At 39.1% G+C, this 51,144-nt stretch overlaps 1 long non-coding RNA gene across 1 annotated transcript; it reads right to left on the reverse strand.

The window, feature by feature from the left end:
- Window positions 1-12,785: 12,785 nt before the first annotated feature.
- On the reverse strand, window positions 12,786-43,802 carry LOC125396179 (uncharacterized). Its single transcript, XR_007230743.3, has 5 exons — window positions 43,677-43,802; window positions 40,128-40,320; window positions 36,435-36,583; window positions 32,338-32,576; window positions 12,786-14,132 (listed from the first exon to the last, which is right to left on the reverse strand). It is a non-coding gene; the product is annotated as an uncharacterized LOC125396179 (long non-coding RNA).
- Window positions 43,803-51,144: the final 7,342 nt, after the last annotated feature.

Genomic DNA, 51,144 nt, shown 5'->3' on the forward strand with positions numbered 1-51,144 from the left:
TTTGACGGGATGGTTTCGAAGTAGATGGATTATCTCCTTGGAACTGTTTTCTACTTCCTCATCACCCCAATTATAACCTTCAGACCAGCACACTCTCTCTCTCACCCTCCTGATTTCTGGAACCTCTCAGAAAGTCTTTCAAGCCGCCTTGCCTTCCATCTTCTAGCCTCGGTCCAGGCTACATGTTTCTTCTTGCAGGATCCTGTAGTGCCTCCGAATCTCCGGAATGTGTCCAGAAAAATACAATAGCAATATCAAATAATGTCCTCAGGTTTTTGCCATAGACTTTCTAGAAGTAGTGACGTTACCTGTATCCATTCTAAAATGTAGAAATTTGGCTGAATTTGGAAGAAAAATGGGGATACAAAATCTGTCTTTTTTCTATATAAAAAAGAGTCTTTTTTGTGGATATATACAGATCCCACCTAGTCTGCAGGACTATATAAAGAATGAAGTAGGTAAAGTGGAAGATCATTATGCAAAAAGTCAACAACTGAAACAAGATAAGCTATTTAATTTCCCATTCAGTTATGAAGATATATTTCCCAGTAAAAGTCAAAAACTGTACAAGATATTTGAGCTTAAATAAAGTTTTCTAATGCAAGTACACATTGTGATTCAAACAATAATCATCCTCCATTGTCTTTTGACACTCCTAAAATATCCACCTGAATTATTGAGAAATGCAGGTTGTGCTAAAGATTTTCTTGGAGAAAGGAGTTTCCGTCACAAAGCCTCACCTGAGACAGGTGGACCACATTCAGCACTACATACTGGCTTTCAGCTGGCCAGCGAATAGCCAGCTGATCGAAGGCTGCCATGAAAGACGTTTGTGTGACACCAACTCAGCTGAGAATTCCAGAAACTCCTGGCTCTTAGATTGACAGCTCTTTCTGACCAGGTTCCTAGGACACCAGTGGTGGACAGTTCTGAGTTCACAATTGACAGGTCTTGCCTAGAACACTGCTCCTCCTAAGCAGCCTATTCCTAAACAGCCTGTGCCTCAAAGTTCAAGAATGGTCTAAATGCAAGCATCAACTGCTGAGATTCTTTATCTCCGTAGTGCTGGGCATCAAATCCAGGGTCTCGTGCCATACCAGGCAAGTGCTCTACCACTAGGTTATGACTCTAGCCCCTTAAGTGTTGAGACTGTGAGGAGGGGGATCCTTCAGGCTGTGCCTTGTGGTGATAGACACATTTAACAGGGGTGTGTTGATACTATCAACAGCAGAAATTGTTTTAAGATTATGACATCGACAAGCAGTTTGAATAGTACTAACATGATGAAAGTGGCCTCAATTGGTGGTATATCATTGACAATATGGCCCAGCATTGCTTTTATTTGGTTTTTTCGCCTTTTGGGCAGGTATGTCAACATTTAGAGATATGTTTGTGAAGGTGATGTGCAGTAGGGTGAATAGTGGATCTGTCAGAATTAGAGAAATAGAGGAAAAAGTTTCTGGATGAGTTGACGCATGTGACACCAAACTCTACCACCCACTTGACACAGGTCAAAGCAGCTGAAGATGTTTAAAACTGGAAGACCTTGTCACATGCTCTCTGTGGGTAGATTCCAAGAGTTAAGTGAAGCTGCAAAAGAGTTAATGGTCACTTTTAGCTGGGATGCTGTGCAGGTGGAGAAGCAGAACCTTTTTCAAGTAAGAACAATGCGCATCCCCGATGTGCAGAACTCCCGAAAGTGAGTCCAGACCTTCTCTGTGAAAACTGCTGCTCGGTGTGGAAAATGGATACAAGGGAAGAGCAGATTTTGCTGGAAAAGGAAGCTGAGCTCTGCCACATGAAGAGACTATTGTGTCATGCCTGCAGAAGTCCCTATAATCCTAACACTAATAAAACAGGACAGATATCACACATTTCAGGCCAGCCTGGGCTATAGTGACAGAAATTCTGTCTCAAGGAAAGAAGGCTAGAATGTAGACCTAGATGCAAATGGCCTAGGCTAGGCTAGCCTCCGAGGATGGGCCAGTGTGAAAGTGTTTTCTGGGACTAAATGGACTCAGCAGGTTGTATTGTTTCATATATATATATATTAAGAAAAAGATGAATTTGAGAGGGAATAAGATGGGAACAAAGGAGGGATTGGAGGGAAGAAAGGGCAGGAACAAAATTCTGTAATATGGTATACATATATAAAAGTAAAAACATTCTAAGTGGCTTCTGGAGATGGTGTGTGTGTGTGTGTGTGTGTGTGTGTGTGTGTGTGTGTATTTGATTGACACATTTTCATTTGTAAACGGAGGCTGCTTGTTTGTTTCCCAACTGCCCAGACCCGAATAATCACACAAGAACTATATTAATTACAACATTGCTTGACCTATTAGCTTAGGCTTCTTATTAACTAACTCTTGCATCTTAAATTAACACATTTCTTTTAACCAGTGCATCTCCATGAGGCTGTAACATACTGGTAAGGGTCCAGAATCTGTCCCTTTCAGCAACTACATGGCATCTCCCTGACTCTGCCTACTCTCTCTATATCTCTGTTCAGATTTCCTGCCTGGCTTTATTCTGCCCTGGTAAGGGCTGAAGCAGCTTCTTTATTAACCATTGGAAATAAAACATATTCACATACACAGAAGAGAATCCTACATCATTCTTTGTTTGTTGTTCTAACTTCAATAAGGACATCTTTTTATCAGTCTAGAGTAAAATATGAGTTTATTCTGCCTATACGTTCCACTTCCCTTTCATCCATTTTAGTGGCCCTCTCACTGGTCCCCTTTATCCCTCTATGTGGTGTCATTTCTGCTTTTATGTCATACATACATGCATGATTTTGTAGATCTGCATAGGAACCACAAATGAGAGAAAACACATACGTGTCTTTCCAAGACTGACTTAACATGATTGTCTCCAGTTGTAGACAAACTGAAAATGATGTAGCTTCATTCTTTATAGATGGAGAAAAGAATCCACTCTGTGTGTATCCCTTGTTTTCCTTCTCAGTCTTCTCTGTCAATGAATACCAAAGCCAAGCCATGAGCTTAGAAGGCTTTTTTCTACTAGTGTCTTCTTCAATTTATTTTTCCAGTATTTTAAATTTTTCGTTGTAAAGAGACCGGAACCTCACTTCCTTGGCTAGGTTTATTCCAAGGTATTTTTTTTAAGGCAACTGAGAATGGGGTTGTTTTCCCCATTTTTTTTTTTTTTGCATGTTGTCTGTGTACATGCAGACTACCAATGGCTGTAGATTAATTTTCTCTCCTGCATGTTGCTGAAAGTGCAGATCAGGTCAGAATTTTCAAATGGAGTCCTCAGGTCTTCTCCACCTGGAATCACACAGGGACAGTCTGGCTTCTTTTCTTATCCATATTCTTTCCCCCTGTTTTGTTTCATTGTTTTGGCTGAGAGTCAAGCGCTAGTTTGAATAGTTGCTTAAGATATTGCTGGGAAAGTGTCCATCACACTTTGAAGCTATGTTTGATAGTTTAAAAAAATGTTGAGGTTGGTGTTTCAAGTATTTCTTGGTATGAAGCGCTCTGAACACTTGTACTTCATTACTGTGTTATACTCAATGTTTGGTGAAGTGAGCTTTCATTTTTCCTTTTCTTCTTGCTTGACTAATCACAACAAATCATTGTACAAAGATAAAACATAATTTCTTTGGTTTAGGTAAGTAATTTTTATGCTGATGGATGCTCTAATTTTTTCATCCAGAACTTTTAGACTTATCTAGAATGTTCTTATATGGTAGGTAATTAGTTGTATGGAAAGTTGTACTGACTTGATGTGTGGTTATTTATAGATCAAGCTGCACCACGTGAGGAATGTCACCTTCTTTGAGTCTATGCTTGTCTATACTCCTAAAAGCAAAATTTTGTTGCTATAGTTGAGTGACATTAATACACTGCATATGTATGTACCTGCTAACCAGATGCAGCAGAACAGAATTACCTAATAGGGTAAATGCTTAGAGCTAGATAGCTTTATAGATTATTCTCTGATAAGGTCATCTGTGTGCATACTGGATTTTCACTATTTATTACCCTCTCACACTGCTTCTCTCTCCTACTGAAACAGTCTTGGGGATGAAATTTCAGAAGAATTTGTATTCTGATACTAGGTCATTTTAAAAATGAACTCACAGGATAATTATTGTAGTGTTCTCCACTAATAATAGTTTTACTAGACCTCAGAGAAAAATCAAAGTAACTATGAACTCCAGCTTTAATATGATAACTAAGTTCTTCACTATTTCCTAAGTCTATGAACTATTGGGGCTGGGCAATGGTGGCACACACCTTTAATCCCAGCACTCAGGAGGCAGAGACAGGCAGATCTCTGTGAATTTGAGGCCAGCCTGGTCTACAAAAGCTAATTCCAGGACAGAGTCCAAAGTTACACAGAGAAAACCTGTCTCAAAAAACCAAAAAGAAAAAAGAAGAAAAGAAAAGAGAGAAAACTGGGAGTTGGCTCATTGGCTCATTCAGTCATCACCTCTTATACCTCACTCTTTGTTTCCGTGTCGTCTCTATAACTTCAGGCAGAAAAGATCCACCCCATCAGTGGAAATAAAGAGTTCTTTTGAGCCAGCATACCTGGAAACATGACAACACGGCCTTGGTGAAGCTCAAGCGCCAACCAGACTTCTCTGATTTGGGTCGCCCTGACAGTTCCTTTTAAAAAATAGATCTCTAATGGGAAGAAAGTAACAGGAGTTATTTTGAAATATGACACAGGCCGGCTCATCTGTCCTGACATTGCCAGTCCCTTCATCTTATAGAAGACAAATTTCTCCATCTGTAGTTAAGGATGAAAGCAACACTTCAGATGTCCCGGGCATGGCAGTACCTTGTCTGCCTTCTAGGTGCTCTGGCTCTGTCCCTCATCTCTTTTCCCTTTATGGTTACACTTCCACACTCACTTTTTCATTATTTACTAGGATTAGAAATTTTGAGCCAAGAAACGACAGGGTGAGAGGAGACAGCAGTTGGGAGGGAAACAGGAAATGATTTACTCAGGCTTAGATGTTCTCATTTTGCTGTGATTGGAATAGTTAAGATAAAGAAAATGCTTAATTCAGTGATGATACAAGAATATTTAATCTTTGCTATAATTGTCTAACCAGAAAATAAAATAAAATGAGATTGCCAAACAGTATTTGCTGTAGAGTTCTAGCTCAGAAAACAACCTGATGTTCTCAACCGCTGTGCCCTGCCGGAATTGCATAATTGTGAACGGTCAAAGGCTGTATGATTTTCCCTCAAGGTATAACGTTTCTACAAAGAAAAGCATTCCAAGATTTAAGAGGACTTCGTTACACAGTTATTTGGGTTATTTTGGACATTGTTCTTGTTATAATGAAAAATTTATTAAAAAAAAAAGAAAAAGAAAAAATGTTAAGGTGGGTAGGGGCTGCACTCTGAATTTATCATTTAAAGCCCTGCATATTTAGTGGAGTCTCAATGGCAAAAAAAAATGTACTTTTGTGCCCTTCCTTCTTGTGGGATTGAGCCCCTGGAATTTATGCCTATATAATTCAATTTTCCTGACTATTTTCTTCCAACATCTTAGTTACTGATTGCAGCTTAATTCAGTTCAGTTTCAGTTTCTTGCTACAGCCTTGGGCCTGCAGATCTGTTAGTGTCTCCATGCCATGAAAATCAACTGGAATAAAATTATCCCTAAGGTCCTTCCACCTTGAACCATCTATGATTCCATGCTTCCTATGTGACAATCTTATGGAATAAGACGATATCCTGAAATAGAAGAAAGGATACTTGAAATTAGGCATTCCTAATTAAGCTTGAGAGCTAGCTCAAGCCAAGCTATATCATTGCTTTTCAAGTACTCCTCACTGTCTAAATCAGCTTAATATTTTTTAAGAAATTAAAAGATGGCTAAGATTATCTAAACTGTATTTTAAAACACTTTCTTCTACTTAATGTTTTTCCATTTAACGAAAAATGTACCAAATGCCTGTTTTTCATAGGTCAGCAAGTAGAACATATGAAATAGGAATGCTGGTATCTGCTCATAATATTGCTGCAGATAAAATTCAGCCTTAAGCTGAGCATCTGTCCACAGTCTACGGACTTCCCAAATGCAGTCCAAATAGCTTCTTAAGTCACAAAACCAAACTTTTATAATCTCTTATAAAACATGAATTGTAGCTGAGTGGCAGTGGCGCATGCCTGAATCTCAATACTCAGGAGGCAGAGGCAGGAGGTTCTCTGAATTTTTGGTCAGCCTGTTCAACAGAGAGAGTTCCAAGACAGCTGGGGATGCACAGAGAGATCCTGTCTTGAAAAACGATAGATAGATAGATAGATAGATAGATAGATAGATAGATAGATAGATAGATAGATAGACAGACAGATAGGCAGACAGATAAATAAAAACAGATTGTATAGAGCTAAAAAAGGGGTTTTTTTTGTTTTTGTCAAGACATGGTTTCTCTGTGTAACAGTTCTAGCTGTCTTGGAACTAGCTCTTGTAAGCCAAGCTGGCCTCGAACTCACAGAGATCTGCCTGCCTCTGCCTCCCAAGTATTGGGATTAAAGGCGTGCATCACCACTGCTCAGCCAGCTAAAATATTTTTATGTTGAAATTTTTGTGGTTCAACTTCAGAATATTTTCATTAAAGGGTGATTTATTAAACCTTAGAACTTACTGTGTTTGTGTTTTGGTTGTTTTGGTTGTTATTTTGTTTCTGACTTGTTTTTTGAGAAAGGCTTTCTCTATGGAGCCCTGGCTGCCCTGGAACTTGTTTCGTAGACCAACTGGCCTCGAACTCGCAGAGATCCGCCTGCCTCTGCACCACCACTGCCTACCTAGAATTTATTGTTTTATGATCTCCCAGGGCCAGTTCACACCTGAAATTTCCCAACCTATGATTCAGCTAAAACTTAAAATTCAAGTTCTGAAATGTCTATGAGTTTTGCAAATAACTATGAACAGGATAACAATGAGAGGTGGATTATTTGCTCTCAAACCACTTGTAAATTTCTCATATGTCACTTAAGTAATTGTCTATGGTCTTCTGTAGAATATTAAATAGACATTCCTTTGTGCCTTAATTATAGTAAGCTATATAATGTAAATGTTTGAAAGATGATTGTAAAATATTATTGAGTATATAAGTTTTGAATTATGCTTTTTTATGATTGAATTGAATTGACTTTCTGTGATAGTGACATAAAATCCCTTTATTAAAATAATATACTTGGATTTGGAGGGGTTTTTGCAAAACAATTTCAGTGAATAATACGATGGCAAAAGTATGCATTCAACTAGAATGTGTAGCAAATATCAGTGACTTAGGACACAGGGCCACTCCTTCCCAAATGTGCCTGATTAATTGGTGTTTCAACTCTAGTGTTCTTAACACCAGCAGCCTACATAAGCAGCTCAAAGGTGTATAATAGATATTTCAATCTTTTTACTCTATCTATACTCTTTATGGTCACGTATGAAACGTATGTAAGTTAGCATTTTCGGATTGCTTTAAGGGCAGATAGATGGCTGTATCGATCAGTCCAAATTTCTTTCTGCCGTTCCATGGGCAAGTGGCCAAGGTAAGCATATCAGGAATGCTGGTATTTAAGAGCAAACATCCCCTGGCATCAACAAGCACGGTGTCCTGCTGACCGGGCACGCAGCACAAAGTAATGCTTCGTTCTGATCCCAAGCAGTGTCACCCCATGCTCTACGCATGCTCAGCAGACACTGGAGGAACACTGGAACATAGGCTGTTTCCTAGGCTGGGAGGATGCATCGAATTAGACAGAAAAACGAGAAATGAATAAGAGACTCTTGACCTCAGGGAGCTCACTAACCAACGGAAGAGACGGGCGCACTGGAACGTAATGATAGCGCAGCATTGCAAGGCATACGCATGACGAATACAAAGCGTAGCTAGGATAGCAAAGGAGAGGTCCTAAACCAAAGGCAACCTCACGCCTAAAGATGTGTGGGCTGCAACCTCTTCAGCTCCCAATGCAACTCAAACGACTAGAAAATTTAGAAATTACTCTCGCTGGATGAATTTGTGCTTGTGGATCAACATTTTGGGAGGTGGAGGTGGCTGGAGAAATGGAATAAGCAGGCAGAACACTGAGCGGAATAGGAGGTTATAAAGACAGGTTATTTCCAAAAGTCTCACAAAAGACCAAATCAGAGAAGTGGGCCCCACCTTAGAAGTGAGTGGAACTTCCTGCAGAAACATTAAGAAAGGAATGAAAGGTAAGGTGGGCAGCAGAAAAGAAAAGCAGAATTTTCAATTATTTGGGCTTCCAAGCCGAGTAAGAGGATAGGGCTATTTTGCTAGTACAAGCTCCTTCAAAGATAATATCCTTAAAGAAAGCCACAAGATCATCTGTGGGAATGATTTATCAACGATGACAGATAAACTAGATCACACAGATAATTAAGGATAAAACAATATTCAAGCTGGGAACACCATTGGCCTGAGAGCTTGAGAAGTTGTCCTGGGCTCAGACATGTGAGCTCAAAAGTTTTTAATGAGCACAAATAGTGAAGAGAAAACAACTTTTAAGGTAAAAGAAAGCCAGAACAAGACTAAAATGGGGGGGGGGGTAGCTTAAGAAAGGTCCACGCAGGGGTATTAGAAGTCTGGTGTGAAATGAGGTGGTTGTCTAGAAGATGGCTTTGTATCTAGATTAACTGTAGTAAACATTTCACCAGTGCTCAAAAGCTGTTGAATCAGGCTTAGTTGGCTCAATGATTTAATCTGATTTATGCCTCAGAAAGATTTCCCCAGCTGCAATGTGAGAAAGAGGTTAGAAAGCCGAGAGAAACGCATGTAGGAAAAGTAGCCAGAGAATTAATGCAATGATCCCAGCAGACAAGATCTTGAATTCTTCAATGGGGTAGAAATGGACAGCTACGGAAATATTTAATACTGGCCTTTGACCTAACAAGAAAGCCCCGTCTCTACAAGATGTTAGAAAATCCCTTTGTTCTTCAGCTTTATTATTTTTATGTCAACAAAACCAATAATCTGTGCCCACTAAAAGTCTATCTTCCTCCTCTGCTAGGCCTTGCTTGAAGGACCCTGACTACAGAATTCCCTATCCAAGTGACTCTGAGAATCTTCTAAGGCCTGAAAGGGCCTCTTCCATCAGGGTATCCTTCTGTTACTCAGTGGTTGAAAAGCAGAAAAACCAGAGTGATGTAGCAAGGTGACTGGTGGGGTCTGTACATGTTAAATTGCAGGCATATTTGAATCTTCTAAGACCATGTGTCTTTTAGATGGTTATATATTAAAGGATATAGCAGTCCCAGACAAGGCCTAACCTATGAACACTATTTGAGTCACGAAGAAGGGAGAAATTGCCATGTATGGTGGCACACATCTGTATTTACAGCATCCCGGGGTCTGAAGCAGAAGGATCACAAGTTCCAATCCAACCTAGCTACATAGTAAGAACAATTCTCAAAAATGAAGAAATAATCACTGAGATAAAGCAAAATGACACATAAAGATCTCCATGATGCAATCTTAAGAAAGATTCAAAATTCAAGAACAGATGACCAGGGGTGTAGGAGAAAAATCAAGACAGTGTTATCACAAGCAGCAAACAGAAAGGGGGGATTCAAAGAGTAAGAGGAGCTGCTCTGTGTCACTCGCCTCCCTCCCCAGCCCTTCACGAGATTCATCATGGTCCCTCAGTACCCCTCTGCCATCTACAGCCTCTAACAGCTGCCTTGGAGTCCCCACCAGAATGTGCTCTGATTCTCCACGATGAACCAGTCTCTAATTCCCGTGTACCTTTTTTCTAATACATATCCACATCAAGTTTCATCTCTAAACTTCCTGGCAAATATAGTGGTGTAATATCTACAAACCATACCTAACCTTCCCTAAAATACAGAGGGGCAGTTACTCGATATCCTCACATGGTGGATGGAATACTACTCAAGATGGAACACGCCTGAAGCCATGGTTCCATGGGTCTCCAAATGTCACCACGTAGACCCTGTCCACTAGGACAGAAGGTTAGTTGTCCCTGGTAAACAGTGCCTAAGGCCTGAACTTTGGCCATTAAACTTTGGAGTCTCTCTTGTGTTGTTCCAAAACTGTTTTTTCTGCCTTTTTAAAAAAAATCACTAAGGTTGCTACATTAATGTTTAAATGCAATTGAAACTTACAAATTGTGTTTTACATTTGGTCTATAAGGAGTTCTGCAAATGCACGAGCCAAGTCTTGAGCTCATCCGAAACTCAGGCTTACACTTGCCTAGGGCCAAGCAGCCATTCAGAATATCCATTGATTGCCAGTGTAACTTGACCAATGAAGAGATACCTGCACATGTAGAAAGCAGCTGTGAATAATTTCACATCTTCTCATTAGAATGCAAGGAGTACATGCTTGGTTAGAGGGATAGCCTGACCAACTAAAGAGGTTCAAAACATTCTGGCCATTAGGCATACTGAGGTCTCTTTAGTTCAGTGCTCTGCCCCGCTACATCCATCACCCAAATGCTGGGGACTACAATGTGCCTTCTTTGCCCTCTCCACCCAAGTCTCAATCTCAGAACAACACCGTTTGACACACACATTCTTTGGTAGTCTACTTTGCTTAGTAAGGAAAAAGTGGTGCTGCAGAAATTTAGATATGACTATCTCTGCAGTGTCTCAGCCCCCTAAATATGAAGCCATTTCTGAGAGAGAAACAAGTTTGTGGTCCCTCGCCAGATAGGTGCCCTTGTTCCTTCATCAGTAAAATTAAAGTGGCAGTTATGACTACACCAGCCCAGATGTGGCTCTTTGGTTCACGCTCAGTGTCACTTAAAGCTATAAGTACTCACAGGAGACATCACATTAGAAGTGTGCCTGCAAGAATGAGGAAGACAGATATGGTTGACAATGCTTTCACTAATAAAATTTGCTTAGTCATATCTTTACATATTTACTCATTTTGAATCGCAATGTATATGTTTCAAATGTAGCTATTTCTAATGTCCTTTGTTATCCACACACCAGGGAGTGGCTGACTAACTTAACTGACTCTTGTGCTGAGGGATGTTCTGTTTATACTCAAAGATTCTGAATTAAGTTGTGTGTTCTGTTGACTCAAACATGTTTTTAAATCATAACTCTAAGATCTGTAGCCATCTTGACTTTTCTTCTACAAGATCCTTACTCCCAAAAACACTTACAATACTGTAATGGCATTTCAATTCCAACTAGCTTTAGGACAGTTTTCACACAATCATGAAGTGAGCCCATGTGTTGCGAAAGTAGTTTTAGGTAGGTAAAAGGAATAGGCTAGCATAGTCATAGAATATGTGCAAGGCCTTGAGTTCCAACCCCAGTATCACATGTGTGTGTGTGTGTGTGCACACGCGCGCGCACGTGTATGTAAGAGAGAGAGAAAGAGAGAGAGAAAGAGAGAGAGAGAGAGAGTAAACTAATCAAATCCATTGCAGATAAGAGCATCGGTGCCCTCTCTGAAAGCTTTAATCTATTTGTCTATACTTGCTCACCTAAAGCCTTTCTCTTGCTATGGTCACTGTTGAAAATAAAACGGAGATCCATCCCTTCTCATGAAATCTCCTTGACACAAGCACAGAATGGCGCTGTGTGTTAAAACCAACTGATTACCATTCCCTGACGCTCATTTTTCTCTAAATTTACCTTTAGAAATATCTTACTCAGAAAGATGGTGGTGGTGCACACCTTTAATGTCTTATTTAGTCGAATGGTGGTGATGCACACACCTTTAATCCTAGCATTGGGGAGACAGAGGCAGGCAGATCGCTGTGAGTTTGAGGCCAACCTGGTCTACAAAGTTAGTTCTAGAACAGGCAGGGATACACAGAGAAATGCTGTCTCAGAAAAGAAAATTTAATATTAATACATGTACAAAACCTGTTTTAATTCTCCATTCCCTCCCCTGCCATTTCTTCTCTATCCCACCCCATTTTTCTCTCTCTGAACTTTATGTGTTCTCTCTTCCCCATCCCCCACTCCCCTAAATACCCACTGAGTCCGCTTAGTGCTGCCTACATGTGCACAGATGTGGGACCATCTGTAGGATCACGGTTAGTGTTCCAGCACCTGCATGCCCAAGCTTTCCTCAGTCAATAGATCTTTGGGTAGAGGTGAGGCTTCATGAGCTCTCCCCCATACATGTTGTCCTGACTTTGTGCAAGTCTTTGCATTCAGTCCCGTCTGCAGGGAGTTCCTATGGACAACTTCACTCAAGTCTGAAAAATGCTGTTTTACTGGAAACGTCTACTTCCTTTGACTTTTAGGCTCTTTCTAGTCCACCTTTCAAAATATCCCTGAGCATGGAGGGGAAGAGGTATTTGGCCTGTGATGTCTTAACTCTCCATGCCACCCATCTCCGTAGCTTTGGAGTGACTTCACCTAAAGATTTTGATTCACCATATACTCTTACTTAGTTAAATGGTTCTGATCCAACCCCCTATTTATCCTTACACCCGGGACACTGGCCTGCTCCGATTCAAGCTCTCACTTCCAACTCCCTCAGCTCAGAAAAGATGCCCACATCTCCAGTCCTATCGACTCTGAAAAACTCCAAATGGCACCTTTTTGAAAACATGCCTTGATGATTCTCATTAAGTAAATGCCAAGTCTTTCCTTGGCACTCACAGTGTCTGTAATCCGAGTGCACTACTTTATAAAGTCCCGGGAGGCAGCACTCGCTTGTCTGCAGCACCCCTGCTGGTTAGCACGGGGCTGACACACCATACCTGCTCCAACTGTTGCCGGAATTGATGAGGATACGGATGAAAAAGAGATGAAGAAATGATCTCTATGGCATGATTCTTTATTTCTCTCTCGTATACAAATTCCATCATTCACCATATTGTAACATTTTTTGCAAGTCAACAAGATGTAAAACACCTCATTAGGTAAGCAATGTATAAGGTGCTTGCTCTGAGGAGACCTCCTTTCCCCCAGTCTGTGTGTTCATTTCCAGACCACAAGGTTTGCTTACAAGACGGCTTTCCCATGTAGTCTGTGCAAATCCTCCCATCTTTGAAACGCATCTTTAGTTCTTCCCTCCTCCAGTCCTAGATTGTTAGTGTAGTCATCATTTTGTTTTCATCCTTAGTTACAGCTCTTCAGTTTGTGTGGTTTATTAAATTGTAACTACTTTATGTTTTTAAATATTGTCCTATTTATTCTATTAGTCTTTGCATTTGGAAGAGTGCAAATGCTTGCATCTCAAGAGCCTTCGCGTTCCTTGGGAAGTACAGTAACCCCGGTAACTCCACAGAGCACTGAGTATTGCAGCGCACGACGCCCATCTGGGCTTTATGCGCTACCATACAGTTCGCGAACCAGGCCAGGGGCTGGAGATTGAAACACACAAAGAGACAGACAGAGAGAGGCAGAGTCATCCTTGATGCCAGAATGCCCCAAGAATGCCCCCTTTATTGTTTCCAGGGGCAGCTTATATAGGGATAGCCACGCCCCAGCCAAACGCACCAGAAACCATTCCCCTGCCCTCAGGAACTCCTGAGGGTCTCGTGCTCAGCGCAGCTGTAGGTACTCAGATCAGGGGAAAACAGTTGTTTACAAGAAATTCAGGATCTGGGAGTTCACAGCTCCCACAGAGTACGTGTGGCAGGAACAACGCCAGGGATTGTGATGTATTTAACAAAAATTAGTAAAATGCCTGACTGTGTCGCTCTTAACAGTACTGATGCGCTTCAGTGCTCTCGTTCCCCCTGAGGACTTTATCTCAGGACATCATCATTGTCTTGTTTCATAAAGCTAAGGCTGAGATAGAATGAGAGAGATTTAGTAACACGTCTAGGGCCCAAACCAATGAACAGAACAGATTATAAATTAGAGTCCTGGGGTATAGTTCAGGGATAGAACATTTGCCCGGCATGCACAGGATCTGAACTCGATTCCTGGTATTTAAAAACCCAACAGTATGACTGTTCTCTGATAGTCCCTCAGAAGTATGGCGTCGGCAAATTTACATCCCTGGCTGTCGATGGTGAAAATTCCCAAGGAAAAGAGATGTGTTTCTTCTTCTGAAACAGTGTGAAGGCAAATTCGTTTATCCTTTGTTCTCAGAGTCGCTGAGTGTCACAGATGCTTTGAACCTTCTCTGTAAAATTCCCAGGAAGAAGATGGGCAGTTGGTAAAAGATACAATAGAATCTGAAGGAGAAAAAAAAAAAAGACACTGGTTACAGCCCAGGCAACAAAACACTAGTGTATCTGTGACTCCACAGTATTCAACCAAAGAAGGGAGTCCTGTCTTTTGAGAAACCACGAAAGGAACTGGGGATTGTTACTTTAAGGCACAGGCCGTGCTCCATGATCTGCTCATGTGTGGATTCTTGCAGAGTTGATCTCATGGAGTAGAATGGTAGTTACGGGAGATGGGGAGAGATGCAGAAAGCCAAGGACCAGGCAAGGTAGATCAATGGCTGTTACATTAAAGTTAGATAGGAACAGGAAGATCTGCTGTGCAATAGCACAGCACATTGATGTTAAGGAAAACAACACGGACAGGTTTTTTTTTTCATTCAATTAAAATATGAGCAGATCATTTTGCAGGCAAATGGATGGAGCTAGAAAACATCATTTTGAGTGAGGTAACCCAGACCCAGAAAGACAATTATCACATGTATTCACTCATAAGTGGGTTTTAAACATAAAGCAAAGAAAACCGGCCCACAAATCCCAATCCCAGAGAACCTAGACAACAACGAGGACCCTAAGAGAGACTTACATAGATCTAATCTACATGGGAAATAGAAAAAGACAAGATCTCCTGAGTAAATTGGGAGCATGGGGACCTTGGAAGAGGGTCGAAGGGGAGGGGAGAGGCAGGGAGGGGAGCAGAGAAAAATGTATAGCTCAATAAAAATCAATAGAAAAAGAAAAAAGAAAAAATATAATCAGATCATCTCTCCATTCCCTCTCCTACCCTTCCCATGTCCTCCTAATGCCTACTAAATTCACAGCCTCCTCTTCTTGACCTACTGTTGCTATTTATACATATAAATCACTAAATATACAACACAACCTGCTTAGGATAGATTTTTAAAAGATAAAAGAGGATTTTTAAAGTTCTCGCCATAATAAAATGAAAAACCTTTGGAAAAATAGATCTATTTGAACTTAAACAGTATACTGTGTGTGGGTTTGGAGAGATGCTCAGCAGCTAAGGGCATAAGCTGCTCTTGCAGAAGGACCAAATTTGGTTCCTAGCATCCACACGAGGCAGCTCCCATAAGTCTAGCTTCAATGGGATCCAAACGTCTGGCCTTCATGAGCACTTGTCCTCATGACACATAACCACATATATACAAAGAAGCTAAAATAATAAAAATTTCAAATAAATAAATATGATTTTAAAGTTATACAGTGCATACTCACATCAACATATCAGATGTTGTCCAATTCATAAGTATAATTTTACTTGCTATTTTGCTGTGCTGGAAATTAAACCCAGGGACTTGCGAATGCAATAAAAATGTTTTACCACTGAGCTACACTTTCGTACAATTTCTATGTTTTTGTGTGTTAGCCAATAATAAATTTAATTTCTTTAAAGTTGCTGTGTCTACTTTTTTGTCTCACTGTGGATCCAAAATAGAATCCACCCCTTTATATAACTCTATAATTTCTAGAACAGTCATAGGGAATATTGAGAGGGAGCTGTGAGTAAAGGTGCCTGCCACAAAGCCTAACCGCCTGCACTCGATCCCTGGGACTCACGTGAGGAAGAACTGACTCCTCAAATTGTCTGACAGCCCCCCGTGGCACATATGCCCACACAAATCCACACATGCACACATATGTGCATATGAAATACCTTTTTTTCAGTTTTTATGAAGAGCAGTTGTGGAATACTTTGTTATAAGTGTTTAGTATATCTTTTCCTTTATTGGCTTGTCACTGCTAATAGATAGACAGAAAGAAAAGCCTTTACAAATTTTAACCCCAGGTAACAAGCCCACACATGCTTGCCGCATAAGAAGATGGGGTTTGAGCTTGTTGGAGCCTGTTTTCGCTCTGGTTGCACTGAGGATTACCATTCAAACTAAACACGTTAAGTGAAACATCTGTGGAATGTCTAAAGATGGGTGGCCGCTCAGATACAGAACAGCTCCCTACCGAAGAAGCAGCATAGCCTGGGGTGGTAAATACAAGGCAAGCACAGTGAAGGGGGTGAGCAGGAGGAAAACAGGGTGCTCGACGCTGGGAGGACGGAGCTGCCTTTCTGCAGATTGAGAGTCTTTCTGCAGCAGGTACAAGGCTGTGCACATCCTGTCTTCAACCACCTCGCTCACTCAAGTGACGATGCGGCATCTCCTGTACTTCCCACACATCTTCATCCTCTCTTGTCAATGCTGCCTGAGACCTCTTACTCGTTTGCCAAGCACGGACATGGGAAAGGACTTCCCAAGTTCAAATGCCAGCTCTATCACTTACTCACTAGATGGGAACCAGTAAGTTACTCTGTCACTGTGCCAAGGCTCTCTCCTGATTCTTAGGGACAATTCTAATGGAATGTCTACAAGGATTGACTAGGTGGTGGTGCACATTGAGTGTGAAGAATATCAGCACATGTTGAGGTGAAAAAATCTAAAACTATTAAAACTTCTTGCATATATGCATGTAGTATATATGTGTGGAGTATGTATGTGGTATATGCACACATCATATGTGTAGGTATGCACACATGTGCATGCACTACAGAAGCCCAGGACGGTATCAGATGTCCTGCTCTATCATTCTTGACTTTGTTGAGACAAGGACTCTCACTGGACCTACAGTTAGGCTGGCAGCCTACAAGCCCCAGTGATCCGTCCTTCTATCCATCGCCAGTGCTGGGGATTTGAACCCAGGTTTTCATTCTTGCACAACAAGTGCTCTTGCCTACTATGCCATCTCCCCAGACCAAACATTCAGTACATTTTAACCAATGTCATCATCCCTGCTATTTAAAAAAGCAGGCTGAGACCAGCACTGGGTCTTATTTCAACAGTGTTCGGAAGAAATAACATTGTGTATCTGTAGCAAAGCAAAGCAGTACCCCAGTGGCCACACTGTCTTACAGGTTATCCACACAAGGAAGTGAGAAAGTTCTAGAGCCTAAGTGATCAGAAACCCACTTTATCGAGGTCTCAGAAACTGAGTACAATTTCGACATTTCATTATTCTCATTTGATATTTTATTATTCTCATTACTTAAAATAATCCACATTTAAGAGAAGAAAGAAGAATTTTCTATTAGAAACGGTCTTAGAGATAATTGACTCTGTGTCTTTTGGTCTTACAATGAAGTTATAAAAGCCAGTTATCCAACATTTCAACAAATGATTTTTGAAGACCTACTATGTATCAGCCTCTATGTAGGTCCTAGAACTACAACATTCAGTAAAACTTGCATATCCCTTTACCTAGTGGAGCCTGAGTCAGTAAATAAACAACCAGTGACTTTTGGATGCTAAGTTGAAGAGTGTAAATAACCAGCCATTGGGTATGAAGGGTTGCTATAAGGAAGCCCATTTCAGGGGCTTGTCTGAGGGAGGGACACCAGCTGAGATCTGAATGATGGCAAGAGGACAGCTATGATAAGATTGAGAGTGGGGTGAATGACTGGGTCGCTCAGAGACACAGTAAGAATAGCACTCTAAGAGAGGGTTAAGACGTTAGGGTGGCTGTGGTGGAGTGGAGTGGAGTGTACAATGGGAGTGGAAGGGAGCTGAGGTCGAGAAAGAGGCAGAAGATGGACTATATAGGGTGCAGGAGCGAGGCCTGACCCTATCCTGGTGTTTTTGCAAAGGTCCAAGTCGGTTCTTAAGGAAAATGAGAAGCTGTGACTGAAGCTTTGGGAAGGACACTGTCTGGGCGTGGGGGACTACAGGGGGCTACACGGATATGGAGGACTGCCGTGGGCTACATGGAATGTGGGAAGCCAGCAAGCTGCAACCATGTCCCAGCAGAAGACGATGAAGGACTGGACCAGGATGCCAGCGACAAAAATGGTGACTAGTGGTCAGATTCTGACTATAATTAGGGAGTAGAGCTGTCACCGGTTACTAACAAACCAGATATAAGACATAAAAAGCAAAACTGGACTCAATAGAGACTGTGAGGTTTAGTCTGTAGAACTAAGAGAGGGAGAAGGGCATTATTAGATAGAATAAGTGGCTGGGTATATGCTCTATTCAAGGAACGTAATTAATACTTATGTTTGGCCTTGTTATAAGATATAACAATCAGGATTCAGAGAAGTTCTCACTGTGGGTGGTTTTGTTTTGTTTTGTTTTTTACTAAGTAGTGTTTAAAGTCATGGATTTATATGAGATCATTGATCACTCAGGAAAAGTGTACATGCAATTGAAGAGTTGAGTGCTGAAGATGGATCCCTCACTTCTACAGGTTAGAGGACTTGGGGTGGAGGACGGGACACGGAGCCTGAAGAGAAGAAGCAGATGTGGGACAATAAGGAAACGGCAAGAGTGTGGATGCAGATGTGGGGACAGAGGCTTGGTGCCTCTATTATGTGTTACAAACTCGGTATGCAAAACAGATTCCATTATCCCATGTGGGCCTTGAAGCATTAGAGAGCCTACATTACTTTAGTTGTCTATCACCAACAATACTCAACAGAACCAACTATATTTAAATGTTGTGAGAGCTCACTAGGGTATAATTAACTGATTGTACCTATTGTTCACACAATGAAAACCAGATTAACCTGGATAGGAAATCCAATGAGCTTCCATCTTTTTTCGTAGGTCTAATGAATCACCAGAAGATAAATCTGCATAGTATCAATCAATTAACCTAGTTAACAGGCAAGTCGCTTGATATTAACCAGTAACATGAATCTATCTGGGTGACTGTGTCTACATAACTTGACCCTAAAAAGTAAATATCATGTGAGAAGAATATGATTGATAGGTACAGTTTTTGATTTGGGCAAAGAGTTAGTCCAAAAACTGTTCTCCGGTCTGTGCTGTAGAGAAACAGTTTTAATGCTTTATGAAACACACACACACACACACACACACATTATTAACTCCTTCAAGGATTTTATGAACTAAAAGCAAAGATGAGGGGGAAACACACATACACACAAAACCTATACTGCAAGACAGGAGGATATGAGTGCCGGTTACAAGCAACATACACTTTCTTTTATTCAGAGAACTTTTAAATTTTGATATTGTATAAAAATAGTCCTTACATTTTACACTTAACAGTCATCTCTAATGGTTGCAAATGCCTCTAATGTACAAGAAGTTTCCAGCAGATATCACTGGATGTATTACAGGATGAATTCATTCAATCATTCTCAACACCAGCTTGTCCACCTCCAAAGGCCGCTGACCTGAGAGTTGAGCTGTAATCCTTTATCACAGAAAATTTGCAAAGTCCAAGCAGATGGCAAATACCCTCCACAACACTCATTGACAAAGAGTGAACTATGTCCATTGAAAAGTATACTCTGGGCAAATGAATTACAGAAAGTCCACACATACAAATGCCTTTCAAGGACTAGCCTGGATTAGGGAGAGGAGACCTGCTGAGTCCAGCAGTTGTGTATCTACTAGGAGATTGCACCTGGAGAGAGTCAACAAGGAGTCCCTGTCATTCTATAATGTGGGTGACAGTGTGCAGCTCTGGAAAGCTCTAGTGATAATTGCAATAAAACAGTCTCTCACTAATACAAGACAGTGACTAATTCAGAGAATTAAGTCCCACACTGACTTCTGGATTAAGATAGTGAAGTGATCAACGCTTGGAATACTGGGTATGAGCTTCCCACAACCATGAATGAGCCTTTGTTATTGGACAAAGTAACTTTGTGCCCCAATTTCCTCAGCTATAAATTGAGGATATCAATTTGTTTTGATATATCTAAAAGTACTGAAAGCGTACCAGGAGCGTAATAAAGTGAAACATCTCTACTTCCACAGGTTCAGAAAAGAAATGAATCTGTGTTATGAAAGAAAAAGAACATGTTCGGAACTAGGCTGTTCATGTTCCGTTCTTTGTTTTACTGGAAGCCTAGCACAATACAACAGGAAAGGGGAAACGGTACAAATTGCAAAACAAATTAAAATATCTTGGCTTTCTTGGCAAATCTTGAAGAATCAAAGAAAAAAGCTATATATTAAACGTTAGAGTAAGGTTGTCCACAAGTGACAGAGACTGGATCCAAAAGGCACTGTGAGGAGAAGAGGGTTGGTACACAGAGGAGTGCTACATGCAAGATTGGCAGTTGGTAGAAGGGATAGCATAGACTCCCAAAACTGGAACAGGGCCCTACAGAGGCCAAGGCAGTCATCCTGGTTCTTACCAATCCTGCCAACTCTGAAGGTGTACCCAGAATCTTCAAACTATAAGCAATTACAGAAAGTTTTTAGTATGTAAGAATTCATTACTTTCCTACATACCAACAATTGACAATAGAATTTAAAATTTAAAAGATTATGACATCTACATTAGCTTCCACTCCAAAAGAGGTATCTATAGGCACAAATCTATAATAAGAATTTTTGTTTTAACCAGGCATATTCCTTTAATTCCTGCACTTGGGAGGCAGAGGAAGGCAGATCTTTGTGAGTTCAAGGCCAGTCTGGCCTACATAGTGAGTTCCAAAATAGCCAAGACTATATAAAAAGATCCTGTCTCAAAAAAAAAAAGGAAGAAAGGAAGGAAGGAAGGAAAAAAAGAAGGAAGGATAGAAGGAAGGAAAAAAAGAAGGAAGGATAGAAGGAAGGAAGAAGAAAGAAAAGAATTTTTCTTTGTAAATGTTTTGAGAACTTCATAAATGAAACACTGCATCTACATTATTCAGATCACTCCATCCATCCTCTTATCCCTCCTGTGTCTCCTCCCAAATTCATGGCCTCTTCTTTATTATTGGTGTGTGTGTGTGTGTACTGTAACCTACTGAGTTCATTTAGCATTGCCTGTATGTACATATGCCCAGCGATTGAAAAACCTATCTGGGAGTTTGTCCCCGTGGGAAATTGATTCTCTCCTTCTCAGCAACCACTGGCCACCTGTCATCAAGGTGTGGGATCTTGTAAAATTTTTTCCATTCCAGCTGTCATGTTAACTGGTGTTGTCATCATACTGGTTTTATTCAGGCAAGTTTATTGTTGAGTTGCCATAGATGCATCTTCCATGTTATCTCTAGGGAATACTATTCTAGCAACAGGCACCCTGGTTCTCTGACTCTTACACTCTTTTCTTCCCCCTTCATGATTTTTCCTGAGCCTTAGGTGTAAGGACGTACTGCAGCTGTATCAATATAAGAATCTTAACAAGAGATTTTCAATAACATTTATATAAGGAAAATTATAAGATTTATGAAAGAAATCAGAAAATTCACCAAATATACAGATATTCCATGTTCAGCCATAGAAAAGTTTGGCATTGTCTTGATTTGGTTGCTTTCAAGGTGGTTAATAGAGTCAGTACAGTCACAATAAATAGTCTACCATGTCATTTTGCAACAGTTGGCAGGATGACTCCAAAGATTATATGAAAAGGCAAAAGAGCCACAATAAGTAAACGACATTGAACAAACTCAGGGAACTGACACCATTCTAAGATTTACTAAAAGCAAGAGTGGCTGGGACAACCAGGCACTAACCCGAGAATATGCAGGAGAGGAGAAGGAACAGGACAGAGGTCTAGAAATAAACCCGTATGAATACAGTCAAGGATCTGTGGGGAAAGACTAAGAGCACCACAAAGAGGAAAGGGTACTGTTTTCAACATATTAAAAACAGGGCAACCACATGCTAAAAACATGAGTCCAGGCAAAAATGACAAGTTTCATAAAAACTAATGTCAAGTGTATCTTAGATATAAATTGAAAAATAAAACTATGGGATGGCTATGAGATAACAATATAACAGAAAAAAATCTAAATGGCTCCAGTTTGGTGATGGCATTTTAAATGTGCAAAAAGCAGAATCTTATAAATAAATTATAAACTGAGTTTCAATAAAATTAACTTTTTGGCACCAATAAGTCACTGTCAAGAAAATAAAAGGATTTGGAGGGGAAAAAACATAGAGAATTACTACTAAAACTATGTAATAAACCAGACATGGTGGTATATGCCTTTAGTTCCAGCCCTTAGGAGGCAGAGGCAGGTGGATCTCTGTTGGTTTGAGACCAGCATAGTCTACGTAATGAGGCCCAAGATAGTCAGGACTACATTGCAAGATCTTGCTCAGTAAAATAAACAAACAAAAAATTGTGTAGCTGAATCTTAAGATTTAGCAATAAAGAAACACCAACTTTATAAAATATAGGATGAAGATCTTTACAGATACCTTAGCAAAGGTGTAAGGATGGAAAATGAGCAGTGAGGAAAGGCGTCCCATGTCGCATGTAACCAAGGGCTAAGACCTTACCATATGATCTCTAAGTCCCACCCCTGCCGATTTCCCAAAAGAGACAGAAGCTTAGTTCATCAAAAACCTTGGACAGACACTATAAAACATTTAGTCAAATGTCTAGCCTGAAAACAACTAAGATACTGTTTGTTTGTTTGTTTGTTTGTTTGTTTATATAGTCTTACTCCATAAACTAGGAGATTCAAACCCATGACAATCTTCCTGCCTCTGCCTCCCAAATACTGAGATTACATGTGGGACCCAATATGCCCAGCTCCAGGCTGTCTTTTAGTATGTAGATGGGGGAAAACTATAAAATATCCATATAATGGATATCCGTTATATGGATGTATTATTCAGCACTAAAACAGATGAGTTGTCATTCTATGAAAAGGCATGGGGGAAATTTAAATTTAATTTAAAATTTTTAATTCTAAGAAGCCAACATGAAAAGATTACATACAGTATAACATTCAAGAAAGGGAAAACATTATGGAGGCAAAAACATCAGCTTTTGCCATGGGTTAGGGAGGAAAGAAAGATAAACAGACAAACTTGACGGTTCTCAGAACAGTGTAGCTACTTCATATTTCAGAACAATGGGTATATGTCATTTACCCAAGCACACAGACTGCACAGTACTGAAAATGAACTCTTCTGGGCTTGGTGGCCAGGTCTGTAACTTGAAATGTTTGAAGACTGAGGCAGGAAAATTATGAGTTCCAGCCCTGCCAGGGCTACAGAGTTAAAATCCCAACATGGGGAGCTTAGTAAGACCCTGGCTCTAACAGTTTTGTATTTAAATTCAGGCCTGTGGGGCATTTCAGGGTAATTATTGTGAATAAAATATGTAAAAGATAAGAATATCATTCAAAGGCCTAACCTGATTTCCCAGTTCTGAATAAAAGGGTATTGTACAAATACAGGGGGCCAGGAACAGAGAGAATATGGGAATCTCTACATCTTTGCCCAGTTATGTTGTGAAACTATAATTCTCTAAAAACAATGTCTACGGCTGGGAAGGTAGATAAGTAATAGAACTCTTGCCTTGCGTACACGAGGCCTTAGGTTCAATCCCTGACAGTGCCAAATTTTATACCACTCAATTATCGGAGAATCAGGCAAAGTCAAGACACTGTATCATATCTAATTAGCTAGGACTAAACACAACAATTCTATTAGATATCATTTTAAAGATTAATATACACAAGATAATATACAAAGGACCTTTAAAAAGTGGTATTTTTAACTCTCACAATTTAACTCTAAATTATTATGGTAATAATATTTATTTATTATGTATACAGTATTCTGCTTGCATGTCAGAAGAGGGCACCAGATCTCATTACAGATCAGTTGTAAGCCACCATGTGGTTGCTGGGAATTGAACTCAGGACCCCTGGGAGAGTAGCCAGTGCTCTTAACCGCTGAGCCATCTCTTCAGCCCTATGGTAATGAGTTTGTAGCATAAGCAACAACAACAACCAAAGAAGTAGCCCAAAAGTCAAGAGGCAGACTACTCCTGATAAGTGGTGGGCTCCTAGATAGTAAAGGCGCAGCAAATATTTGATTAGTGACTGAAAGAACAAGAGAGTAACTCAAATCCCATCCCTCAATATGCCTCACAGACCTTATAAGTGTGCACGTGCAGAAGATCTTTATAGCTGCCAGCAATATTATATATATATATATGTATATATATACATATATATACATATATATATATATATATATATATAGAGAGAGAGAGAGAGAGAGAGTCTTTCTCTGCCACTTCAAATATGTCATTAAAAAAACAGTGGCAAGACACAGTTGTTGTCTGAAGACCAATTAGAAATTCAACCTACAACAACAACAACAAAACCTAAGCAATAACAAGATCTTTATTGGAGAAAATTTTAAATGTATTTATAAGTAAGTATTTTTCCTGGAAGTAACAGTTTTCTTTACTCTTACTATATATTTTTCTTTACTATTATATATATAGTAATATATATATATATATATATATATTAGTATAAAACCTTTCTACACATGTCTCCTGTGGAATGGTGGGAGTCTGAGTTGAGTTTTGTCACGGTAAAGTCAAAACAAGAATCTTGAGCTTTGATTTTGCAGGGTTTTTCTTATCCCCATCTGGAACTTGACTAAGTCACAACTGTTGGATTCCCGTTCATCTTGGTATATTTAGTACTGAATCCAGTGCAGCTCAAACAATCCAGAAAGTCCACATAATCAATCAGATTAAGCTAGATTGGGTTTGCCTGCTCAATTCATGATTGTTTAAAGTGATATTGGATGAGAATACACCTTTTTTTTTAAACAAACCAATGAATTCATTTGGATTATCTACAAAGTATGTGGGAAGATGACTTAGAGCACTCATTCTCAACCTGTGGGTTGCGATCCCTTTAGGGATTGTATATCTGCTATCCTTGTATTCATTTATAATACTTAATAAGACAGGGTATGGTGGGAGGGAGAAAGGAATAAGCGTGGATAAGGACTAATATAATCAATATACAGGAAATTGTGAAAAAAATTAAAAATAAAATACTTAGATGATCCATGGACAAGCATGAAGATTTGCCAACTACTGCTCATACTTCCCAAAAATGCATAGGTTGAACACAGATGCCAAATAAGAGTTTATTTTTATGATATGCAGAAGGAAGGGTAAAATGGGAGATGACAATGATCAGGATTTAGTTACACACTCTAAAGTGGGAATGTAAATTAGTCTTTCAGCAGCCATAGAAGAAAGCTGAGGACTCCTTGCGGGGGAGACCTGAAAGCGCTTTTCGAAGATGTTCTTGCCCATCAGGCACCCATTGAACAGGATGTGATGGGTTCAGCCTCAACTGTCTTTAACGCTTCCTTGGGAACATAATTCTTTGGTGACTAATTAATAACAAACCATATGGTTTGTATGAGAAAACCAAGGTCTATTTCTATTTCAGCAACTAAGAAATCTCCTAAGAAGAAGCTGAACCTCAAGTCACAGATCTAGCCCTGCTGTTTACAATGCTCCCTACCAATTGTCTTAGGCTATCCTATCATACATCAAGTTGAATACACCGAACAAAACTGAGCTCTAAGAAGAAAAGAAATTAACGGGACATCAAGAAAAGCATACACAAGATCATCCGACAAAGACACCAGCAGTATGAACCAAAGTAACCTGAAGTCGAATTGCATTACCCCCAGGCAAACATTGCAGCTGATAAAAACGTAAGAATGTGGGTCTCAGACTAATCCACCTGGAATCCTGTGAAAGGGAGTCAAGGTTATCACTGCTTCTCTAAGCAAACTCTGAAGCCCACGCATAGTGACACTTTAACAGGGCATCACCAGAGCCGTGCTGATTGCTTCAGTGTACATACCACTGGCCAGGGAACTTTGAACCAGCCATCTTTGTTTGGAGAGCTTGTAAGATGTTATATCTCTTTAAGTTAAACAAACCCTTGCACGTACATGTCTGCTGTGTAACGGACGCTGTGTTCTAAAATGGAAGGCTTCCTGAGCGAGGGACTGAATGGAAGGAAGAATTACACACCACACCTAAGACCCCCAAGTTGCAAAGATTCTGAATCTCCCAGCTTCTCTGTCATCTACATTTCATACAAAAGGCATGTCTACGTTTCTGTTTTAATCTTCAAGAGAATGACATTATAAGATCTTGAGTTACAACTTTTAAAAAGTTATTGCTAATATATAAAATATTATGTATACTAATATGTAAATATGTTAAATATCACAAACTTCTGCTTCTTTATTTGACAAGACCTTTACTGAAATGCAGCAGATATATTCCTAGACTATTTTCTTAGAGCATAATTTTGTTTTGTACTGAATTAAATTAACATACCATAGGTTTATTTTCATTGTTAAAAATGTAACTTGTTTTTTGAGACAGGTCTTCATGGCCAGGAACCCTGGCTGGCCTTTAATTCCCTATACAAACTTTCAAACTCTCTGGAATTCTCCTGCCTCTGCTTCCTGACTGCCAGGATTGAAGGTGTGTCCCATCGTGTGCAGCAAAAATACAGCTTCCTTATAAGTCCAGGTGATACAAATCTATAGCAGAGAAAGCTTAAATCACTTAAATTAATAAATTAAATTAGTTATTCATAAATATCGCTGATGAATATTAAAATATCAGTAGGCTGTGATGACTGTTCAAGAGGAAATAAGCAGCCATATTAAATTCTCACAGTGTTTAGTGACTTTCTCCTCTAGGGAACATTGAAAAGCACTGCTTTGACTTTGTGTCCTAGGCTTTAGACTAGGTTACCACTCAGGAGAGCTTAAAATAAAATAATAGTAACTATGAAAAAATAGCCTTTTGCAAAGTACTAGGTAACAGCATACCAGCCATTGTTGTAATAGTGACAATTCAGGTGATACTGTCTAGTTTCCAAATCTAACTCAATTATGAACAGATGTGACATAAAATATCAGGTCTACCCCACCAATACATCTGATATAGGCCAAGACAAGGAAAGAGGACATTCAGAAAGCCCCTTATGGTAACTCCCTATTTAACGTCAGTATTGAAACACACTGTCCAATAGTATATGTAGTCCTCGAAATGTTTTAAATGAATTTTAATCTGAGGTTGTTCTGGGTCACACACACACACACACACACACACACACACTCACTCTTAATCGCAGCACCCAGGAAGCAGAGGCAGGTGAAGCTCTGTGAGTTCCAGGCCAGCCAGTGCTACATAGTGAGACCCTCTATACAAAAGGAGGAGGGAAGGAGAAAAGAAGAAGAAGAGAGGAGGGGGAGGAGGAGCAAGAGGAAAAGAGGAAAAGGGGGATGAATTCTAGTCTGCCTACCATTCAGTGACCATGCATGCATGCACCATTCAGGTCACCACAGAACCTCATTCCCCTCTGTCCGACTACTGAGTTTCTAATTTTTATGTTAAACTGACATAGAAATTAAGAGAGCAATGACAGCGTCAGGGAAGTCTTTTTATCAGAATAGTGAAGAAAAGACTGGGAAACAGTCACAGTCATTCAGGAGGATGTCATGAATTCTGGAGGTCAAACCTCACTGCTGTTCTGGTAATGGATTTGAGAATGCCAACTGAGAAAGACCCTCAAGAGAGCAGCACAGTACTGAGAGATGAGGTCCTGAGGCCTTCCTTTTCCTACAAAGCACAAGGGAACCAACTAAAGCTTGCAAGGTTCTAAACAAGAGCTTTTAGCTCATCTAGAGTTCCTTCTTAACTAAATATAGGAGGAGCTGCTCGTTCGTTCCAGCCACCCAGAACCGAAATAATCACACAGAAACTGTATTAATTAAATCACTGCTTGGCCCATTAGCTCTGGCTTCTTATTGGCTAACTCTTACATGTTAATTTAACCCATTTCTATTATTCTTTGTATCACCACACGGCAGTGGCTTACCAGCTAAAGTTTCCAGCATGTCTAACTCTGGTGGTGTCTCCATGACATCTCCCTGACTCTGCCCTTCTTTGTTCCAGTATTTAGTCCAGCTTTTCATGCCTACCTAAGTTCTGCCTCCCTATAGACCCAAAGTAGTCTTTTTTATTTATTAATGGTAATCACAGTACACAGAGGGGACTCCCACATCAACTGAAAGTCCATTAGACCCATGAGTCCAGCAGGCACAACTGTCCATGTTTTCTTCAACTGCCTCAGCTAAGTACTAGCCCTACCATTGCTGAGGAGCCCCATTTCAAATCTCTGTATTCGTCCACAACAAAATAGAATTTGCTACATTTTACATGCATATGAAAGGACACAGTCAGTGACAAGTGATTGGCCTCTCCTATGTTGACCTCAATGACATTATATTATGCTTGTTGCCCATCATCTTCATGAATCAATTGCTTGCTTTCTTACTTGATGACAACCTTTTTTATTAAAAACTTATATACAATACACTTTGTAGGTTTTCCCCTACCCCAGTTCCTCTCAGATCTTCCCTACCTCCCTACTCCTGATCTACTCAACTTTATGGGGGTTTTTTTCTCTCTCTCTTTAAAACAAAATAACAAAAGAAAACCAAGGAACACACAAAACATAAAAAGCAGAAATCAAAATAAACAATCAAAAGACTAATAAGAGAAAAAAATGCTCAAAGAAAAATAAGACCAAAAGTCTACAAAAATACCATTGAGTTTGTTTTGTGTTAGTCAACTACTCCTGTTCATGGGAACTGCCCTAAGTGTGGCTAATATACCCAGCGGGACTCCATTGGAGAAAACTCACATTTTCTTGCCAATGGATATCAGTTGCTAAGGCAAAGTAAACTCAATAGTATTTTTGTAAACTTTTTGTTTTGTTTTGTTATCCTTCCTCCACTCAAAAATTTATTATGCAATAAAGATTGCAAGAAGTCCAAGACCAGTCTACAATCTGGTCCACACTGCAAGTTCCAGGCCAACCAGGACTGTATAGCAAAGCCATTTTTCAAATAACCATACACTTCTTACTGTAAAATAAATGCTAGGCTCTTCCAATATGCTAGACTCTGTGTCCAATTCTGAAAGGGAAGTAGCCAAAGAAATAAAAGCACTCAAAATCAGAATCATTAACCCAATTTGGGGATGACAGAGGAAAACTTTTCTAAATCAGTGAAAAGCCAAAAAATAGATGAACACAGAGTGTTAAAGAGAGGAGGTTATGCATAATTGGTGATTGGTAATGTTCATCAATGACCAAGAGAGCCAAGTTTTATTAGAGCAAGGAGATACATAAAAAAGAAGGAGCGGGGGGGAAGGGAAGAACAGAAGCCGAAAGAGAAGGAGGAAAGGAACAGGAAGAAGAAATAGGCTTGGTGTGACCTAGAAAGGCTGAGGGCCAGCCATGCATTGGCAAACAGTGGAAATGATTGATTTTGAGGTTTTATGAGGTAGATGAAGAACTAGACAGCAAGTGACCGGTGAGGATAATATCTGCAAGGATCTCCACTAGAGGAAGGGAGAGAAGGACACATACACAGGACACATACAAAGAGCACGTGGATTTCTGCAGCATTGTGCCAGGATCCAGCCAACCTTCTGAAGGCAGCAAGAAGCAAATAAATTAGACACAGGCATCAAAAAAGCCACACATGTTTAATAAGGACATGTTTGAAGTTTTTCTTTTTGAATTTCTTTTCATTGCCATCTCCTTATTCAATGTTTTAAGGATTTTTTTGTTTGGTTTTTTTTTTTTTTTGAGACAGAGGATTTCTCTGTAGCTTTGGAGCCTCTCCGGGAACTAGCTCTTGTTGACCAGGCTGGCGTTGAACTCACAGAGATCTGCCTGCCTCTGCTTCCCGAGTGCTGGGATTAAAGGCGTGTGCCAACCACTGCCTGGCAATATTTTAAATTTTTACAGAAAGGATGCAGAAAGACAGAAATGTTAACCTCCATCTATCGTCATTACAGAGTTTCCAAGTGACACAGTCATTTTGACAGTTTTGGCTAGAAAAGAGTTTGCTGTTTCAGCTCACTCATCTGCCTACCGAAAGTAAAACTGGAATAGTCTCAGTCTACACTGTCTTTTGTCTTTCTTTTCCAATCCTTAGATTTGGAAATTCTGACTATAAATAAGGGGCATTACATTCTTCTTGAAAATGAAATAGAAAGCATTTCCAGGGGTGGGAGAGCAGAAAGGCATGAGGATTGAGAATATGAATGTGCCCTTAATGTCACTCGGACATACCAGCGGCTAAAGAGAAAGACGATGAGGATTCAGACAGACTAAAGAGAAAGCCAAAAGCACTTCTCATGGTGTCTCACTTGGAACTCTCTGAAAATACTCCCATCTAGGCCAGACTCGAGAGACCCTCGTATAACAGAAGCGACCACGATCATATGGTATTGAGAAGCTAGCATTGCTTCAGCAGTCTCCTGGTGTTCAATCCTTTACCCACGTGCCCTCTAAATCAGTCACTCCCTCTTGTTTGCCAGTGCTATAGCATTGAATCTTCTCTGTGAAGGGGTGGTATTAGCGTGCATGTGTGTATGCGTGTGTGTGTGTGTGTGTGTGTGTGTGCACGTGTGTGCATACAGGTACATGTGAGAGAGAGACAGAGAGAGCATGCTGAGGCCAGAAGACACCCAGAGTGTCATCCCTTTGGTGCCATATATTTATTTTCGCCTTTTCTTTTGAGTAAGAGTCTCTTACTAGCCTGGAACTTACCAAGTAGCTAAACTGGCTAAGCAGCTCTGCCTCCCCAGTGCTGGAATAACAAGTGTGAGTCACCAATACCAGCTTTTCTAACATGAGTTCTAGGGGTCAAATTCAGTTCCTTGTGCTAGCAAAAAGCAAGCACTTTACTGATGGAGTCGTCTCCCTCGTCCCAATATTGAACCATAATAGTTCAACTGTGTCCTATATGAATGAATAAGAGGCACACACACTAAGCTCATGGGCCTACAGATGGGCCTGAAGTAGTAGTTTTACAACTTTGGTGGTGTTGATTCATCTGTTACGATGTGTGAGGATAGCCAAATATGGTCCCTGCAAACCTTTACCTTTGGTTTAAGTCAAGAAGGCTAAACTACAGCATTGTCAGCAACAATGACTTTCAAATATCCTTGAAGGATAATACACAGTCATAGATAGACAGACTGTGATAGAGTGGGATCCTATGGAATGCTAGAACTGCATTCAAAAAATACTAAAGAGAAGACTTTAGTACTTCAGTACAAAAGCACTCTCAAGCGTTGAAGTATATAGGACCTGCTGTATTTGACAGATTTGATAAATTAAATGCTAATCATTCTTTAGGTGAAGTCCTGGCCAGTGCCATCATCCTGAACATCATGAAGTCCTCATTGTAACACTGGCTGGAAATGAGAACATGGTGTTCAGAGTGGATCTCAGGCAGAATGGCCCAAACCATTTTAGAAGATAACTGTCCCTTTTGGCGAGAGTTTATCAGTAAGTCCAATGTCAAATGGAACACTCATCTAGAACATTCACAGCATGTCTTATCCTGGAGAACCCACCCACGCATGTTTGTCTACTGTGTGTTCTACAAACCCAACCAGTTCTCTGCAAATTTGCTGACTCTGGCCATGAAATTCTAACCACAGGAAATAGAGGTCACTTAACACCAAATTAGAGCTGACCAACACTGCCCCAGGAGACAGACAGGGAATGCATCCCTTCCTTCTACTTGTTTCCACTCTTGTCAATATTTTTATATCATTTTCAATAACATTTCCGTGCTGCCCTTATTTCAAAAAGACCTCTGGCATCTACCACCAGCATGAGAGTCACCAGTTTCCCTTCCCTTGTATGACTCTTCTTTCGTGGAGAGAATGCCTTTGATTGTCCACTTTCTTCTCACTTTCCTATCCAGTGGAATTTGGAACTCTCTGGCTTTACTGGAAGGGAATATAAAGGAGAAATTATCAGAAGTATTTGTGTTACACAGTCACTCTGATGAATGTGCTTCAGGCACACTCATGGTTTCATTACTTGGAGGAAAATGTTTTAGCCTCTCACGTATCCCGAGATGCCAGCAGAGTAACAGGGCAACCTTTAGTAAAGCATGTTCTTCAAAACATCCCACACTGTGAATGATTAAATCTTAATTTTATTTTTATTTAATTATTGGTTTTTCCAGGCAGGATTTCACTGTGTAGCCCTGGCTGTCCTGGAACTCATTCTATAGACCAGGCGGGCCTGAACCTCATGGAGATCTGCCTGCCTCTGCCTCCTGATTGCTGGGATTAAAAGTGTGTACCAACATGGCCCAGCTTACTAAACTTAATTTTATAATGAGCTTCCAACTGTCTAAATGCCCTCAAAAGTGTGCGAAGTCAGAAACAATTACTCTATATATAGAGAAAAAGAAAATGCTTTATGAATGCATAAGACCTCTATAGACACTAGAGGAGAGCCTGCTACTACCGTTTTTCCTATATTCTGAAGACTTAGCTTTATACCTGCAGATAAGAGTAGTGTTCACAATTCATTAAAGAAGTTTCCACTCACCGTAGATGGAGGTTATTCCGTGACGTATATAAGAGACAAATGTTTGGTTACTATGCAGAGAACAAACAATCGTGGAGTGCCAAGCTCAGACAGGTGCATCTTCAATGCAGCGCCAATGCCTCAAGCTCAGGGGACACCCCGGGGGAAGGGTGCAGAAAGGATGTGAGAGCCTGGGGACCAGGATGCCGGCTGTGAGACGGTATCTTCTAGACATGGTAGGAATGCTGCATCCATGAAATCTAAGACCGAAAAACCATTACATAAATAAGACCTTGCAGAATGACAACACCAGTCAATGTGCCAGACTGGATGGGGGAATTTCCTATGGCCCTATACTAAGGAAGAGCAATAATTAATAAATGACTGAGATAGGGACGTTCAGATTTTTGAAGGGTCTGGTCTCCTGATGGGCTGTCCAATCCCAAGCAGTCAGTCCTAAGCACATGCACAAATGGGCAACACTAAATAAATTCAGCATGTGTATGTGACAATAATGTTTTTTTTTAAAAAGAGGCATAAACTTGATAGTGAGTGAAGGGCAGGCAAAGAAGTTGTGTGATTAAGGGTACAGAAAATAACATAAATAGTTCATTTGTGTGAGTAATTATCAAAAATTTAAAATAAAAATTTAAAAAATAACCTTTAAAGCATTTCTTTTGGGATGGAGTTATAGTTGAGAAGTAGAGTAGTTGCCTAGTGTACACATTGTATTGAAAAGAAAAGTAAAGTAAGAACAGGATATATAATCTGCCACTAATAACACTTAGGCTACAGAAAGAGAGTGTGTATTGACAGGAATATGTAAATCCTTTTTCTACTTTAGTTTTATTAATTTACTCTGTAGTGTGGGTGTTTTATCTGCATGTGTGCACTATGTGCATGCCCAGTGCCTACAGAGATCAGAAGACATGGAAATGCCTGGAACTGGAGTTACTGTTGCTTGTGAGGCGCCATGTAGATGTTGGGAATCAAACCTGGTCCTCTGCAAGAGCAAAAGTGTTCTAAGACATTGCATCATCATCTCTCCAACCCCCTTTAAATTCTTGATTAATTCATGATAAAGTAATATCCAGAAGGGCACACAAGAAAACATAGGCATATACTTAGCAGGGGAGTTGGAAGACTACTGAGCAGTTACGGGATGTGTATAGGCATTGAATCCTCATGCATGCCATTGTAAAATAGATAGTGTTATATACTCAAATGGTAATTGAGATTGTAACAATTGTCTAGGATCTGCAATAGTTACTTTCTAATCTAATGTCTGGTAAATTTTAATCTACCATCATATCGGTCACAAAAAAGTATCTCAACTTTAGGAAAAATTATGCTGTTACTTTTGTCTGATACCATCTCTAACAGTTGATGGAAAAAACAATCTGGTCTTCTCAAAAGCACTGCTCTTGAACTTGATCCATTTTCTGACCGATCTTGAGTGACACTGGTCATAGAGAAAGGCTACAATGAGAAGCTTCCTTAACATCCCAATAAATTATGTCTATATTTGAGCATTGAAACTCAACATTAAATTTCAACCTTTTTGCATGACGTTTTTTGTTTTGGAATATTTGTACACTGTGTGAAGATGTATTGCTGTGATTGGTGTAATAAAGAACTGAACAGCCAATAGCTAGGCAGGAAGTATAGGTGGGACTTCCCAGCAGAGATAGAGGAATGTATATGCTGGTTTATCTACTATGGAAACATGGTAGACTATGAGACTGGAGGAGACGTGATAAATCTTGGTGGCTACAGAGTCCTCATGACTTATTACATGCCATCCTTTCATGTGGATGCATAGAGACTTATATTACAGTTTGGATTTGCAGTCCTAACAGACTTATAAATTTGACAGATGCCTTTTACCTGTTCAAACATAGAATAAGAAAATCATCTTTAACTGACTTGGGCACACTGCATATTCCATGTTTGTGTTAATGCAGATAGATAGATAGATAGATAGATAGATAGATAGATAGATAGATAGATAGATAGATAGATAGATATTACCTCTAAAAGTTCATGTGTTTTCAAAAAATGACCAGACACCAATAAAGGCAAGTAACCCAAGTGATGCAGCCTCTCAGAATTCCTCTTCGGCAGTTTCCTCAAAATTCTGCATCTGGAACAACTTGAAAGCTACTAGATGATGTGGTCCAGCCTCACAGCTATCCAGTCAAGACTTCAGGTAAGCTCTACAATTTCTCACCACACAGAAACTAAACAAAAATAATAATACAGCTAGCTCTCCCAGGACATGACCATTATCCCAATTTCTCAGGGTCCCCTAAGAATGTTGTCACCCCCAGACAACAAGAAGCAGTCCAGAGAACATGGTACCCCCATTCCCAAGAGGTAGGGTAAGAGGTCTTTAGCCATTCGGTGGGTTATGAATGTTTGTTATTATTTAAGAGGTTGGTTACAAGTTATTAACTGGTCATGGTAAAGGAGGAAACTAAGCAAGAGAGATTGGATTCAAGTACCTCTCTTTGAAAAGAATAAGGAGAAAAAGGGATGATAGGATAAAAGGGTAGATTATTGAATTTTCTTTTAACTAAAAAGCAGCTATTGATCTCAAATATTTTACATTGGTATGGATTTTTTATATTGATAAAAATTTAAGGCTATTCTTGTTATACTGTATATGTTTTTATTCTTGTCTAAGGTATTGATGCTATGGAACTCACTTTAAAATGCAATGTAAAGCTTTAGTCCTTAAAAACTATTTAGTATACTAAAAATGCAGGTTATTAGCTAGGTATCTATAAGAAGCAAACTTGTAATCAGGTTGGATATATTTTCAAAGTTAAACAGAGATATATTTTAAATAGATAGATGATCTTTGGACATTTCTGAAAGCCTATAAAACAAGGCATTTATAAGGTTTTAATAGCATAAAGCTTTTTACAGCAGTGAGACATGTGTGCTTCTAGCAGCACCAATTTATTTCAATAAAGGATGATGTGCACAAAAAAACCTCCATAAGAAATTTGCTTTCTTCGTGACGAAGCCAGTCATCTAGGCAAGAATCTGCCCTTGCTTCTACTGCTGACAGAAAGCTGTCAAAACTGGACAAGCAGGACACAAAAGAAGGAATTAGTCAAACTTTGACAAGAAAAGGTAGCACAGTCCTACAAAATTCCTGCTTCACAGAAAAGTCTGTCAAATATTCTAGGCCTATAGGCTGAAAATGGTTGCCCCAATGTTACAGAAGAACTTTGGGTGACTGCCCAAGCAGTCAGCTGTCTCTGTCATTTCAAAAGTTTTAGAAGTTGCTTGCTCTGCACTTCCTGTTTACTCAGGTAATAGAATATCCTCCTTGGGTCTCTGATGGGGTTGAAGATGAGATAGTTATAGTTACTGTTTTTTTGTTATCAAATCAAAAAAAATAAAAACTCACAAAAGAGATATGAAGTTTATAAGGTTGAGGGACATAAAAGCTTAAATTGTTTATCTAAGAAAATGTTTGAAAACCAAAAAGATAGTTTTAGTATGGTAATATAAGTTATGATAGAAGAATGGTTTAGGTATAAAACTTTAAATTTATCAACATAAGATAGATAATAGAGTATTCTCTTCAAATTTTCCAAATACAAACAGACTGGACTGGACATTGTGAAAGTAATTCTTACCTGGTAGTTGTTCTTATGGTATATAAGTTTTACTACGTAAGAGTTAAAACCTTTCCTTTTTATTTATTCAAAAATGGGAAATGTTATAAAATATTTGGACACTGTGTGAAGATATTTTGCTGTGACTTGTTTAATAAAGAATTGAATAGCCAATAATTAGGCAGGAGGTATAGGCGGGACTTCCGAGCAGAGAGAAAACGTAGGAAGAGATAATCAAGATGCAGAAGAGATGCCAACAAGACATGGAGGAAGTTGACATACAGAATGAAAGAAAGGTAGGAACTCACATGGTAAAATGTAGATTAAGAGAAATGGGTTAAGTTATACGATCTAGTTAAGAGCAAGCCTAAGCTATAGGCTGAGCTTTCATAATTAATTTCCATGTCATTATTTGAGACCTAGCTGGCAGGACAAAGAAAGACTGATTGCAATTTTTCCTTTTTTTTAACTTTTTCATTTATTTACTTAGTGTGTATGAATATTTTGTTCACATGCATATATGTCCACCATGTGTGCCTGTTGGATCCCCTAGAATTGGGGTTACGGATGGTTGTGATTCTTACGGATGGTTCTTACAGTGACCATTATGTGGGTGCTGGGAATTGAACCCAGTCCTGTGCAAGAGAAACCAGTGTTCTGAATCACTGGGCCATCTCTCTAGCCCCAGAGATTTTTCATTCATACAAGGACTAAAGGATGGTAGACATGAGATTAACAGAACAAGAAAAACAAAACAGAAATGTATTGTTTGCAGAAACAATCCTTTTGCCAAAGTTGTAAGCTATTCAGTGAGCTTTTCGGTTGTGCATTTTATTGAACAATTCCTCTAAGTTTCTATAACTTTCTAGGGCCAATACTGGCCTCCCCAGTATCCAGTACCTAGAACAGTATTTCTCAAGTTATATCTATGGAATCCTGGGGTCACACACACACATAAGCAAATATTTTATTTACTTCTTTTAAATAAAAAATTTAAGCTCTGTGTTCCTTATATATGTGCATATACACATATGCATATTTATATATCCACTACATGTATTATAAACACTGAAAATGTATATATTACGAATTTGTATAATGTGATTTCCAAATAGAAAACTTGAGAGACAATAAATACATTAATTTCTACAGTTAGAACAGCTTATTTTTATACAGAATTAGAACTATTCTCTGTGCAGACATTGAAATTTCTGGAAATGCCAGTGCTCAGGAAAATTTAGACATTTGTATTCATGTTTTTTTTCAAATTTATAGCACGGTATATTCAACTGTATAAAATTCTCTTTAAAGAATTTATAGTTCTAACATTCTGTTGCCCCAGAGTGGTAGGAAATTTCAAAGTAATTGTTTCTGCACTAGATATGTTTGGAACATAACTATAATCCCAACATCTGGGAGGCAGAAACTGGTGTTCATAGTGAGTTCCAAGCTAGCTTAAACTAGCACTACTATTAGTCTGAAACAAACAAATAATAAATCTTTTACTTATTTTCCCAATTTTCAATGTGCCATATCATCCTTTTTTCCTCGTGAATCCAGAGTTCCTGGTTAATGACTTTATTAAATAAATTTGTATTTATTATTTATGTATTATTTATTATTGTACTAATTTACTTTTCTTGCAGTAGTGAGGGAAGGACAGTTAACTTGGATGTACAGAGAGGAAGGTATATCTGAAGAACTAACTGGTGTTCTAATTCACTTACTCCGTTAGATATTCATCCTTCTTTCATCTCTATCTTCAAAGTTACAGATTTCTCCTTTTTTATGACAACATTTCTCAATTGCATTTTTCCATATGTTGTACTGGTTTGCTAGGAATGTGATAGACAACTTATAAACTGACATTTGCTCTTACAGTCTGGGGAAGTCAGAGTCTAAAGTCAATATGCCAATCAGGAAATTCTCTCTCAGAGGTGTTCAGAAAGGATATGATCCACTGGATTCTAGCTTCTGGTGGCACTAACGCTTCTGTGCTTGGAGATCTATTACTACAACCCTTCATCATCACATAATGTGCTCCTTAATTTCCCATCATCTTCTCTTGGAGCCTATCTCCGTGTACAAACATGCCCTTTCTATGAAGATACTAGTGAAATTGGATTAAAATCGACCCATACAACCTAATAGAAATGTGGTTAAATCTGTGAATACCCTATTTCTAAATTAGGTTATCTCCGGAATGCTAAGAACTAGATTCTCGATGTACTTTAACATACCTTCTTTGGGAGATTGTGTTGTTGTTCGTAATCTATTTTCTTTTCCAAAAAGAAGAAGAAGAAGAAGAAGAAGAAGAAGAAGAAGAAGAAGAAGAAGAAGAAGAAGAAGAAGAAGAAGAAGAAGAAGAAGAGAAGGAGGAGGAGGAGGAGAAGGAAGGGGAGGAGGAGGAGGAGGAGGAAGAGGAAGAAGAAGAAGAAGGAGAAGAGAGAGAGAGAGAGAGAGGAAGGAAGGAAGGAAGGAATGAAGGAAGGAAGGAAGGAAGGAAGAAAGGAAGGAAGAAAGGAAAAACCATGTTCAGTGTGTTCATTAGGTTGCCTAGACTGGCCTCCTCCTGCCTTACAGGAGAGACAGGGAGAGAGAAAGAGAGAGAGAGAGAGAGAGAGAGAGAGAGAGAGAGAGAGAGAGAGAGAGAGAGAGAGATCTTATGTATATCCAGTCATGAGCTATGTGACATTGACATTCTGTCAATGATAGGTCACATCCAGCATATAAATGTGTAACAGAGGGCCAAGTGGATGGGTCAGTGGCCAAAGGAGCTTGCCACCCAACAGTGCAAATCTAATTACCTGAATTCAATTCCTATAACCCATATAACACCAAAAGAAGAGAGATAAATCCACAAAGTTGTCCTCTGACCTCCACTCATGGGGTACAAGCAATCACACACATCATATACAAATATAGACACACAATAATACCAAATAACTTTTAAAGTACAGCACATAAATTGGGCTCAATATATGAAACCGAACCAATACACACACTGAATAAGGACACCAAACAGCTATGCTTCTTTACGCGTTCGCTGAGCTGTAGTTACATTATTAAAAGTCAGGGGGAAATGGGCTTTTTGATTTTAAAGAATTAATGCAGAGAAGGAACGCATCATCATTTTTATCATTTTTTTTTGATATCATCATTTTTTTGACTACTGTCAAAAAAGTCATATTATATGGAAATTTAATCTAAAAAAGGTTAAGAGTGCAATTATTGACTCTGTGCCCAGAAAAAAAAAAACTTGAAACCTTTCATTAAAGAGCATAGAGAGAGTGTTGGTGAGCAAACAGGAATTTTCAAGATGAGAAATAGTAGTCTCTGGGGAGGTAGGATACAATTCAATAGTTGCCAGTTACAGAGTGTTTTGCTGATTTAGTAAGACAGTTTACACTGTCTGTACAAATTACCAGATATACATATTAATATAGTAGCATTAAAAATGTATTCTCACTTCACCCATATATATGGTTAAAAATAGTTTGTTTTTTTTTTCTTGTAGCCAGTCACACATCTTCTTCCCCACTGAGTGGTAGAGAACAAGATAAAAATTAATTTTTCCATTCTCCTCCTTGAGAGCCTGTTTGAGAGCTCAGTCTGTTTCTGTGTGTTTTACTCTCTTTAACTACCTCCACTGGCCCCCGCTGCAGTAACTCTCCCTATGTGGCATGAAGCAATGTGAAAGGAGGGGACTCGTCCTCTCGGGGTCTTAGGGGGATTGGGAGGACAACACCCGGGCATACTTCCAGAAGTTCACTGGTCCTGAGTTTCAACTGGTAAAGAGCCATGGTTGATGGTTTGTCATCTGTTCCCAGTTCTCCTGGAGAAGGATGATTGGGAGGTCAAATGTCTCCGCCCATTCGGATGACGCCACCCCTTCTGCTCCATGCCAGAGCAAGACCTCTTCATAGAGTAGCTAACACCCCCACACCTGTGAGCTGTGTGCCAGCACACCCCTGTACATTCACACCCACCTACGCTCCCTTACCCCCAACCCTTCTTCTTAAGTGAAAACTCACCAGATGGGATTAACAGTTCTAGGTCAGCAGATGGCTAAGCTTTTTGATAAACCATTTTGTTTGATTGGAATGATTACCAAATTCGCGTATTTCTTATTGAGGTAACATTAAAATATGTTCTTGTGCAGCCATGCTTCCAACTGACCTGTCACTCACTTCTCCCCTCCAAGACTTCAGCCTAGATGAGGAGGTCAGGACTGAGAGCAAGGGCCCTCTTGTGCTCCCCTTCAGCTTCTTGGGGATAGACCATGCAGATTCAGTCTTTCTTCTTTCTTCAAGTCCAGCCAACTTATCCTTGAGAACAGCTGGTGCCATGGTCTAGCCACAAAGCTGTAAAACTTCAAAGTTAGGAGGAAACTTGTTAATCTAAGTTTAACAGACTGCTTCTTGATACAATTAAGGGAGGTACATAATTCAGAAAATGTTGTTGTTGCTTATCTATGAAGCCTAGATTTCAAGATTTTGATAACAAATTTCTTGGTGGTACCACTATCTTCTCTATTGAAGAATTTTCAAATTTACACATCAGTAGAGCAAGAAATAAAGTGTATGTATCAAATGCAGAAATTGTCAACATTTTGCTGGGTTGCTTCATCTATAGACTTTCTCCTTCTGCTTAACTCTCAAAATCACTTTCAGCAATCTAGATTGTAGCTCGGTGATTACTAACCTAGCATGCACAGAGCCCTGAGAAGAAATCCCAGCATCACGTAAACAGAGCCTCGTGATACAGGTTCGTCCCCCAGCACACGAGAAGTAAAGGCAAGAGCATCAGCACTTGAGGGTCATCTGCAGCTTCCTGGGGACTCTGGAGTCAGTCTAGGAGGTATACAACCATGTCTCAAAATAAATGAATAGATAAATTCCAGACCTTCATTTCCCTCTCTTTTCATATTTCTGCCTGAATCCTACATAGAAACCCCTCCCTCTGCCAAAAACAACAACAACAATAAAAAAAAAAAACTAACAATAGTAGTTAGGAGCCTTAAACTAAGTAGAAAAAAAAACCCAAGGACAAAAATGTATAAGAAATGTATAAGAAAAAAAACTTCCCTGGCAGACTGGTGAAAAGTAAAATTAAAAAATCCACAATAAATTCTATTACATGTTTGTCACTTTAATCTGACAATTTACACTCTAAAGTGTTTTGTATTTAAAACTTTGCCATTCTTTCTGTGACTAAGATTTATTATTGACTCATAATAAAACAATATTTGAAATTTAGCTGTTCCATTCGAATTTTCTCACTTTAAAGCCCATTTTCTTAATATGGTAAATAAAAGAAAGCCAGAATGGAAATTATATATTCACTGTGAATATTATCATGTTTCTAAAACATGACTTTGGGAGGAGAGACATAAACCATAGGTGTACATTTGTAGAAGTTTCCTCCATCAAAATTTCCAGCTATTTTGTAACTCATTCACTTCTATGGGAGAAAATTATATTTTAAACACAGTAAAACTACAAATTATCAGGCTTTTCTTGATGAAATTTTCTGATCTCTGGGTTTTTCTAGATTTTTTTGGTTTTGGATTTTTTTTAAATCCAGTGTTCTTGTGAAACTGCAAATTATTTCCACTCTTTATCCAGTTACACGATATGTATACGGAGGCTTCCAGATGGCTTCTTATAACAAAGTTAGAGCAATCTTGATTCTATTAAACACACTCCTTGAAAAATTCCCAAAGATAAATGATGCAAATACATTATGGCAGGGAGACCAAACACTTCAGAATGCAGAAAGGTCTTCTTTAACTCTGGATACATAGAGACTCTCTCTGATGTTATCTAAATGCCGAGGCCCCTGCTGAGTTTACACAGGTGTTGAACACAGGAGAAAACGAGCTGAATTCTAATTTCTCTTTTGCTCTAATGTGCTCTACTATTTGATAACTCTAATTCATTTGAGCCTGTTGTCATGTGCAAAACATAGAGAAAATATCATTCTGTGTGTGTGTGTGTGTGAGTGTGTGTGTGTGTGTGTGTGTGCGCGCACGTGCGTACGCATATATGTGAGTCATAGACAATACAGGTAAGCATAGTTTGAGAGTGCATTAATGTTATTTTAACATTACTGGTTTCAAATTTGTGTCTAATGATCCAGAGAGAAATAGACAGTGATTATAGAAACTGTCTTATTAGTGACAATATTAAAAAGCCTAATTGAATTCCACAAGCTTAACGGAAACCTGAGTTCAAAGAGAAGCAGGATGTTCAGAGACAAAGCAATAGAGAGAGGACTGCAGGTTGAAAAAAAATACCGAGACGAAGGACTGCGAGGGATACTATCACCCACTGATACAAGGGGTCGGATCTAATGAGAGTTTACCAAGGCCAGATGGACCGTGACTGAACGAGCATGTGATCCAACCAGATTCTCTGAATGTGGCCGGATTTTCTGAATGTGGCTGGCCTGCAGTCTTTCCGAGAAGCCATTGACAATGACACTGGGACTGGTTTCCTCTGCATATACTGGATTTTTGGGATCCAGTCTGTTTGGATGCTCACCTTCCTGGACCTGGAGTGAGGGGGGAGGAACTTGGACTTCCCACAGGGCAGGAGACCCTGACTTCCCTAGGGGACAAAGAGGGAGGAGGAGAGGGAGGGGGGAGTGGGAGGGTGTTGGGAGGAGGGGCGTAAATGGAAACTTTTTATAATTTAATAAAATTACAAAAAAAAAATCTTTCCCATGAGTTTTTTGCTACCTTATACTTAAAAGATTTTTGTGTGCCAGTGGCCTAAGTTCAGTTGGCAAAGACTTGGTTATTTGTTTTTTAAAATGTTTTATTAAATAAAATTCTTAGACAGTTTGAAAAAAAAAATACCGAAGACTATGCAAAAAAAAATGATGCTGTGTTCCAGAAACCTTCACTTTAATAAATCAAAAAAGTTCATAAATTACATCAGTAAATTATGTAAAATTTATAATATCTCCTAGATAAACAACCAATGATTTACAATCTCAATTGCTCAATTCATGTATTCAAGGAGCTTACCTTTTATAAAATTGTAATAATAATGCTTCATTTTTTTTCTTAGAATATCAGTGCTATAAAAATTAAAAGGCGTTGCTTTTATAAGCAGATGAGCAATAAGCTGGTTTTGGAGCCTAAGCAGGCTTGTGCATTATGTCATAATTATTTTAATGATCTGCCAACCCTAACAGTTATTTAAATAGAAGTGTTCTGTTATCTTTTGAAGTAATACATGAATGGACAATCTCTTTTGTCTATGAACACCATTCTGTTAGACTCCAGGTGCTCAGATCACATTTGTGGAACTGAATTGAACTAATTAGACAGATTTTTTTGACTGCCATTGAGCATTCCAGGAACCTTCAAAGAAAGCTATTCAAGTCTGGTAGGGGCCAAGAGCCCTAGAAAATTGCCTGTGCTTCTTGCAGATAACAGTTTAAATATCCAGGGCGCTTTCACTGGTCCATAAAGAAGGAGGGAAGAAATGCCCCAGTAAACATAGCTATAGGAAAGGAAAATCAGCTCACTCTGGGAAAATCTGTTCCTCTCTCTTCCAGAAATCATCAATATAAGGTGAGTAGCATGTACATATAGTTTATTATATATATAATTTTATTATATATATATAATAAAGTGTCTAGTCTCTCGATTCAGAGATGCCTCAGGATAACTTGGGGATGAAGACCTACACGTGTAAAGAGAGACTTCATCATTACCTTTGTGCACCATTTAGCAATCCAAATTATTCTTGTCAAACTGCCAGCATTTCAGTTAACTCTGGCCTTCTGGGTTCTCATCCAAACGTTTGTTTTTTCATGGCATGTTCACTCCATGGCCATGGCCATTTTTAAACTTTAAGTTCTTCTACCTTTGGACTTCAGACCAATGACAGGTGATACACATCTTGATGATGTTATAGTTAAGTGGGGAAAGATTCAGCGGACGAAGAACATTATAAGACATTTATTGAACACTTACCAAATGCCAAGCAGAGGGTTTTACAGGGTTTTCTTTCTCCAGGATAACTCTCACAGGAAATGGGAAATTGATTTTCAGAGAGGTTATGTAATATATTCAAGTCCAGAGAACAAGTTAGAAAATAAACCACAATTGCAACCCAAATCGGACTTAACCGCTTAGTATTGATTATGTTGTTAATAGAAAAGCAAATCATTAAACTTTACAGCACATTCAGTTTCCCAGGAACACAAGCCAGGGCACAGTGGCCATGCCTATAATCCCAGCACGATGGAGCCTGAGGCAGGAGAATTGCCATGAGTAAGAGGCCAGCCTTGGCTAAATACTAAAATCCTGTACCAAAAACAAGGAGACAGAATGAAACCTTATCAGTTTTTCTATGTATGAAACCATTAATTTTGTTCTGTTCCTGAAGCCTAATTTAAGATGGAAAAAGTGTCAAAAATCTTTTAAAATATGAGTAAGTTTTGGACTCCTAATGATGTTCTACTAAAATCAAAGATCAGTGCCTTTTTCGGCCATTATCAGAGAAGCTTTCTTCTGCAGCAGCTGGGAGCAAACGGAGTTTCACAGCCAGACATTACAGAGAGACCTTGGAACACTCAGCCCTAAATAGGATGTCTCCATAAAATCCCTCCAGTATGGGCTCAGGGAACTCTGAGGAAGAGGAGGTAGGAAGAGTGTAAGAGCCAAAGGGGATGAAGGACAGCAAAAACAAAACTCATGAGCAAACTCCGCATGAACTCAGAGAGAGCAGCAGGCACAGGACCTGTGCAGTCTGCACCAGGACCTCTGTGCATGTATTTTGTCTTCCAGTTTCGAGTTTTTACGGCACTCCTGAGTGTGTGAATGAGTGGGTCTCTGATTCTTGTATCTTCTCTTGGGCTCACTTCCTTCTTTTGGTTTGTCTTGTCCAATTTTGATGTGATCGATACTGTTTTATCTTACATTTTATATTATTATATTTTATTATTATCTCTTAAAAGCCTGTTCTTTTCAAATGAGAACAGAAGAGGAGTAGATCCAGATGGGAGGGGAGGTGGAAAGGAAATGGGAGGAGTAGAGGGTGGGGAAACCGTTGTCAGGATATGTTATGTCAGAAAAGAATATTTTCAATAAAAGGGGAAAAATAAAAATAAAAACATTTCAGCATTCTAAATAAAGTATGTATTTCACATATACACAAAAATATTAGTACTCTTTATGCTCTTGGTATAATTGCTCTTGCAAGAACAAATTGAAAGACTGTGTTATCCAATTACAATGGAATTGGGGGAAGCTAGCAGGCATTTCTGCTCTCAGGGATGGGAGGCAGTGTATACTAACTGCCCAACCAACACTTCTCATGTCCATGGAAAAGGCAAAAAGCAAAGGAAAGACAGAGGTTTCCAGAGGATATGATTCACAAACTTCTTAAACATATGAAAATAGGATGGTGTAATGAATTGGGAAGGGAACCAGGGCTTGCACACTTTTGATTCAAAAGGCAGCTTTGGAGCCATGTCCCCAAATCTATTCTCAGAGGGTCATGATGTGCCTGCATTCGGCTGAGCACAGTACTGTGTCCTGTGCAGTCTGTGTTTCCTTTGCTCTTGACATGACATCAAGAAGCTGACCCTTACTGTCACTCACCCACAGTCGGCCTGATTTATCTGAAAGAGCTCTCATCTCTGATCTGGGCTCTTGAACAAAAGCTATCCTATTTATCGAGAGGCACGATGATGATGTCGTCAAAAAGAATGAGGAAATTTTGTCTTAATCTTTTACAGGAATCTTAAAAGGGAGAAAATTGGGTTTGGGCTCTACTCAGAAAAGCCACGAAGCCAGAAGCAGATGTTATCAGTCTGTACCCACAAGTTGAGTTCAATATTTTTCTTGTATAGGGGCATTGTTTTCAGTGCCTTGATATTTTCAACGACTAGTTTCAGGTCTAGCCACTACATCCTACGCACGTATATATTGTTCTGAGACAAGGACATGAATGGGTAATAAAGGAAATATAGGACTTAAAGCATAGTAAGATTGATCACATTGTTTTTTTTAAAACATATTTGAGTACACAGTATGTAAGCAGAGAGAGTATATAAATCATCTCCAAGCACATGATTAGTAACTTCGCTATAGATTGGGTGAAAGTTTGATTTGTAAAATTAAACTTTAAAGAGAATTTCTCAGAAAATTTTTACCTCACCACCCTGTCCTCTTGAGTACAAAAGTAACCATTTCGATACAGAATATCTTTATTCCAGATCCGAGTTAGTACATTTCTAGCAACCAAAAAAAAAAAAAACACAATAAAAACTTAAACACTGAAGTTGGAAACATGGAAAAGAAAATTCAGAGCCGTATACTCTACAATAGATATCTTAAAGGTTAAATATAAGATTAGCAATTTTGAGAATAAAGAAAGAGCTAATAAAATTCAACAGAATTATGCTCAGAAGGCCTTCCCTGAACACCCCTGAAGAAGGGCTGGAGAGGTGGCTCAGAGGTTAAGAGCACTGGATGTTCTTTCAGAAGACATAAATTCAATTCCCAGCAACCACATGGCAACTCACAAGTACCTCTAATTCCAATTCCAGGGAATCTGATGCCCCCTTCTGGCCTTCCTTGGTACTGTACTTTACATGGTGCACAGATATACAACAAAGAGGCAAGATTTTCATACCAAGCAGCATTATATGCAATAGCCAGAACCTGGAAACAACCTAGATTACCCTCAACCAAAGAATGAATAAAGAAAATTTGACACATTTACACATTAGAGTACCACTCTGAGGGGGAAAAAAATGACATCTTGAATTTTGCGTGCAAATGGATGAAATTAGAAAACACTCTTCACTAACCCCACGTCAGACAAAGGACTGATCTCCAAAATATATAAAGAACTCAAGAACCTAGACATCAAATTACCAAATAATCCAGTCAAAAAATGGGGTACAGATCTAAGCAGAGAATTCTCAACAGAAGAATTGCAAATGACCAAACGACACTTAAAGAATTGCTCAACATCCTTAGTCATTAGGGAAATGCAAAATGACTCTGAGATACCATCTTACACGGGTCAGAATCGCTAAGATCAAAAACACCAATGATAGCTTATGATCTACAGCAAAGCACTGAGCTGAGCTACTGGAGACCAGCCCAAAAGAGTGAGGAGTGATAATATGAGCAAAGGAGTTAAGACCAAGATGGTGATACCCACAGAAACAGCTGACCTGAACTGAGAGCTCACTGACTCTGGACTGATAGCAATGGAACCTTCATAGGACCAAACCAGGCCCACTGAACGTAGGGGACAGTTGTGAGGCTGGAGCAGTCTGTGGAACCGCTGACAGTAGGGCCAGGACTTATCCCTAGTGCTTTAACGGGCGTCTAGACACACGTTCTCGCACGGACACTTTGCACTGCCTAGATATGGGGGGAGGGCCTTGGTCTTGCCTCGAAGTGAAGTGAAGTAGCAGACTTTGTTGACTCCCCATGGGAAGCCTTACCTTTTCTGAGGTGAGGATCGGGGTGTGTGCAGGGAAGGGTGGAGTGGGAAAAGGGAAGAGCGTAGGAATAAAAATAGCTATGTAAAATAAAAAAAAAATATTGTATTTAAAAATTCTTAGTAAAAAAAGAAGAAAAAGAAAAATTCAAGAATTCAAACAAAGAATTCAGAGGAAAAAGGAAAGACTCGCCAAGGTATTGGATCAAGTGGAGGGAGAATATAAAGTCATGAAGACAATGTAGAGGAACTGAGTGACTCAAAAACATATCAAATGAAAAAAAAATCCCAATAATGGAACACAGAGTAACTCTGGGACACTATAAGAAAGACCATAACTAAAAATAATAGGTATAGGAGAAGAGACGTGGGTCAAAGGAAAATTAAATATTTTCAATAAAGTCGTGGGAAACTTTCCTAATCTAAGAAGAAGGGTACGTATGAAATTCAAGAGTCATATAGGTTTTAAAATACACAGCACCAGAAAAGAAACTCCCTGCATCCTATAGTAGTCAAAACACTAAATGTACAAAGTAAAGAAAAGACACAGAAAGAGAGAAAGATGAAGCTGAATTCAAAGGCAGGCCCATGAGAATAAGAGCAGCTTTCTCAGTGGAGACGATGGAAGCTAGAAAACCCTGAACCAATGCTCTGTAAACCATGGAAGAGCACAAAGGCCAGCTGAAACTATGATAACCACAGAAACTACCTCAGTGTCACTGAAGAAGAAAAGAAACAATTTCCTCAGTACAAACAAATTTAAGGAGTATGTGACTACTGAGCCCCCTACAGAGGATGCTTCACATTTTAGGCTGGAGAGAAGGTAAAACAAATGCTTTAAAAAGCAAAATAAACCAGCAATTTCAGAACACTGAATCAAAGGAGGGCTAATAAAACACCAGGACAGCAACAAAATGACAGGAATTAATATACACGGTTCTGGAATAACTTTGAATATTAACAATCTCAAGTCACCAATGAGGAGGCGCAGACTAACAGATGGGGTCAGTAAATAGGATTGATTTCTTTTCTGCTTCCAAGAAACACACCTCATCACCAATGACAGATGACACCACCTTAGGGCTGAAGGAGGGCAAAGGGTGTTCCACACCAATAGGACCAAGAGACAAGCAGGGGTAGCTATACTAATAAAAGAGACATCAAACCAAAACTAGTCAGAAAAGAGAAAGAAGGACTCTGTCTACCCCTTAAAGGAAGAAGCAAGGAGCAGGATATTACAATCCTAAACATATATTCATCAGACACAGGAACACCCAATTTCATAGAGGAAACTATTATGTTGAAAGTCACCAAGTAATACCAACACAGTGGGCAACTTCTTTTTTAATTAGTTAATTAATTTTCTTAAAAAAATAATCTTTTCTAATTTTACATACCAATCATAGTTCCCTCTCCCTCCTCTCCTCTACCTTTCCCCAATCCCACCCCCATCCACTCCTCAGAGAGGGTAAGGCTTCCCGTGGGGAGTCAAGAAAATCTAGCACATCGCTTTGAGGCAGGACGAAGAACTTCCCCACTATATCTAGGACACATTGGGCAATTTCAATACCTCACTTTCAATATTTAGACAGGCATCTGGGGGGGGGGACTAAATAGAGAAACTCTGGAGTTAACTGACATCATAAATTACACGAATCTAGTAGACATCTACAGAACACTCTACCCAAACACTATAGATGCTCTTCCCAGAAGCCTTTCTCTAAAACAGACCATATGTTAGCTCAGAAAATAAGTCTCAACAAATGTAGAAAAACTGAAATCATAATCTGAATTCTATATGACCACTACAGATATCGACAACAAATGACAAAAAAAATACATAAATTAATGGAAACTAAGAAACACATTCCTAAACCAAAAATGGATGATGGAAGAAGTCAAGCAGAAAAAATTAAACTCCTAAAATCAAATGAAAATGAAAGGATAACACACCAAAATCTGTAGTACAGATAAAAAGAAGAAAATTTATAGCACCGTGTGTCTATGTCAGAAAAAAACAATAACTTAACGGTGCACCAGAAGACCACAGGAAGCAATACCCCCAAAAGGCAGGGGGAAAGAAATAATCAAAATCACATCTGAAATTAATGAAATAGAAGCCAAATTTAAAAAAGAAAATACATAGACTCACTGAAACAAAGAATTGGTCCTTTGAAAAGATTAATGAGATTGACGAACCTCATTACCACACTAACCAAAATAAAGACACAGAGAGAGGATCCGAATTAATAAAATTAGAGATGAAATAGGAGACATTACAATTGACACTAAGGAAATTCAAGAAATCATAAAATCATACTTTTTAAAAATCAATATTCCATCAAACTGTAATATCTAAAAGAAATGTATACATTTCTTGTATATATAGAAATATATAGTCTACCAAAGTTAAATCAAGATGAAGTAAACAGACCCATAACATCTATTAAGATAGAAAAAGTAATTAAAAATCTAGTAAACAAAAAGTCAGACCGATTCAGTACAGAATTTTACCAGACCTTCCAAGAACTAATATTAGTATTCCTCAAATTTCCCACAAAATAGAAAGAGAGAAACTTTTCCAAAATTCTTTTTATAAAGGTAGTATTATCCTGATACCAAATCAGACAAAGACCAGACTAAAAAAGTATATATATGCTAATACATTTGATGGACATACACATAACACTTTTCAGTGAAGTACTTGAAACTTGAATTCAAGAATACATAAAAAGATTATCCATCATAATCAACTTGGTTTTATCCCAGAGAATGAGGGATACTTCAATATACATAAGCCAGTAAATTGAACCCACCAATCAAATAGACTAAAGGATAGAAACCACATGATCATCTTGTTAGGTGAAGAAAAGGCCTTTGACAGAATCCAACAGCCTTCATGATAGAAGTCCTAGAAAAAAAATAAAGACACAGGGGACAATATACTAAAGGTAGTTTATAACAAGCCCACTCTGGCACAATTAATAAAAATCCAGAGACAGAAATTAGGGCTCAACATGAAGGTCAGAAAAGCAAAACAGTCGCCACTGGCTCTTACCTCTACCTCAGTTCAAAATGACAATCCTGCCTCCAGGAGTCTCAGAATGAGACTGTGTCTGAGAGCTGTCTCCTTCAATCTCATAATCCTCTTTACTGCTGGGATAAAGGTGTGCAACACTGGATTAAAAGCACACATTAAAGGTGTGTGTCACCGCTGCCTTGTCTGTAAGGATAATCAGTGGGGCTGTTTTACTCTCTGATCTTCAGGCAAGCTTTATTCATTAAAACACAAATAAAATATCACTACAGACCACAGTCAATATCATTCTAAATGGTGAGAAATTCAAAGCATTTTACTAAAATCAGAAATAAGGCAAGGATGTCCACTATCCTCATTCCTGCTCAACATTACTTTAAGTCTTAGTTAGAACAATTAAAAAACAAAAACAAAGGATATTAAGGAACTCTGGGAGCAAGAGAGGTGAATTCACCAGTGAGACGAGGAGGAAGCCGGACCTACAGTGTGGAGGAGAGGTAACAAGAGATATAACAGAATTTAGATTAGATTAAGTGGGTTAATTTAAATTTTAAAATCTCGTTGGGAATAAGCCTAAGCTAAGGTCAAGCTCTCAGAATTAAAGATCTCTGTGTCATTACTCAGGAGCTGGAGGTCCTAAGAAAACCCAACTACAATAAATTGAGTAAATCAGATTGCT

The sequence above is a fragment of the Myodes glareolus genome, chromosome 8 (genome assembly GCF_982192425.1).
Source record: "Myodes glareolus chromosome 8, mMyoGla1.1, whole genome shotgun sequence".
Lineage (NCBI taxonomy): Eukaryota > Metazoa > Chordata > Mammalia > Rodentia > Cricetidae > Myodes > Myodes glareolus.